General features: G+C 38.7%; 5 protein-coding genes and 1 long non-coding RNA gene across 11 annotated transcripts in view; 3 read left to right on the top strand and 3 right to left on the bottom strand.

The window, feature by feature from the left end:
• Positions 1 to 7,300: 7,300 nt before the first annotated feature.
• On the top strand, positions 7,301 to 8,894 carry LOC125012595. Its single transcript, XM_047592654.1, has 4 exons — positions 7,301 to 7,546; positions 8,129 to 8,401; positions 8,543 to 8,818; positions 8,860 to 8,894. The coding sequence occupies exons 1-4, from the start codon at positions 7,351 to 7,353 to the stop codon at positions 8,892 to 8,894; spliced, it is 780 nt and encodes a 259-aa protein (XP_047448610.1). The 5' UTR covers positions 7,301 to 7,350.
• Positions 8,895 to 9,179: 285 nt separating this feature from the next.
• LOC125012661 lies at positions 9,180 to 32,090 on the top strand. The gene is made up of 17 exons (XM_047592779.1): positions 9,180 to 9,444; positions 9,567 to 9,842; positions 10,040 to 10,353; positions 10,514 to 10,664; positions 12,604 to 12,666; positions 12,984 to 12,997; positions 20,437 to 20,569; positions 20,733 to 20,852; positions 20,949 to 20,964; positions 21,057 to 21,109; positions 21,299 to 21,343; positions 21,453 to 21,506; positions 21,614 to 21,673; positions 27,256 to 27,318; positions 27,405 to 27,467; positions 27,686 to 27,751; positions 30,950 to 32,090. Exons 1-17 carry the CDS (start codon positions 9,180 to 9,182, stop codon positions 31,075 to 31,077), a joined length of 1,884 nt encoding a protein of 627 aa, XP_047448735.1. The 3' UTR covers positions 31,078 to 32,090.
• Positions 32,091 to 32,229: 139 nt separating this feature from the next.
• On the bottom strand, positions 32,230 to 39,486 carry LOC124996329 (high affinity immunoglobulin gamma Fc receptor I-like). Of its 5 annotated transcripts, XR_007110833.1 has the most exons (8): positions 39,043 to 39,486; positions 35,415 to 37,753; positions 35,286 to 35,301; positions 35,164 to 35,210; positions 34,267 to 34,317; positions 34,105 to 34,179; positions 33,276 to 33,326; positions 32,230 to 33,194 (listed from the first exon to the last, which is right to left on the bottom strand). XR_007110833.1 is itself a non-coding variant. In XM_047569214.1 (2 exons), the coding sequence occupies exons 1-2, from the start codon at positions 39,395 to 39,397 to the stop codon at positions 37,488 to 37,490; spliced, it is 621 nt and encodes a 206-aa protein (XP_047425170.1). In that variant the 5' UTR covers positions 39,398 to 39,486; the 3' UTR covers positions 34,892 to 37,487. The 5 variants fall into 5 exon arrangements, 1 of the variants encoding a protein (XP_047425170.1); XR_007110838.1 differs by lacking the exon at positions 34,267 to 34,317; XR_007110832.1 differs by having other exon boundaries at positions 34,105 to 34,317.
• LOC125012739 (leukocyte immunoglobulin-like receptor subfamily A member 3) lies at positions 39,409 to 45,506 on the bottom strand. The gene is made up of 8 exons (XM_047592898.1): positions 45,372 to 45,506; positions 44,461 to 44,572; positions 44,167 to 44,202; positions 43,720 to 43,986; positions 42,125 to 42,394; positions 41,737 to 42,012; positions 39,722 to 39,764; positions 39,409 to 39,436 (listed from the first exon to the last, which is right to left on the bottom strand). Exons 2-8 carry the CDS (start codon positions 44,495 to 44,497, stop codon positions 39,409 to 39,411), a joined length of 957 nt encoding a protein of 318 aa, XP_047448854.1. The 5' UTR covers positions 44,498 to 44,572; positions 45,372 to 45,506.
• A 5,851-nt stretch (positions 45,507 to 51,357) lies between these two features.
• LOC124996381 lies at positions 51,358 to 52,376 on the bottom strand. Of its 2 annotated transcripts, XR_007110843.1 has the most exons (6): positions 52,137 to 52,376; positions 52,012 to 52,027; positions 51,840 to 51,931; positions 51,677 to 51,727; positions 51,536 to 51,586; positions 51,358 to 51,412 (listed from the first exon to the last, which is right to left on the bottom strand). It is a non-coding gene; the product is annotated as an uncharacterized LOC124996381 (long non-coding RNA). The 2 variants fall into 2 exon arrangements; XR_007110842.1 differs by having other exon boundaries at positions 51,840 to 52,376.
• A 9,011-nt stretch (positions 52,377 to 61,387) lies between these two features.
• Positions 61,388 to 71,718, top strand: part of LOC125012817 — a 16,604-nt gene continuing 6,273 nt past the window's right edge. Inside the window, exons 1-3 of the mRNA XM_047593016.1 lie at positions 61,388 to 61,424; positions 61,864 to 61,896; positions 65,102 to 65,374. Of these exons, the coding sequence (XP_047448972.1) occupies positions 61,388 to 61,424; positions 61,864 to 61,896; positions 65,102 to 65,374 (343 nt within the window). The remainder of the gene's footprint in view (positions 61,425 to 61,863; positions 61,897 to 65,101; positions 65,375 to 71,718) is intronic.

Consider the following 71,718-nt stretch of genomic DNA (forward strand, 5'->3'; position numbering starts at 1 on the left):
TCGCCGTTAAGGCAGTGTATTTAAACAACAGTGAACTGGGCTCATATTGGTATGGAAAGAATGAAGATTTTCGCGTTAGGTTATATCTAAATAAGCCTAAAACATATATTTATTTATTTTTTGTAAAATGAAGCTCGAGGATTTGTCAAATGAACCTGCAACAGGTCAGTTTATGGACACATGCGGTGCACACGTGGGTTACTTTGACTTTTAGCAGTGAAATACGCAGTTCCACATTTGACGAGAAGCCTGCAATTCAAATTGTAGCTCCGCTAGGGGCTGTCGCGAGTAAGTGCAAAAACAATGGGGGCTTTTGGATCTTCACGGCTAAATTTTCATAGTTTTCACACATTTATAGACAAAATGTTACAGATTGCACTTTAGTTTTAGCAACCTGGACATGGATTTTCAATCAAAAGTGAAATGTACGAATACCTACGTCTATTACGTTTCTTATTCTGTGAGCAGTTTTTAGCTCTGACCACAAATAAAGAACTTGTTATTGTTGTGTTATTCTATTGAGATCAGTGCCTCTGACTCACTAGCATTCAGCTTCTCTATTCTGGTGAATGTCTGTGTCATGTGACATAGACACTTTAGAAGGGATTTTACAAATAAAAAAATTATTTTTATTTGTGAAGTCAATTTAAGGTTAAGGTTAGTCCTCGGTTGTACAACACATACAGGGCCAAAATTTGGCTTTGGGAATTATTGTCTTGACTGTGACTAGTGATAATAACAGTGATCAACGAGACAAATATTCATTCAGTCATGAAGCTGTAATCAAAATATATACATTGAATAAACCCTCTCACTTGAATGAATGAGCATTCTGATAACTTTTTACACATGGGGAACCAGGTGATTCTGTGTTGACGACTTTTCTTGTTTGCTTTCTTCTATGATGCGGATCAAACTGCTCCAACAGCAGTCCATGAAATTGCGATGCTCAAAACTAAGCTGGAGGCTGAAAAGGAAAAGGGTAACCTCAGGGAAGAAACTATCAGTATCCTAAAAGCTGATAAGGCATACAGTACCTGCAAGATGAACTTGCTAAGAAGGATGCACTCATCCGCAGTGCCTTACCAACGATGAAACCAACTAAGAAACGAGGTATTTTTGGCCATGCAGAACTCTGACATATTGTAACTAACTCTGACTATTTACCATGGGACTCTTTCACAAGTGGCCATATTGTTGAGATACCGTAGCTGCTTGTTATTCCTGTGGGCTAATTTCAATAGAATGTTCTTTCAGTCTTCCCTCTTTGCCTAATTAAAGTATTTGAGGCAGCTCTATAAAGCAGTCACACTAGCAAGCTATTTGGTTATGAAAAGTGGTTATCAAAATCCTAGCGTAGGTCTGATAGACAGTTGCATTAACTGAGTGATTCTATGTCAGTAATATAGCTGCAAATACCTCTGTGACACTGATCAAAAGAGCCTTCTGCAGCAATAGTCACCTCATTACGTGTCAACCATTTTCTTCTTTGTGTGTTCTAAATAAATTCTCTGAAACCTAACACAGCCTTCCCGGTATCAACATCATCTGAAGACACTGCTCCGGAGGATCCAACATCTTCCAGCCTGTCTGACTCTTCAGCTGAAAACATCAAAGTCAAAGCGAAGCATAGGCCCAAGAAGAAATGCCAGAGGAAGTCCAGTGGAAGTTCAGAGCAGCCAAGTGGATCAGGTTTGGTGCACAGCCGTGTCCGCACTAAGTTTCTGTATCAGTCTTTCCCATACATATAGTGCCAGTCAGAAGTTTGGACACACCTTTTAATACAGTGGTTTTACATTTAAAATGTTCTGCTTTGTAGATTAATTCTACAGTAGTACAGTATCTCAAAGTGAGTAGATTTTTACAAATATTTTGTCATATCTTTCCACAGGACAACACTGTATAAATGAAACTTTGATACAGTTTAAAGTAGTTGTACAGCCTGAATCACAGTACGGATTTCTTGTCCTCTGAAAAGGACAAACTGTCATTATTTTGTCTGAGCAAACATTATTATGCAATGCCTTAAACCGTCTTAAGTGCTTATGTCTCTGTTTACAGTTGTTATTGCAGCCATGGTATTAACATCTACCTTTGTTGTAAACACCAAAGGAATCATTTTAAGATATGTGGCTGCTTTGGAGGCCTTTAAAAAGGGGCAGTCAATGAAAGCTGCTTTTTCAGCAATCGGAGTTGACCGAAATACAATTTCACGTACCGCCATCATTGCAGAAGTACACTTGGCAGCACCTGAAGTCTATCGAAACACTGAAATGGAATGAGAGAACGGAGAAAACTTTCTGCATTTATTGAAAGGTGTAGAGCAACCATAACTCCAGATATTTTAGAGAAAATTAATAAAATGAAAGTCGATGGGGAGTTGCTTCCTATGGCACAACATTAGGTCTTAGGGTTTAGGTGTAGGCTCTAAATTCTTCTTTGTTTTCTTTGTTGGCTGTTGGTTACCTATGATTTCACTGTAGTTTTTATGCCTGCACCACATGCGTTTGGTTCAAATAATAACCACCAACATTGTGTTTGTGTAATAAGCATTGACAATCATTTTGATTGTCTGTGTTGTTTAAATGAAAATAAAGTGATCTAAATGCATTCCTTTGTCTTTACTGTCCAGACTCCCATTTCATTTTGCCTCATATTTGTTTATAATAATCTTATATCTATAACAACACAGTAATTTATAATATTGTGTATATGGGGTAACGGTGTGTTCATTGCACCTAATAATTACTCATAGTAACTTATATCTGTTAATAATAGCGTCATATTCTTGTCACTTTACTTAGAGCTGACAAATAGCACTTATGATATTGCATAGCTGTTTATAAGTGTGTGCTGTAGAGAGATGTATACATTATTATAACTTTATTACATATACTACTATACAGATATAAAGCACTATAGTAGAAGTCAAAAGTCATTATGCATCACTATACACATTTAGCAAAGCAAAGTAGTTATGATGCATCATAAAACTAACAAGTGACTAGGCAGATATTGACATATTTATAATGCACTATTCAGATTAAAATTATAATCATTCATAACCAGTTGTCATAATGCATCATGAAGTTGGTTATGAGGACTTATGAATACGTATAGATGTTAATAATGACCTTTATAATGCTTTATAGACGCCTTATAAAACGTTATGAGTGCATTCATAGGGCATTATAAATACAACCATCATAGAAAGTGTTACCAGTGATTTTTTGAAGTGGATCATGGTCCAAAAGCACCTTCCACTGTAGAGTCAATGGTGAGAAGGGAAAATTTGGAAATAATGCTTTAGTGCAGTGTCTAATTTGAAACTATTGAAACAGATGAGAAGAAGGGAGATAGCATTCTCCTGAGAGGTCAGTAAAGCTTCGAACAAAAAACATCCTTATGAAGGTCTTTAAAACATTTCAGGCCTTTGTCCTGTCAAGAGAGAAAGGTTGAATCTGTCAAAGGAGGACGAAATAAATGATTCTTCAATAAAGGAGCTAAAGTAGATGCTGAGTTAAATTTCTAGTGCCACCTGAACTGATACCAAATTTGTAGAGTGAACCACTTGATTATCTGTTAAGCTAGAGAGGTTGGATGGAATAGAAGAGGTAAGTAAAGCAGTTAAGGAGGATGGCACACATGATTGTGCCTCCAAGTTGCACCATGTCAGGTTCATTGATTTGAACCAAAATGAAATTTTGTGGATATGTGCCGCCCACCATTACAGTCCACCATTGAATTTACATCTCTGAAGTGTGGATTTGCGGATCCTAGGAGCCTTTCCACACCATCAGTATTCAGACATAGTTTGATCAATTGTTTTAAAAGACTGTTTTGGCAAGAAAAGTTAGAGACAATGAAAAAAATAGAAATCTGGCAAAATATTCATTTTACCTGTATTAATTCTTCCAATTAGCGAGAGAGGTAAGCAACTCCATCTTTGGAGGTCAGATTTAATTTTACACATTAAAGATGAGAAATTAGCAGAAAAAGGAGAGTTTAATGTTCTAGTTACACTGGTCCCGAGATACCTAAAGGCACACAGGCTCATTTTAAAAGGGACATCTGACTGTGTGAGCTGTGATGCTGGAGCATTGATAGGGTAGCATTCACTTTTAGAGATATTCAAAATCTCTGGAAAGTAGACAAAATTGTAGGAATGGACAAGACAGGATCTGAAATATTCAACAGTAGATCATCAGCATAAAGTGACAACTTAAATTCTGTGCCCAATTGTGAAATCCCAGGAAAAGTAGAGGAGAACCTCAAAAAGATTGACAAGGTCTCTATAGCTAGTGCAAACAGTAGAGGGGATATGGGACATCCCTGTCTAGTGCCTCGGGTTAGAGTGAAAGAACTGGACTGGATGCCATTAGTGTAGATGCTTGCTTGTGGAGATGTGGATGTGGAGATGCATTTCCCAGTCCAAATTTCTTAAGTACAGTAAATAAATAGTCCCATTCAACCCTGTCAAAATGCTTCAGGTGTTGTTGTGGTAGTTTTAGAGTAAATAATATTTAGGTGAGTGCGGACATTAAAATATAACAACAAATCCCCTTAACAAATCCAGTTTACTCATGAGAGACAATAGTTGGTACAATGTTTTCTGGGCGATAGGCCAATGATTTAGCAAGGATCTTAGCATACACGTTTATTAATGAGAGAGGTCTGTATGAGCAGCAGTGATTTGAAGCCTTATCTTTTTTTAAGAGGAGACTTATGGAGGCTTGCCTTAAAGTGGGAGGAAGAGTGCCAAGCTCCAGAGATTCCTTATAAACAGCATGCAGTAAAGGGGACAGTTTATCCTGAAATCTCTTAAAAAAATTGAACTGGAAGTCCATCAGGATGAGTCAAGTTTTTCAGTAGCATCTGAGCTTATAACGGGAAAATTGAGACTATCCAAGAATTAATTCATTTCAGTGGTGTCAGGTGGAGATTCAGACTTATATAAAAAGGAATAGAATGAGTGAAAAACAGATTTCACAGTGGTGGGATCCTTAGGCAATGAGCCCGAGGAATTATCTGAGGGATCATACGTGAGGCTGCCTGGTGAGGCAGTTGATGAGCCAGGAGCCGGCTTGCTTTGTCCCCATGTTCATAGTATGTGAGCTCAAATTCAGTCTGTAAATCAACACGTTGTTTAAGTAAACTGGGAAAGGGACAACTAGCGAGCTGTCGGTCCAATTTGGTAATATTAATAGAGAGTTATTGTAATATTGGCTTTAAGGGACTTATTCAAATGGGCGGAGAAAGATATGATTTGTCCCGGCAAGTATGCTTTTAATGATTCCCTTAGTAGTGAACATGAAACTGGTTCCATATCATTTTGATTTATAGAGACATAGGGTGAATTCCAATTCATTAACCCTCAATCTTAACCCTCAATCTCAAAAATGTGTGTTCCCGCTAGCGCAAGTGCTGTCCAAATTCTCAGAAAAATTCAGTTGAGGGGCAAGTCTAAGGGCTGTATCGCCCTCAATATTGAGATTTTCCGAGACCACCCTTGGGAGTATGGTGTGCGGTACCTGTCAGCTGAATATGTCTTTATCTGTCTTATTCTTTTTTGGAGTTGACAGACTGGACGCAGCTTATTATTCTGCCCCCCCACAGTCTGAAGACTTATCTGCATTTAAGGGGTGTCCAATTTCTAAGTGACCAAATACCCCTCAACACTTGGTTTTGAGGGCCAGTTAAGATTAGGGTTGTGCTTAAGGGTTAAGATTAAGGGTTAAGATGAGAATTGGAATTGGGCCATAGTCATCATTTTAGTTGCAATAAATTCGGTGAACTTATCATCTGACAGTAATGTATTGAACCTCCAAGATGTTGAGTACCGGTTGTGAAGAGAACTGAATATCTAAAGAAAGAGGGGGGTGGTCAGAAATAACAATAGGGTGATAATTACCAGAGAGTACTTTGGAAATTAGTAAAAAAAAAAAAAAAAAAAAAAAAAGAAAAAGACTGATGCATCTGTGAAAAGAAGGAATATTTCTTGGTGCGAGGGTTATAAATTCTCAAAAGAATCAGCGCAACCGTTTTTGGACACAAAATCTCAAAGTGACCTCAACATTAAAGAGAGTTTGTTGGTTAGAGTGGTCTAGGTTGGAATCATCACTGAAATTGGGGGCATGTTAACTAATAAAATGGGAGTATGGAATAGCCGTGGTTGAGAGCGGTGGCAGTGCACCCGGTCAGAATCATCCCACCGCTTACACATCTAAAGCAGTGCTTCTATATCACGTACGCCTAGCATGTAGCTAGCAGTTAGCATAAATAAAATAAAAATTAACATGTAGGGCTAACATGGTAGCCACTACCTGTGTGACTTACCTGTCATATGACTGAGAGTGCAGACTCTCCCATTTCGCGGAGACATCGTTGAAGGCGGCTCGAGCACGAGCCATCCTCAGAGTGTAGTCAGGGAAGACAGAAACTCATGTCTCCAGTCTTGATCCGTTGCTGGGCCCTGGCTCTGGGCAATATGTCCACACAGTTTGTATAATAGCGTAGACTAGTGAATATGGGGCGAAGGCGCTCACCGGATCTCGGCTTCGGCTGGGGAGTACAATGAGCGTAGGCCACGAGAGGCTCAAAGTGGAGTGATGAGAGCAGCTCGGCCTTAAAGTCATGAGAGGGAGTTTCGACCGGCGGGGTGGGGGTCACTACAAGGTGGAGATGTGAGTGTGAAGCAGGCTGTGGTGGTTGAATAGATGGTTTAGGTTTTGGAGGCATATTGGTTGGGCGTTAAATTAAATTATGATGGTGGGGAAAACACACACCGAAAAAAGCTACAAAAGGTGTGCCTAAAATATATTTTTTAAGAGTTGTTGCAGGAGCTCAGAGAAACGCATCGTCCTCCATTAGTTGCTATACCGGAAGTCCAGATCTGATCTTTTTTAAATACTCCAGGCAAGATAGTGCTGGTATATTAGCTGCTGATTTCATAATTAATTCGATTTTATCATATTCAGCCATATTTGTAATTTATGGAATACCAGTCCTGTTTGATTGTTTCATTTTTAATAAAGTTTCAACCTTTATTCTAGGGTTAAATACGCTCCTCTACTGTGAACGTGCTCAAGGTAACAACATTGTTTTACATCCTTCATTCACTCATGAGTCTTCACCTCCTCACCTCTCATTCTCTCTCTCTGTGTCTTTAATCACATTGTTCATAATTTTAATCTATGTAGGCACACCGTTTGTAGAAAACAAACAATATGTATTTTATTTTGCTGTTTAGTATTGTATGGATGTTTGTGTTTGGCTGTAGATGCTGTGCTGACTACTGACCCCTACTGGTCACATTTGTTTGCTGGAGAGTCTGTTACCTTCATATGTGACATGAAGGAAGGAGGAGTCGCTGACTGGGATTATAAAATCTACAAGGATGGTCATGGATTTACTCCCTACAGCACAGATCAAAACTTCACATTAAAGCTTTTGTCAACAGGTGACAGGGGTGAATATGTGTGCTGTGGTCTCCACAAGAGATCAACTCTGACAAAGTGTAGTAATACTGTCACTTTAACTGTATCAGGTAAATGCTACAGCCAATCCATTATGTAATACATTATATGTTTTATAAAAGTTGCTGACATTGTCAGAATACTGTCTAAATGGAACTCTGTGTGTTTTCAACCCAATTCTTATTTTTTACACTGAATACCCAAATATCCAACATAGAAAAAGGAAAAGCAAAAGAAAATATAGATCTCACCACATCAAGGGTTGATACTGATGGCTTGTAGCTGCGGATGTTTCTTTTCTTTTTACCAGAAACAGGACAGACCAGTGTATCAGTTGACACAACAGTGTGTGTCTTTCATCAGTGTCTTTGTTAACAATAAGTGTGACTTCTTCAGGATGGATAATATATAATAGATAATGATCTTAAGACCAGAGTTAATATAGCTCTGACACCATGATGAAATGAACACAAATCACGGATGAAAAAAATAAAAATTACAAAGTAATCATTACTGAACAGTGGAGGTGGTAGGGTAAGATCGGTAGTTAAATCCTTTACTTCAGATTTGAACAAGTTTAGAAAGATTTTTTTTTTACTGCAGGTGGAATGCTGCTCTTGTTTTACACGATTTACCTTTTTGTATAACGTCAGATAGACCCAGGACCACACTGACAGCAGGACCAATAGGAGACATAGTGACACTGACCTGCTCTGTGGAGCCCTCTGCTGGATGGAAATATGAGTGGTTCAGACGTAGCACAGACACCTCTGAAGTTCAAGTCATAAATGATGGAGAAAACAGAGTTATCAGTGTATCACAAGGAGGAATCTACTGGTGCAGAGGAGGAAGAGGAGGAAGAGGAGGAAGAGGAGAACCAGTTTACTACACTGATCACAGTGATTCAGTCACCATTAAGATAACCTGTGAGTTCAGCTATTCAGTTTGAAATATTCATGATTTCATCATTATCATTAGATTTAATGATGAAACCTACAATGTTGAGTTTTCTCTGTTGATTTCATGTTTCTATTTGTGTCCCAACTGTTCATATCTGGTGGAAACAGTTCCCAACAAGGCTGTTGTAACACGACAACACAACTGGCCTCAGATATTCAGAGGTGAGAAGATCACTCTGACATGTGAGGTCCAGGGAGGTGAAGACACTGAGTGGATATATGGATGGAGTAAACCCAGGTCATCTATACACTGGACAAACAATAAATACTGGACTTTCACTGCTTCTGAGTCCAGCAGTGGAGACTACATGTGTAGGAGTAGACTCAGAGATGACTCATATTCTTCAACAGAGTGGAGTGAAGCCATCACATTGTCAGTATCTGGTAAGTCATGTTTGTTGGTGTGCATTCTGATTTTCTTGTAGAGGTGTGTGAGAAGTGTGTCGTGTCTTCAGCTTAACCATGAGTTTAACTTGATCGTCAGTAGCTGATAAATATTGGCCTGACGACAGCCAGTCTGTAGAATGAATGGTCAGTCAGTATAAGGATGACAACATCACTTCGGTTAAAATAAATGTCAAAATTATTACAATTACAATTTTATTGGTCAAAACACACATTTAACTGTCAAAAATTAACAAAAGAATTTGGAATTTACATACTTTTCTTTAATTAATTGTGATTTACACAAGTTAGAGGCAGTGACAATCAGTGCTTTTTTCTAAACTTAACAGCAACTAAACCAATGGCCAGACTCAGTGCTGACACCAGAGATATTCCAATAGGAGGCAGTGTGACTCTGACCTGCTCAGTGACGCCATCATCTGGATGGAAATACTACTGGTACAGAGATGAGAAGTCCTCTGAACCTCTGACCACACAACATGCTGGTTTCTATTCAAATGGACAAATGAGAGTCTCACAGGAAGGACTGTACTGGTGCAGAGGAGGAAGAGGAGACCCAGTTTACTACACAGAGTACAGTGATTCAGTCAGGATCAATGAAAACGGTGAGTTTGAAAAAAGGAGGAACCAAAAATGCAGACATCCAATGTTTATCTATGGATACATCAAGTCATTCTGTTTGATGTTGAAGTTTGTGTCTTTATTAATGAATCTTGAACATGAACAGTTCCAAACAAGGTGACTGTGACTCTCCAACCCAACTGGCCTCAGATCTACAGAGGAGAGGAGATTACTCTCAGATGTGAGATCCATGGAGGAGACAGTGAGTGGGAGTATGAATGGAGATCTACCAGTTCATACAAGCCTCCAAATCTAAATGAGTTCAGGATTAAATCTGATTCTTCACTCCACACTGGAGACTACAAGTGTAAAGGTAGAATGAAAAGTGAACAACAGTCTTCAACAGAGTGGAGTGATTCCTTCAGATTGACTGTATTCATCAGTAAGTCTCATCATAGTTCACCAGTCACCACGTATTTAACTGTAACTTCATATTTATATCATATATATTTTATTAAGAGATCGCAGACAATCATATTAAGATAAATAATACCAACTTCACCAGACACACATGTTGAATGTAATCTACCATCAGTACATAGTAACATGTTTTCATTCTGATAAAACCTCTTTCAACAGGTAAACAACCTGTCCTCTCTGTGTCTCCATCATGGCTGAGTCCTGGAGCCTCAGTAACTCTGAGCTGTGAGGTTGAACATCCATCTGCAGGATGGAGGTTTTACTGGTATAAAGCTGTTCCTGATCTATCATATCAGTATCTATACAAAAACGATGAGCTGCTTCCTGGTAGCATCAATGGAACTGAACAAGATTCCTACATCATTGATGGACAGACACACACAGCAGGATATGTGTGTAGAGCTGGAAGAGGAGAGCCAGTATTTTACACTGATTACAGTGATCTTCAGTTCGTCTGGTCTGGAGGTCAGTTTGTATGTTTTAGTTCTGGGACAAACTTGTCTAAAAACTGAGAAATAGATGGATAACTTCCTCTCACAAGCATCTGGACAAACTCTGTTGAGGGTGACTCAGTTTGAAATTTCTTTTGCAGATGTCCAGAATTTTCCAGATTTCCATTCATCAGCGTCTCTCACAGTGAATCCTGACAGAGTGCAGCACTTCACCTCTGACTCTGTCTCTCTGAGCTGTGAGGGAAACTCTACTGAGTGGAGAGTGAGGAGGTTTACTGATGATGGCGTCCTGTCACACTGTTCTACCTGGGGGACAATGACTGGATCAACATGTAATGTTAATAGGTTAAGGGACAGTAATGCAGTGTACTGGTGTGAGTCTGGATCAGCTTTCAGCAACGCAGTCAACATCACTGGACAGAGTGAGTATTAATCACATGTTACTGTCATCACCCTGAATCTGCTGATCTCTACATTAAATGTCATGTTGTTTGACTGTTTTCCAGCTGATGGTATCATCCTGGTGAACCCTGTCCATCCTGTCACTGAGGGAGATTCTGTTTATCTTGGCTGCAAGTTGAAGACACAAAATGTTCTTTCTAATGTGTTTTTCTATCACAATGACAAACTCATCCAACATGATACCAGAGAGGAGCTGATCATCTCTGCAGTGTCAAAGTCAGATGAAGGCTTCTACAAGTGTCAGTCCTCAGGAAAACAATCACCACAGAGTTGGATGGCTGTAACATGTGAGGAATCGTTACAGTTATTATTGATAGTACAAGGGATCTTTGTAAATTGTGCTGATGACATGTTTTACATGCTACATTTAACTGAAAGTCGTTATTATTTACAGCAGTGTCCAGGTCTGAGAGCTCTTCATTTCTTCTTCCATTGATCGTTGGACTGGTTTGTGGAATTTCACTGATTATTCTTCTGCTGCTGTTGTGTCTCTACAAACAGTCAAAGGGTGAGAACATTTCCTCCTGATATTAGATTGATTATAGTCTAATGATCAAAGTCACTGATGTATTCTGATTACTCTATGAGGACTGTGAAAGCAAGAGAACAATTAGTTTAAAACCATGTCTCTTTTCACAGATTCCTGCTTTGTCAGGTTGGTACAACTCTCCTCTGTCTCATCTTCAACGTACTAGAATTACTTTCAGAGATTCTGATTAAATCTACTGGATTCAAATGTTTTGGTTTCACCAGGTCACAGAGCACAAATCAGAGCTCTGCTACAGATCACATGATCAACCAGGATGAAGGTCAACAGAGTGAACATCCTTCTCCTCTCCACGGTCAGCCTTAACCCTGACTTTAGTTTCTGACTAATCTTTAATGACAGTTCACTTTTTCTTGTGATCTGATCTGAACCGTTATACAACTCACATAATGATATTAAATGCAACCTTGGCTTCATTTGACTCTGTAGGCGATGCTTGTGTCTATGAATCAATCAAAGGCCCTGAAGACATTGAAAATGTTACAGTATGTTCAGTAGTAAGGAAAGTAAAGAAGTAGAGCCTGTAAGATTATGTGCATTTATACATTAGTGTTTTTCAAGAGACAATCTGCGTTGTTCACCCGACATCCTAAGAATATGACCAAGATGAGGTCTTTCAGGAGCAATGCTCTTAGGTTCCTCCTGAATTTTGTGCAGTTCTGATCTACATCTGCTCTTGTTGTTGTTAGAGTTGTTGTTAGAGTTTAATGCTGCTGATGAGGTTTGATCACTTCAAAATCTAAGCTCGGATTAATTAGTTCAAGCTCGTTCTGTTTTTAAACTTAAAGATGAGACAACGTTTTACAACAAATATAATATTAAAAGTTGTACACACTTTTTCCAGTTAGTGATTCATATTTAACATGAATCTTTTTTAAACACTAGAATGAGACGATTTTCTGTAAATGAAGTTCAAACATGTCAGAAACTATATTTCAGATGAATCCAGGGATGTCACATATTCTTTGATTGAGCTTAAAAACATCACTAAGAAGGGTGAGTGTTTTATGTGGAAACAACCACATACAAGATGTAGAACAAAAAGCAGCTGAGACCCTTTTATAGACCAGTAGCATCTAAATAACAGATAATATCATCTGATCCTTTAACAGAGAAGAAGCAGAAACCAGAGGAGAGCTGTGTTTACTCTGCTGTGAAGACTGGATCATCTCCAGGTTTGATTCATTACAACAGTCCTGTCTAGACAAAGATCCTTCTTCTGTGTTGTACAGTTGAAACCTCAAGTGTGGCTTTGGTTTCAGATGAAGGTCTGATGTATGAACAGGTTCTCTTCCATAAGAAAGGTAAAGCCAAGAGAGACAAAGGTGAGTCAAGTCTACGTCCACCTGCAGCAGTGATTGTTGGAACAGGTTATCTTAATAAGTTAAGTTAATCTTTTTCATGATAGGAATACCTGCTCCTGCAACTACTGATGAAACAATTTATTCTGAAGTCAAACCAGCAAAAACTCTGGGTAACTGTACAGCTCTGAAATAGTATGCGCACTGAGATTTAATGCTATAACGGTTGATTTGTGTTGAGGAAAAGTAAACTATATCTATGTAATTAATAAACACTGAAAGTCTCCTCTTCACCACCATATATCATATTTGGTTTGAGTTTGATTGTTGTCTGATTTCAGGTCCATTAAGAGAGGTGCATCATCAATGAAACAAGACAAGTCTGGACAACAACATGGAAAATAATATTCATCTGTAAACATGTGTTTGATGACATTTATTCTATCTAATTATTCTGTTATTATATCTATTGTTGTTGCATTGATGTGGTCAATCTGCAGGTTAAATACACCATCTATCTATAGACTGTAACATGATGTATATTCTACTTTATTTCTGTTTAGTCTCATCAATAACTCAGTTCATTAAAGTCAATTCAATGTTTAAATGACTGAATCATTGTTGAGTTTCATGGAAGTGTTTTTGGTTTCCATCAGTCTGTGTCTCTTGTGCTGCTTTTGCTGCATTCTCACTGTCCTTTCTTCTTCTAGTGCTTTTGTTGTGTGCAGCACTGCCCCCATGTGTCACAATGAACAGTCTATGGCAAGGGTGTCGAAGTCAGTTTAGTTCAGGGGCCACATAGAGCACAATTTGATCTCTAAGGAGCCGGACCAATAATACAACAGCGTATTAATCTACAAATCATGACAACTCCAAATTGTTTCCTTTTGTTTTAGTGCATCGAAGCACATCATAGCTGCCACTACAGTATTTTGCAAAATAAAAGCGATATTTTTTGAATTTCTGGAACTTCATATGGTCACATGACCCCCTGCATCATCTCCGGTGACACCTGTGATGGGGGACAGCGACAAAAGTGTTTCCATTGCACTTTTGCAGAATTTTTTTTTTATATCGATACGTCTGGAAAAACCCCCTCATGAGAGCGTGAAAATGTTTTAGCTTTAGATATTCAAAAGGAATTTCGAAATGTAAGCGTTTCCATTACAGTTTATTTAGGATTTGAAAGTGTTTAAATTTAATGAACTTCACTGTTACATAACATGTAATGAACAACCGGACATCTCTTAATAAAAAGAAGTGCAATGTGTGCATAATTCTGGGTCTCAGTGTTGCGTTATGTTAAATCTGTGTGAACCCTAAGATTAGGGCCAGATTAGACCTTCTGGCGGGCCGCTTTTGGCCTGCGGGCCTTATGTTTGACACCTGTGGTCTATGGTCACAGTCAGCAGCAACAAGCTGAGCTGAAGAATAGAAGACTTTTGTTAGAGCACATTGTTTTCTGACCTGTAAGTGTCTCCATGAGTATAAAGGATGCAGTTACTAACTGTCCATTCTGCTACAGGCTTAATTCTATCTACTGACAATCAATGACCTCATCATTTCTATTTGCGACACCTTGACGCAGCACTTCCTAAGTGATGTGTGAAAGTGACGCATGCTCAGATCAACCACTTTGATAGAGTTCCGTTGAAACTATTTTCCTCAGAAGATAACACATGGCCAGGAAGGCCAACAATTTATCCAAGGCATTTTATAAAACTTAATTTTCTTCTGTTTGTGTTTGCATGCATACACATACTGTATCTGCACACACCTCCCTTTAGATAACCAGCAGTATGGGTGCAGATGCAGTGGGTTTAAAGACGTTTAACTCAAAGACACACACCAGGGAATAGGATTTGATGTAATGAGTGCAGATGCACTCAAATGCATTCAAGAGTTAACTTGACTTGTATCTACACAAAAGCTGTTAAACTGAGGGCAGTGGTGTGAATTCTGTGGAAGAGAGAAGAAAGCAGACATTCACAAGGCACAATAAAAAAGTAGACACGGTTCTTTCTTCCTCTCCGGATGCTGCAGTTGTTGCTTCCTGGTATGAAGTTGAAGTCTTTGTCTGAAGCAGAGTGACACGTTGTCAGTGCTGGATGTGAGGATGGGACACACTTTGCTCTGTGTGCTGGGGTTATTGTGTAAGTACATCACTTTCTCAGTTTGAATGGTTCAGATGAAGGGAAATGTTTCAGATGAGAAGAACAGAGTGTCAGAGGTTTGTCTCAGAAAGCTTGAACACAACAGACTTGTGGTTTTGATAAAAGCATTTCCTACACACATTGGGCAGGATCCTGGAATATGTCTCTGAAAAGGGTGCGAAAATCTCACTTTCAGACAGGATCAATAGGCAGAGCTGACTATTGGGAAGAGAGTGCTGGTGTTGTTAATATGTTGATGTATATAAATGGATTTCAAATGCACTGTGTCATTGAATTTAGATTCATAATAGTAGCGTGACGTCATCTTCCAAAGTGTAATTCTTGGTATTACCTTTACGGCTCACTAATTGTTAAATTGTACACATAACCAACTTGCTGTAAGTGCCTTATGCAGGTAGTAGTTGACAGGAAGCCTCAGGTTCAGTGTCCCTTGGCCTAGATTATACGGGTCTCTGAAACACACAGAAAATGCTTCCTGATTTTACAGTTTGATGACAGTGTGAGCACTGTGCAAAAAGTCACACCACAACATGCAGAACTCTGCTGGGGTCTGATGACAGCATCATTGCATATGTTTCTCAATATTTATTTGAAGTCGATGCAGACAAGGTGCACTATGCATATTCAGCACAGCATGCAAAAATAAACACACAATGCAAAATGTGGTGCAAACTGTCCAGATACGTACTTAATGTATTAACTCATGGTCAGTTTTTCTATTTTTAGATGTGAGTGTGAACTGTGTTTGTATTTGCAGTAGGTTGGCCGGAAGTGTTCGGCCAATGTGTTCTGTGGTCAAACAAACAAACAACAGTCAAGGGTGTCTGGTGAAGACAGTCGGAAGTGTTAGTTTCCTTTAGACAGGCCCTTTGGCAGGTGTCCTGTTTTAGTTTTGCAGCCAAGAACTGTGATACTGGCTAAGTGGCTAATAATGTGATAGATTGTTCATGTATTCACAGAGTGAATATGTGATATTCACATATCATGTAAATGACGTCTATGGAACACGAGAAGTTTCATATATTTCTTTTGAGTTTCATTTGAATAATCTCTGAAGTTTCAACTTTTGTTCTAGTGTTGAACACTCTTCTCTTCTTGGGGCATTCTCAAGGTAATTTCTCATGTTTACTTTTCATTTATTTATTCATTATTATACCTACATTATCCCTTCAGTGTGTTTTTCTGTGTCTGTCTACACAGACGGTAGATATCTCTGTGATACTGCTTTTTGTGTAGTGTTTTATAAATGTTTAACTTTGCGTCTAGATGCTGTGCTGACTACTCACCCACACCGGTCCACTTTTTTCTCTGGTGAGTCTGTTACATTCATATGTGACATGAAGGAAGGAAGGGGCGCTGACTGGGAATACACAATCTACAAGGATGGTCAAGAATTTGTTCTCTTCAACACACATCAACACCATGGCCTCAAATCTTTGGTGACAAATGACAGTGGTGAATATCAGTGCTGTGGCCGCCGGACGACATTGAATCATACAAAGCTTAGTAATACAGTCTCTTTAGCTGTATCAGGTAAGTCCACAACATTTTATTAACATGACCATGTTTACAACATTTAGTTGTGGTATCTTAAAAGGCAGCACGGACACTGTATTTCAATACTACTAAATTTGCTTTTGTGTTCTCTGGCGCAACCTGCCAAATTTCTTTTATTCTTTTTTTATTGAATATGGTGTGTCTTTTACATCTGCCTGTGTTTTCTTCTGTTCTACTGCTATTTTGAGTGTAATTCATCTCCCAAAAAAGAGAAATTGACATAAGTTAAAAATGCATTTCTTGGATTTTGCCATTACTACATTGTTGTGAATATAGTTCTGGGTGAGAGATATAATCTCTCCATCATGTCCTGGGTTAGCCCAGCGGCCTCCTTTTGGTGGGACATGCCCGGAACTCTATCATTTTGCTGCAAAAAATCTTCATTCAATCTTCAATCTTCAATTTCATCAAATCAATGTGGGGAATTATGGAAAAACTTGAGGGGAAGGCTTGGGAGGAAAAGCTTTCCCAATCAGTGGTGTTTTGTTGTTGGATATCTGCATTTAGATTGGTAATGGGTGCTAGAAGGACAGTAACAACTTTGACGATCACAGAAGATTGTAGGATGTTGGGGAGATTATGGAGAGTGGCAACTCAGGAATGGATTTGGCTTGGAATGTGCTCAGCCATGGAGGAGAACTGCTACAAGGATTCCTTCCTCGCAGAGTTGCTTAGAAGATCATGCAATGTAGACAATCCAGTCACTCTGTATTTTTTTGGACTCAAGGAAAGCTTATGAACATGGGTCCCAGAGAACTATTTGAAGTACCGAGGGAGTATGGGGCACTGGGCTGCTGCTAGAACCCATCTTGTCCTTATCATACTCTCCTCAGTCCTGTCTGCTCATGATATTCATGGACCGGATCTCAAGGTGCAGTTTGTATGAAGAATTGAATCTACTTTTTTCAGATTATGTGGTCTTGTTGGCTTTCCTGGAACGTGACCTTCTGCACATGTTGTGATGGTTTTCAGTTCAGTTTGATGCAGCTGCAATGAAAATCAGTTCTTCAACTGAAGGCTGTAGTCCACTGACAAAAATGCTGGATGGCTTTCCAAGTTACGGGTGAGTTGCTTCGCCAAGTGAAGGAGTTTGTGTATCTCTGGGTGTTGTTCAGAAGTAGTGGTAAAATGGAGCAGGTAGTTTGATGTGGCAGGAACATTAACCATGTATCAATTCCCATCTGTTGTTTGGGTTGTGACTGAAAGTACCGCATTATGGATGTGAGTGGGCAAAATTAATTTCCTCTGCAAAGTGGACTTGCTGCCAGCTGAGATGCATTTGTTGAAATTACCTACTAGCTGTGTTCTGTAAGAGGTATACCAGGCAGACTGGTAGAATCAGAATTTGCTGGAAGGACTATACAGTATATGTCATCTATATATATATCCCGTCATATAGAACTAGAGGGGTGTCTCTAATACCATACTAGCACATTGGATGGAGGGATGTCAGAAGAAAATAATTTCAGTCAGTCCTGCTTCACAGAACCAATACAAGTCTTCAACAACACATTCAGTTTATCTGTTGTAGGTCTTAAAATATTTTGTGACTCGGAAATATTAAAGTATTTTAAAGTCAAATTATATTTCAAAAGTAGTGAATGTTATTTAACTAAATAGCTTGTTAGTCATCCATTTAACTCTCTTTACCGCTGACTTCTTTCTGCTTCTCCCCCTCACTGTTTCCACACACTCAAGTGCAGGCAGGCTTCCTCCATTGATGGAATCATGTGTTGTAAAGACGCTTTACCATAGGTCGAGGGAGGAGTCAGTGGCAGTGCTGCCTTTCCTGATCTATCACACAAGTATCAATATTACAACTATGCGCTGCTTCCTGGTAGCATCAATGGAACTGAACACGATTCCTACATCATTGATGGACAGACACACACAGCAGGATATGTGTGTAGAGCTGGAAGAGGAGAGCCAGTGTTTTACACTGATTACAGTCCACCTCAGTTTGTCTGGTCTGGAGGTCAGTTTGTTTCCATGTGTTCCCTCAATAACTAGATGTTATGTCTTTACTTTTATTAATCACCTTTTATCTGTGACCTCCATGCAGTATCTAGAAAACTAAAACACATATTTACAATTCACTGACTGTGCATATTTATGTTCCTCTAATGTTAGTATGATATTTCCTTTTTTCTACCTCAAACTAATTCTCTTTAACCATCATGTTTTCCTCTCAACAAATCGGATAAAATGAGAAACACAAAAAAGAGTTTCAAGACTTTGAAGCTTTTTTCTGACAGAGGCAAAATAAACTGGTACAGATCGTCTGTACAACACAGGAGGTTATTTGTGTTGTGTTGTGTTGTGTTGTGTTGTGTTGTGTTTTGTTGTGGGTGTAAGTTGCATCTAGAAGAAAGTACATGTTTACACAGGAGGAAAAGAGAGAAGGAAAAAGTAAACAAATAAATGAAAGAGGAGAAAAGAAAGAACAATATGACTTTAATTCATTAAGGAACAACATGTGTTTGAGTCTTTACTCTTCATCTTTGCTCATGTTACTGCTCTCACTGATCAGATTGTCAGAGTACACATGTAGTTTCTCATTTTACACACTGCTGCTTGGTGCATATCAACTAAAATAAACTGAAATGGTAGAAAAAAATAGCTTGACCAAAACACTGCAGCTTGACATGTTTGCACTAATTTTCAGCAATTAAAAAAAAAAAGAAAGTTAATAAGTATTTACATTGGGGCCATTTTAATATTAATATCACTGTTGTTGCTTTGACTCTTTGTCAGTTTTCCACTCACCAGCGTCTCTCACAGTGAATCCTGACAGAGTGCAGCACTTCACCTCTGACTCTGTCTCTCTGAGCTGTGAGGGAAACTCTACTGAGTGGAGAGTGAGGAGGTTCCCTGGGGATCAGTCCTGGTCCTGTTCTGGTTGGAGGACAATGACTGGATCAACATGTAAATTATACAGATCCAAGTCTGATAATGCAGTGTACTGGTGTGAGTCTGGATCAGGAGAGTTCAGCAACGCAGTCAACATCACTGTCCATGGTATGGTATAATAGTTTGTTTATTTTTGCTTGTTTGTAAATTATTAAAACATCACATCTTATGTTACACAATTGTGACAAAACAGACAACAATTATTCATAGTTTGTTTTATGCAAAAAGATTATTATCTCTTGGAAATATCTGCTCTTCACTACAACTAAGCAGAATGATACTTGTAGTTGTAAGCTTTACTTAACTCCCATCAATTTCAAACCTTCTCACAGTGAACCTCTTTCTTTATTGTTAAGTCTGTATTAAATTACTATAAGCATAATATTTCTATCACCAAAGTCTTCCTTCAGCCTATTATTTAAAGAAGCTGTAGTCAAGTGGAAACCTGCACCATATATAGTTAGGTCATATGTGAAACATTACAGGACTTAAAAATAATAAAAAACAAAAGTCCTTGGGCAACGGGAGACTTCTTGGAATTGATTTAAGTTTTCCCTTTCAATTGCAACATAGAACCTCTTTCTGAAACTGGCACCAAAAACGCTTTGACTGTTTTACAAATGGAGTCATTGACTGAGTTTTTAAATAAGAACACTGTAGCGTATTAAATACCAAATGTCCATATTTGTTCTGTAGCTCATCGGCCTGTGTTTGACTTCTCATCTGTGACTGCAACAAAACATCCTCATCATCACATTCACACTTTCCAGACACATTATTGGTACTTAGGGTTTGTTTTAGTGTAGGCTTTGGGTGTTCTGACGTTTCTGTGTCACAACAGGTACGACATGACCTAAAGGACGCTGTAATACACTGTTGGTTATCTGGTGTGAAGGGATGAGTTTAAGATTTATACTGAAGTTTGTAATTATTCAAAAGCTCAAATGTCTGATATAGTATTTATGCATATATAAACCATTCTCCTCATTGCATGTCAGCTTTTTTTAAAAGTCTGACTCAACCACTGTTTGGTTGTTTTCCAGCTGATGGTATCATCCTGGTGAGCCCTGTCCATCCTGTCACTGAGGGAGATTCTGTTTCTCTGAGCTGCAGGTTCAGAGAACAACAAAAACTTTCTACTGTGTTTTTCTATCACAACAACACACTCATCCAAAATGATACCAGAGAGGAGCTGATCATCTCTGCAGTATCAAAGTCAGATGAAGGCTTCTACAAGTGTGAACATTCAGGAAAACAAGCACCACAGAGTTGGATGGCTGTTAAATGTGAGCAGGATGAAAACACTTAATGCATTTCATTTTTGGAACAATTTTTCAGTTTGAAAATAAACGCAGTACTGATGTCGATATTTTCTGTGCTGATGCCTCAACTCATTGTGAATGATACCATGATCAGCCCAGTATTAACATTTAATGTTTATGTTTCTAGTAGCTGCTCCAGGAGCTCAAAGTTCTTCTTTCCCTGTTCCTCTGATTGCTGGACTTCTTTGTGGGGTCATACTCATCGTCCTCCTGCTCTTGTTGTATCGATGCAGACCACGGCCCAAGGGTGAGACCTTTGTCTTCTGAGTCTATGCTCCAAAGTATATTTACTACATACTCCATTCTGATCTCATGATTTAAAAATGTCCCGTTTCTTTCACAGATTCATGCTTTCACAGGTCAGCAGAGCACCCTGGTTTTCTCCTCTTAAACATACTCCAGTGTTTTCCTAGTCTGTGAATTTACAGTATTAAATAATTCTATGTTTCAGGTCGACTCCAGTCAGACAGAATGAAACCCTGAACAACACATATCCCCCCCAGGGTTAGTAACTAATTATTATTATTTAGATTTTTCAGTAACTTTTTGTCACATATGTTTTGATGCTGGTATTTGTAGCTCACGTAACATTTGTCATAACGGCCAAACAACATTTAAGTCAACACCAAATCAAACCTTGAGCCAGTGGGACGAACACTACTCTGATGTTAACTTTCTTACTTGGTTTTATAGGTGATGCTGACATCTATGACATGATCAAACACAATACTGCAAATGGTAAAGTATATCAATCTTTACCAATATAAAAGAGTAAACTGTGTGGTTTAAGGAGACTAAATACAAATAATTGATACAAATTCTGTAAAGAAAAATATGTTTATTTCAGACGGAGAAGATGTTACCTACACTTTCATTAAACTCAAAAACATTGGAAAGAAGCGTGAGTACTCCAGATACATGGAAAATACAAGGAAATAGTTCAGAACAGTTTTTACCTGCAAATATGAATTCATTGTTTTTTGTGGTTTCTTCTGATTATCCTAACAGGGACGCATCGTAAACCAGAGGACAGGGTTGTTTATGCTGACGTGTATACAAAAGGAGCAGGTACAGTCAGCTCCAGCAAATTCACTCAATTGCCAGTTCATTAGGGACAGAAAGTTAAAACGAATGCTTTCTAATATAACAGTCCTTCATTCATTTCAGCTTCATAAATGTTATGGTTTCTCAGCATTTGTTTAAAATAAGTTAGCTGTGAAGGTCCTCAGTCAGTGATGGTACCAGATCCAGAAAAGCTGAGACAAGTGCAACTGAACTGTAGTAACTACAGGAAAATATCTGCTCATTAACAGACACTAGTCATATAAGTTCTAATGAGCAACACCCACAGATGTTCTTATCTAAACCACACCTTCCCACCAGTCTTAAGGCTGAAGAAGATGCTTGGATGAGTGTAGAAATGTCTTCAAAAAACTCTACAAGTCCAGATTCCCTTGTTTCATCCTTTTGGATAAATGAGAGTTGTTTGTTCAACTGTGTTTTCATCTTGGAGTTGTGTTACATTGTACCGACACGTTTCTATTATTTTGACCTATTGTAGTCAGTGGGCAAAATAACGGAAACACTGGAGGGAGTATTTACAGCAGGACTCTTAAGTTAGAGTGCACTCATGTTCTCTGGACTCTACAAGAGTCCTTAATGATTTGTGACAGTATGCACTCCGTTGAAATGTGTCGTCCTGTCACTGTAGGTAGTTTATCAGTTCCCTTGTTTAACTGCTACACTACCACTAGAGGTCACCAGAGTTGCAAATGGTCAAATCTTGCACACACCGAGGGCTTTTCAGTTTGTTCCTTGTATATTTCATATTTCTGTCTCAGAGATATTCCATAAAACTGAAGTCGTGCTATTGCAGATGATGAAAAAAAGTCGTTGAAATTCTTTCATCCACCCTCTCAATACTGTCTCACACAAACCAGGGGGTGGAGCATAAGTTGGAGGGTGAACGTAGTGACGACGACTAATTTCACCGACCAACTGCTATAATTAACACATCTGATGAACAAATCTCTCTTTAGATCCAGCTTCTGATATAAACCCCTATTTGGTTTATTTCTACATTGACCACCACAAAAAGATGAAGCACAGTTTTGAAAGGGTTTGGCCTGTCAACATTAATTCATTTTATTTCTTTGTGAATTATCGTAACAGGCTGGGGTCGTGAACCACAGGACACTGTTGTTTATGCTGATGTGATGAAAGGACGTCAAGGTACAGTCAGTTGCAACAATTATGCTCGGTAGATTGCAGGCAGCTACTGATCAATTTATAAGTGAGTCATTTCCACCAGTAGTCACCAGAGTTGGAAAAGGGTCAAATCCTACACACATGCAGGGCCTCATAAGCCCTATTTGCACGGTTCTACCTGGGGATCATGCAAGTCAAAAATTAGTAAAACACTGATTTATGTCTCTGCTACTTTCCACTTCACTCTGTCAAATGGGTAATAAAAAATATATTTTTAAAAATGAAACATGGTGTGATGACACCATTGATTCTGGGGGAAGAAATAAAGAACAACCTGCCAGTATTTAAATCAGCCCCACGTCTGTAGGTGAGTGGGTCAGTGACATTTTGACTTTGCACCCCAACATCTGTCCGAAAAAAGAGGGAAAAGAATCCAACAAATGTCTTAAAAGTAAAAAAACCCTCCACAATTCACAGAGGTGCTGATTCACACTGGTTTAGTATTATCACAGGACCTTTGTGTTATGAGAAGTAGGACAGGTCGTTTGTGGTGTAATTTTTACTTTACAGATTATTGACACGGCCAATTCACAAAGGATTATGTTCCCAGGTAAAACTATCCCCGTGTGACTAGGGCTTTAGAGTTTGTTTCATCTGCATCTTTGGCCCTGTGTCGAGACGGTGAAAAAGAAATAGTTTGATTCTGGATTTTTACTTTAATATTTGTCACTATAGTTGTGAAGAACCTGATTCCATGAGCCTCCCATCCACCCAGTTGCTCTTTATAACAAATCTGGTGAACAAATATATCTTGAGATATGGATGTTCATATATATCCATATCATATATATGATATATGCTCACCACTGCAGTAAAGGTCTGTAAACATGAATTGATTTGATTATTTCATGGATTATCTCAACAGGGCGGCGCCATAAATCAGAGAACGCTGTTGTTTATGCTGATGTGGAGAAAAAAGCTGGAGGTACAGTCAGTTCCAACAAATATGCTCGGTACTGAAATGTGCTGTCATATCACTACATAGTAATACTCACGTGTCAGTTTATCAGTTTCCTACTACTGCATTACCACCAGATAACACCAGGGTTGGTTTCTGTCTCAAAGATATCACATAACGCCAAACAAAATAGATTTTATGTAGAACGATTTCCTCCGCCTTCGAAATGTTACCGCACATAAACCAAGAGTCACAGTCAACGATGATGGTGCATTATTTAGGTCTTTGCTACCAATTTGTGGGTTGCGCACGCACTTTATTTATTTTTTTTTGCACAGTATAATACACAAATAGTCAGTGTAATCTGTGTGTGTTTTTATTTCAATGTCTGTCGCAGTAGTTGTGAGAATCACAGTTCTAGGAGTCCTCCCATTCATCCAGCTGCTGTATATTTTATGCTCGACAAATAGATATATCTCAAGGTCTGGAATCCGTTTCAGGTCTCAACATGGTTTACGCCCAGGTCAACCACCACAAAAAAGGGAGACCCAAGAAAACAAAAGGTACAAACTGGCAGTGCATACATACAGGATCACTCATCGTATTAGTGAAGACGTTTATACTGCCATTTAATCAGGATATTAGACAATCCTGCTAAATATTTCATCTCTCCATTCACAGGAAAATCAACTCCTGCAACAGCTGAAGCTGTTTATTCTGAAATCAAACTAGGATGAGCTCTGAGTGATGATGCTACCATGTAGGGAACGAGCTGTAAGTATTTATATTCTACAAATGATCTGCTGGTTTAAATATGTTACGTATAAGGATTCTTGTATCTTGGATAACCTTGGCTCTGTTTTTGTTGTTGCTTTTGTCCTCCAGGTCTCTGAAGAGAGTGTCATGAATGGAACCAAAGAGAAGCATTCATATAGACTCAGTATAGACTTTCATTTACATTTATTTCACAGTCTGTTTAATGTTTCCTGTAAGAGAATATTATACTATTATACTATATAGGCGGTCGTCATCAACATATTCTAGATTTTAAAAATGTATGATAGTTACTGTATTCTATGTACTTATGATTTCTTTTTTTAAATGTTCTTATTACATTGTCTTTTAGACCATTTTATGCATACAGTATATACTCACTTGATATTTAACCTTGATAAAGACCCAAGTATCACATGCAATTCTCCGATCGGTAAATCATGTGTCTGCAGTGCAGCCCAGAAAATCATGCTGATACAGTTAAAGAGCTTCAGTTACAAATGAGGGCCAGACATGTGCTCAGTGACTTTGATAGTGGCATGATTGTTGATGTCAGACAGACTTCACCTGGGCTTTTCACCACAACAAGCTCCAAATGTTGCTTAAAGTGGTGCAACAAACCTTTTACTGAGACAAAAGAGAGGTCCTACCTAGGCTTTGTATGGTGTTCCTAACTAAATGAGCATGTGTGTGGGTTTGGCTTTGACTTAGTCTGTTTCATAGCACGCATCTATTTTTTGATTGTTATTTTTGATTGTTCATGTTATAAAAAGCGACACAAGATGATGGAAGAATGGCAGCAAGTTAAACCACGTTAAGCTTTATTTAGCGTTAAGCTGCACTTATACACCTGATCAGTTCAGTTCTGCTATCCAAATATTACAGATGCACAATGTTTTTTTTAAACAAACTGTATTTAATCCTGTTGTTCTCAACAAAATGCTTCCATGAGTCATTTTCATTAAAATACTTCTGTTTTGCATTAAAAATAAATAAATCAATTTAAAACCACTTTAATCAGTTTCTGGTGTATTCAGCTTCCTTATAGAGGGGGCCTTTCATGAGTCTGACCTCTTCTTGTGGCTTTCTGTATAAATTCTGTATGGCTACAAACACTAATCACCCACAACATTATGACCACTGACAATAGAAGTGAATAACATCAACCATGTTGTGACATTACAATGTTCTGCTGGGAAACCTTTGGATGTTGTTTAGACATGTACCACCCATCTAGACTAGACCAGACCAGGCACCCCCACCCCATAGCACTGACAGTAGCCATCCCCAGCAGGATAGAGCCTGACATAGACAGGCACAAAAACACTTTAGGAACAACTTAAAAAAAAAACAAAAAAAAAACATGAAGAACAGCACAAGGTGTTGACCTGGCCTCCAAATTCACTAGATCCCAAACTGATCAAGTATCTGTGGGATAATCCACAGAGGCCCCTCCCCACAACCCATAGGGACCAAAGACCCCCACTAACGACGTTCTGTAAATTGGCAGACAAAATGTTTCTGTACACTTCGGAATTCATTCTGCTGTTACCATCATCAGTTGCATCATCAATAAATATTGATAAGCCTGTTCCAGAAGCGGCCATGCACGCCAAAGCCATGACATTACCTCCACCATGCTTCGCAGATGAGCTTGTATGCTTCGGATCATAAGCAGTTCCTTTCTTTTTCCACACTTTGGTAATGGTAAATGGTCTTGCTTTTATATACTCAAAAGGCACTCAAAGGGCTTTTACAGTCAGAGACACATCCACCCATTCACTCATACAAGCACACACGCATTCACACACCAGTGCCAGTTGCACTGGAAGCAACTGGGAGTTCAGTGCCTTGCTCAAGGACACTGGCATATGCCATATCGAGCCTCTAACCCTTTGGTTCGTGGACAACCCGCTTTGCCTACTGAGCCACAGCCTGAAATGACTGCAGACAGCCGGAACACCAAGACCACCTCCACTTCGGTGGAGATTAATCTTGGTCTCATCAGTCCATAAGATTGTGTTCCACAAATTTTGTGGCTAATCTCTATACTCAAATTTCAATCTGTGCTTTCGATTCTTACTACTGATGAGGGGTTTGTATCTTTTGATGTGGCCTCTACATTTCTGCTCTCAGAGTCTTCTTCTAACAGTGGATTGTGATACCTTCACCCCTGCACTATGGAGGTCCTTGGTGATGTCACTTACTGACTCACAGCTCAATATTTCTGTCATCAACTACTGTTGTTTTTTTTGGCTGACCTGTTCACGTTGACTCCTCCTATGCCCAATGTTTGTCCAATGGCTCTGATTGAGTTTCCTTCTTTTCTAATTACCATAATGGCTGGTACTCACCTGTCCTTGAATGGGGGGGAACTGTGTGCCTAGGCTAACTTCTCCTATGAATAGAGCTCTAACGAGGCTGTTTCCACTTTTTCCAGTTAGTGATTCATATTTCACATGAATCTTTTTTAAACACTAGAATGAGGAGATTTTCTGTAAATGACTGAAGTTCAAACATGTCACTATATTTCAGATGAATCCAGGGATGTCACATTGATTCCTTCATCCTTCATGATCACTTTGATTGAGCTTAAAAACATCACTAAGATATATACATACATATAAGATGTAGAACAAACAGCAGCTGAGACCCTTTTATAGACCAGTAGCATCTAAATAACAGATAATATCATCTGATCCTTTAACAGAGAAGAAGCAGAAACCAGAGGAGAGCTGTGTTTACTCTGCTGTGAAGACTGGATCATCTCCAGGTTTGATTCATTACAACAGTCCTGTCTAGAAAAGATCCTTCTTCTGTGTTGTACAGTTGAAACCTCAAGTGTGGCTTTGGTTTCAGATGACGGTCTGATGTATGAACAGGTTCTCTTCCATAAGAAAGGTAAAGCCAAGAGAGACAAAGGTGAGTCAAGTCTACGTCCACCTGCAGCAGTGATTGTTGGAACAGGATGATCTTTATGTGATGTGGCTCACTGGAGCCTAATGTAGATATTATTGTCGTTTGTTACACGTTGTCTTGTATTTCTTTTAGTACAGTAGGTTTCTTTTACATTTTAGTGAAGAAACTGGATGTATTTTTTAGCTTTAAGTGACTGAAACAATCTCTGTCTTTGTTCACAGGACAATCAGCTCCCGCAGCAGCTGATGAAACATTTTATTCTGAAATCAAACCAGGAACATCTCATGGTAAATATAACATTGATTTCGAAGAATAGATCTCTGTTGTGCTCAGACTACAGGAGTTTTGGTCTGATTTGTTCCTGGATTCCACCCTCCTGGTAAATAGAGGATAAATCATCAGATTATCTGGTAACGTGAAGGTTCACACATGTAATTTTAAGATTTCTGAACTGCTCACATTAAACCTGATATGACATCAAACATGTTTGACATCTAGGATTTAAGCAGAAGTTAGCAGTTGTGATTGGATATTTATTTTTGTCTATGTCCTTTCAGGTAATAGAGATCTGTATCAACAAAACCATCTGAATAGATCATAAAAGTGAAGCTACTCACATGAATAGCAGATATTTAAAGGCATAAACCAGCTGAATGTGTTGCTTTTAGTGCAGATGTATTTTATAAAAAGCTTCAGTTTGTATGAATGTAGTGATCGTGTGGCTTTAATATCAGCATCTTTTTCAGTTCTTCATGTTCTGTCATCATCAAACATCATTCTGTTACATGTCCACTTAAAGAAGCTAACTATGTTGAGAAGAACTGATAGTATAACAAGTATTTTATGTTTCCCTGAACTAATTAAGTATATTGTAAAAAGCTTGGCCTTTTCTAACAATGTCCAATGTGCATCAATAAACTTTTTAATTTTTAATTTTTTTGTCCGGTAGTAAAATGTCTGTAGTGTTTTCATTGTGTTTATGAGATTGTCTTCTTACAGTTTAATGTGGTTTTAATCAAAGACAAACTCTGAATCAAGGCATAGGGACGTATTGTGATCACAGATGCCAACACCTTGTTGAAAGTATGACACGAAGAATTAAGGCAGTCCTGAAGACAAAAATGGGTCCAGCCTTTTACTAGTGCAAGCATTGGGGGTGTAGAAGATGCAGACACTGGAGCTCTTTCTCATAATTTAAGTGAGGAGCCATACATAAAAACAGAGCACTTTCCGAACACTTGCCCCCCTTTAGACTTTTTCACAACATGCTTCATAAATGCCCCATTTCCTCATCCTGTACCAAACTGGCATCAGAGGCGGCGATCAAACCCAAAGTCTATTATTAATGACAGACATCCTGACAGCTCTGTGTGTGTGTGTGTGTGTGTGTGTGTGTGTGTGTGTCACTGAATGACGTCACCGTCTAAAATACACTGAACATGTAAAGAAGAGCTGGACTTCCATCACTCATGTTGACGAGTTGTGGAAGGATTTATTTTTATCACTAATAAAAGGTGTAAATATTTTTCTACACAGTTGACACAACCTTCTATTGAATCCTGACTTTATGGCCAAATTAAGTCATATAGAGGAGTTCAGCCCTAAATCCACTCCTCAAAATATGTGTCACTATGTTGTCATATGTGTGAAATGACTATCCAGCGTCACTATTTTTGCTGCCACGCTTTCCGTGACTCAAGTGTCGGTGGTTCTTGAGCAGGAAGTGAACACGTCAAGGCAAGGAAGAAAAGCGCTTATATTGAGCTCATGTAAAATGTAACTTACTTACTCACACAGCTCTCCCTGAGACGTGCTTGTATGTCTTTGAGTGCTGGAAAATTCTTCAGAGGCAGAGTGACACAGTTTCAGTGCTGGACGTCGAGATGGGACACGCTTTGCTGTGTGCGCTGCGGTTGATCTGTGAGTGCATCAAAAACTATTTTTATTTTAGATCAAGTGTCACTGGCATCTGTGGCCGTTTCGACTCGACAGTCTCTTGGTTCGATGATGTCTGATGAAGTGTTCCTCTTCATTTCAGTGCTGAACACTTTCCTCTACTGTGGAACCGTTCAAGGTGACTACAGTCTTTCTTGTTTGGGATTTACATCTATTTAAAGGGAGTCGGATCTTCTGGATCTGTTCCTTTCAAAGAGCCGTCCAAAAGTAGCGCGAACATTACGTACAAGATTAAAAAATGTCGTATTATCCGTCTGGTTGTTGTTTGAAATGCCTGTCTGCTGTATGAACGACTCTTGTTTATTATATAACGTAATAGGTCAACCAAAAATCGGGCCGTATTAACGTGGTTTACCCGCTGAAAAGATACGTATCACCACCTAGTGTGGAAGAGGAGAACAGTTATTTGATTTTCTTGCGCTGCATGTAAACTGGGACAAGGACTGTAGTGAGAAAGTCGAATTTTGAGCATAGCTCGATTAAGCTCTGCATGTAAACGCATGCTCTTAGTACAAGTCAGAGCCATATATTAGACAGGGTCTGGCCAACTCAAATCATGGGTTACATACATCAGAGTAGAAGATTCTACAGTGTTAACCCTACGGGGTGGATGTTCATCCATTGCCGTTAAAAGTAAATGAAAATTGAACTAGTCTTACTGTTATTTAGTATTATCATTATAACACTAGCCTGCTAGCCATGATAACTTAGTAATAACCGAAGCAATGTTACGTGTCAATTAAATCTGACTATGTACATGAACATAAATTACATGCACACATGGGTTTCATAGTATATATGATGGTAGCTGCTCTGCCTTTAGTCTAGGTAACTAGCTACCATAAGGCTAGGATTAACTTCAAACTTAACTTGTAAAGCGGTGTTGGGCGTTTATGACATCAAGAAAATCTTAACAAATGTCAAAGAGAGAAATTGACATTTACCTCACATAATAGAGAGAATTTAGTTGACATACAGTTCTTCCTTTTAATCATCTGCTCCGATAATTAAGTGAAAAGTTATTGTTCTTTATAGGTCATTATGCTGTCATGTTACTGGTTCGGCCCCCTAATTTGGCTGTATATGGCTTCTGAAAAGAAATGAGTTTGACACCCCTGCTCTAGCACATCTACACATCAAAAGTTTTGACATGAGACTTGCACATGTGTTGCACATGTTCAGGAATCAAGAGTCTTTATTGTCATTATGAGAACGTAACGAAATTTTGCAGAGACCCTCGGCTTATAGGCACACATAAATACACGGAAATTTAAATAACACTTAGGAATAGTCCTGCTTCAACATATTGACATGACAGCCAATGGATATGACATAGTCTGTCACCAACCCTTTTTTTCCCTTGATACTAACTCTGGCTAGTTCATAAGCACAGCGTAGTCAAAACCTAAAAGCCTGTAACAGTGGGATATTTGAATTTGGATTATTCAGAAATATTGATTCTGACAAATGTCTCACAACTGCGACTCGGTTCCCATCGTTATATTAATTATTAATAATAATAATTCCAGCAGCATCCAGGCCTGAGAGCCCTCATTTTCCTGTGCCACTGATTATTGGGTTGGTTTGTGGAGTAATACTTTTAATTCTCCCGCTGCTGTTGTGCTGCTACAGGAAGTCAAAAGGTAAGACTATTTAAAATGTAATTACTTAAATAAATTATTACTTAACTTTTCTCTTTGAGGAGCATACATCACAATCAACTGATTTGTTACTTCAAATGAGCCTCAATCTAACAGTTTATAGAGACTGGGTGGACAGCTGAAAAAAAGAAGTCAGTGATGAAACCTAGTGACTAGACTCCACTGGTTCCACAGTCAAGCCTGTGAGAAAACTATCCTCATTTGATGGTATGTGTTATTATGGTTGGAGGATTGCAACATAAAGTGGACACATTATTACAAAAATTAAAACTTTATTCTGTGAATTTCATTGACACACTACAGATGACAAAAAAAAAATACAAGAAAAATACACTTGCACTGCCTTGTCAAGGCCACTAGGGTGCAGTGAGGTAAAACTATCTGTACTTGAAGAGTTTCCATCATATTAAGGTGTACTGTGTCCTCTGGTTTTCTGTCAAACCTTCCAAAAATGCAAATATTTAAAGTGATTCTACACAAACTACGGGTAAAGTCACACAGTCTAGGACCCAAAAACACAGAAACCTGATCATTAAGCTGCCAAAGATGACTATGATTATGAGGAATTAGTGAGTCGCAGGATGTCGCAAACTCTTTGACTGACCTAAACATATTTCGTGTGTTCATTTCTGTTTATGAACCAGGGATGAGTCATGTTCACTCCGATGTGATCACTGAATCACCTGCAGGTATGAGGTTAAGCACAACTCTTGTTCCCACACAAATGCTTTAGTTTACATTTTAGTTTCTTAGATAAAATCTATACGTGAAGAATTTTAAATGAATCATCTCTCCATTCTCAGGAAACCCATCTGCCACTTTCATGGAGGAAACGGTTTATTCTGATGTCAAAGCATAGGAACAGCTCTTGGTAATAATTCTGGGAAAGCAATTATCTGTTAAATAATCCTTTATCTGAGTTGTCTTTTACTTTTCATTTTGTAATGAATGGTTTCTTTTGGATTTCTGAGACTTGGCTCCTAATGTAAATAAAACAGCTTTCGTGTCACTTTCAGTTGTACTTCAGTTGTACATGCACACTGGCCTGGCAGAGTCGCGGCTAACATCCATGGATTAATGTAATTTACCATTGTACAACATTCAGTTCATAAAAATGAGTAAAAAGAATCTAACAAAAAAGATTTCACATGTAAACTGACAATTAATTTAGTGTCTGAACACGTTACTCATTCATGCTGGTGACAGCAAACTCAAGATGTTTGACCTATGGGCTATTCTTCTGATGAATGCATGATTAATAGGGATAAAAATCATTGCCATCAGTCCACTACCGAGCCAAGACTGCATACTTAAAACCTAAAAATGGAAACAATGTGATACTGCAAAGGAGCTTGTGTCATTCACATAATTGTAATTGGTGGTGATAGGCTCAGCTATTTGATGTCCGCAAAGCTTTCACATACGGGCCACACAGGAACAATGAGACAGTGAATGGTATTTGCAGTGAGAAAGTGGACCAGGAAGACTGCTGCAAGTTCAGTGGAAGAAATCCTACACCATGGTGCTTTTTATCAGCTAACAACAGAGCTCTGCTACATACAGAGTGATAGGAAGTTGTTAGCTAAACGCAAAAACAACCCCTCACTAAACCAGCAGCATATGCAGAGCGTAAACTGAGCCAAACTGTGGCAGTAAGAATGAATAAATAGAGCGTTTTGGTGTCATGTTATTACGTACTAGAGTATATGATTACATTGAAGGTTTCAGCTATATCATTCTAACTCAGCAGTGGAGCCATTTCAAAGAGTTTTATCCCTATCATTCATTTACTCCCAAACACAGGTAAAATAAATAAAATAACGTAAGTGATAACTACAGATTCACTGCAGTAATAACTTACATACTCATACATTAGAAGGAGAAATGAACATAATTGTGGCAGCCTTCTACATGAACTATCATTATTATCAAGTTTGTGAAAGTTCAAGATTTAAAAGTAATTAAAAAGTTTATTTATTTATTTACAGTGTTAACAACAAATGCGACCGCATCTTTACATTTTACGTTTTATATTTTGCGTTCTCTCTCCTCTTATTAAGACCTTGAAGCTGGTGAAGAGATCCAACATTACTGTACACAGAGTCTGGTTCACCTGAAACGATAATAAATATGTTTAGATCAGTCACAGATCTAATGTCTGACAGCTCCACGTGAATCAAAGTTTCTACTGTACCACTTCCTGTGTTTCCAGATCCTCTGCCGTATTCATAGACAGAGAAAACACCTACAGGTCAGAGAAAATCAAGACGACATCCAATAAGTCACTTCAGATTTTTAAAAACTAAAACTCAAACTGAAAAATAGTTGTGAGGATAACAGAGACAATAACGGACAGAAGCTCTGATTTTGTGTTGATGAAGTTTATATTTCTTGTAATGACATCACTATTCCTGTCTCTTTATGCAGAATAGGTCAGGCCTGTCATTATTCAGCTTATTATATTCAGCTTGATTTAAATGGCTATTTGTGCTACAGCTGAATGACGACACCACTGTGAGAGGGCTGCACAGAAAGAGGGATATCTAGCTTCACTACATACAGTACGACTATATGACTGCAAAAAACAATCCCTCAGCAAACAAATATTATGTATACAAGTGTTTCAACTGAGCCAATCTGTGGCAACAAGAATGAATATTTAAAAAGACATTTTACTAGAACCTTACTGTGTTCATGCAGAAGTGCAGTTTTGATCTATACTACTTTTGCTCAGCAGTGGAACCATTTCCAACATTTTTATTCCTATATTTACTCCAAATCATTTATCATTTACCATCATGAACCGAGTCGCTGCATCTACTTACATTAACATTAGCAGAAGTATTAATGCAATTTCGTCAGTCTTCTACAAAATAATTCCGTTTGTAAAAAAACAGCAACTCTGAAACCAACAACTTCATTCAAGTATTGTTAAAGTATATAAGTAACTAAAAGGTTGAACATTTTCGACAACAACAAGCTAATGTGACTCCACTGTTACATTTTATATTTTGTGTACTCACTTCTCTTATTAATGGTTTGAAGCTGAAGTGGAGATGCAGACGATGCAACACTGCTGTACAACGTGGCTGGTTCATCTGAAATGAGAATAAATATGTTTAGATCAGTCACTGATAATAATCTAATGTCTGACAGCTCCACATGAATCAAAGTTTCTACTGTACCACTTCCTGTGTTTCCAGAGCCTCTGGTGTATTCGTAGACAGAGACAACACCTACAGGTCAGAGAAGATCAAGACAACATCCAAGAGTCACTTCAGCTTTTTAAAAACTAAAACTCAAACTGGGTTTGAGACATAGTTGTAAGAGAGAGAATGATGGAGAGAAGCTCTGCTTTTGTATTGATGACGTTTATATTCTTCGTCACTATTCCCGTCAGACTATGCAGAATAGTCAGCTCTGCCAATGTCATTAAGAATCATAATTGTGCATTCTGCTCATTCATGATATTTATATCTTCCACACAGTCTTTAAATCTTGAAGGTGACTTTATTTAAAGTGCTATTTGTGCTATAGCTTAATGACAACATCCCCGTCAGAACACTGTACCTTCCAGACCACTGTAGCTCCAGTGAACAATTGGACCAGAAATACTACGTCAAGTTTTAATGGTCATTTCAACCATATATAGCAGGCGCAGTACAGAGTGAGATGAGAGTACACGCCCCCAAGACCAAACCTGTGTAAACTTAGGCAGACATGAAACAACATATACAAGCAGTATGTGCAAACGGTGCAGACAACAGTGCCAACAGTGCAAAGACAATCGACAGTGCAAAGACAAACATTACAACACAGACGGTAAAAAAACACAATTCGAGTCGATGTCAACTAGACAATGACATCACACAGAAAAACACAGTAGAAAGTAATGCTTTGCAACAAAGAAATCTATATTTCTGACCTGAATACATATTGTAGCGACTAACACAAAGGTTGTTTTGCAAGGTAATTGAAGCTTGAGCACGGGCTACTGTTGGCCATAGACCACAGCATAATTCAGCTGTTTTTACCAAAGTCAAATCAATAGTTGTGAAATAATTTTAATTCAAAAGACTGACCATGGTGTGTAGCAGAGCCTTGATTGATGAACAGAGACCGAGTGAGACTGAAACGTAAATGCATTTAATGAGGAACATGCACATTTCTCTTTCCGTGATTAAAATCAAAGTGTTTTACCAACCTGATACTGCATGGACCTGTAGAAAAGAAAATATGACAGAGGTATTAGTGCATTGTTCCTCACTTCATGTATACAGCATCGGAATCTTTCAGTGATTTCAGGTGAATTATCAAGTGAAAGATGTCTCACCATTTCTTTTTCTGCAGCAACACAGCAGTAGCAGAAAAAGCAGGAGAATAATCAGGAGAATTCCACAAACCAGCCCAATAATAAATGGAAAGTTGCTTTCAGGCTCAGAGTCTGTAACTATTAATGAACAAACTTAATGTACATTACATATTGCATGCCAAAAAGTCTTTACAAAAACATGAACGAAACAAACTATGACTATGAAGACCCATATATATATAACTATGGTAAGTGGTAAGCAGCATGACGAATATCATTAACCTGACTCGCAGAGATGAAGAAGAGAAAGGAGATGAAGAGACCCACAACAGAAATGGAAACGTCATTTGAAAGATGGAAATTTTCCCATTACTTAAAAGTTTGTTGGAAGAAAAGAAAAGAATGTGATGGTGAGATGTAAGCTGTGCCCGGGGCAGAAACAGTTATCCACCACTGCATACACGACTTCTACTACCGCTGACATTTTGGCTTGCCACAGTAAAAGCTTTTTAGGTATGACATCTCGCTTGTTGCCTGTAAAAGAATAAAAGGACGACATACGTATGATGTCAGAGCCGGTGAAATTGAACAGGTTCACTCAGCGCATGATCTGTCACACAAGGTGACCGCTACTGTAACAGACAATGGGTCAAATTCTATCAAAGCGTTCAAAATGTATGAGCCTGGACCGTCAGATTCAGACAAGGAGGAAGGTGGAGATGAAGATGTGGTGTTCACAAAGTCCTCTCCAGCGGTACCCCAGAGGGACAGTATTCACTACCCCTTCATTTGAGATGTGCATCGCACACACTGAACTTGATTTCTACTAATGTTGTTGAAAACTGCTGTGGCCTCTGAGCTTGTTGAGGTTATATGTTTAAAAAAACTCAAGGTACCAACAACAACGAGATGGAACCCATTACAGGATGCCGCGTCCCATTAAGACGCGTTTTGCATCGGTGTTGGACAGCAAAGATCCCCTACTTGCTGCTGTGACATTGTCAAAGTTTAAAGTGAGGTGGCTGAAAGAAGAGGGGAGGAGATGCTTTAAGGACACCGCTGACCACAGAATGCCGTGGCTTCACCCCGCGAACAGCAGGACTTGCATACTCCACATATCAAAGCCTCCGGCGGAAGCGAGAATGACTTTTTTGATTTTGACGAGGAGGATCAAGGCCCTTACAAATCCGACACTGAAGTCATTGAATATTTGACGTCAGGGTCACAGACGGAGACCCTGGACGGTTTCCCGTTTGATGATGCATATGTGATGCTCATGAAATGTAAGGTCACATTTCATGTAATTTGGTTTGTTGTATTTTGAACGCATTGTTTTTGTGAAAGAAACGTGCTGATATGTGCCAAAATAGTCAATTATTACCTGTGGATAGAGCAAAAGCAAAGAGAGTTAATCAGTGTCACCAGTAGGGGGCAGTGTGGCCGGTTGGTTCTCCGCTTGGACTTTCTTTAGGAACGAACTCTTGTTGACTTCCTCATTCTAATGAGCGAAGTTACATCGAACAGAAGCAACCAGTCGTCTGTCTAATTCTTTCTCCTGTTTTACAGGAGTCTTATCTGTGTACAGGTACTCTGCCTGGGACCTGTTACACATATGTAATGGCATATCTGAGAAAGACTTAATGATTTAATGATGATACGCAATTCCAATGATAATTGAAATGATACATTTGAGTTTGAGACATTTTGCTTTGTGCTGACACATTTTTCCGTGAAATTCTTTCTTGAATTAAAGAGCATAAAAGAGATGGTGTGGGTGTCCTCTTTTTAGAATAAAGATTCTTGCTTAATTAGGCATATTGTTTATTTTTATAGTGTAGTATAAAAAAATATATAGTAAAAAAAAATAAAAATTCTAATCAACCAAATATTTTGCAGTACCTATGCGAACCCCGTCATGAAGACCAACGACATAAACCATTCATAGACATTCTGACATCACACAAAGTTTCACAGGAAGTTCTCGGCATTTCCCAAGCCAAATAATTTCCCCTCACCTTTGTTAAAACCTTTGTAGATATTATTTACACATTTCAGGTGCTGTGGCCTTTGCAAAAACATTCATCCCACACTGTATCACACTATAAAATCAAACTCACATGTTACAGCCACCCAACTCTGTGGTGATTGTTTTCCTGAGGACTGACACTTGTAGAAGCCTTCATCTGACTTTGACACTGCAGAGATATTCAGCTCCTCTCTGGTATCATTTTGGATGAGTTTGTCATTGTGATAGAAAAACACAGTAGAAAGAACATTTTGTGTCTTCAACTTGCAGCCAAGAGAAACAGAATCTCCCTCAGTAACAGGATGGACAGGGCTCACCAGGATGATGTCTTTATCTGGAAAACAGAAGATTGTGATACAGGGTTAAAATTACAGTGCTACAAACTAGTCGATTTTACAGCTGTGCCATGACACTTTAAGCAGGAAGTCGACTCATCACCAATCATATTGCAATAACAACACGAACACTTCTGAGAAGACATGTGAGGAACACAGTGGGTCATCAAGTAGGCTGAAATAATTCACTGAAGATGAAGCTCAGTCTGCTGTGACATGAAAAGGCATCGCTAACGTTAGTGTTGTATATTGATGTGCTGAAGAAAGAAGTGATCACCGCTGACAAGTCTTATCTTGCATTTAAAAGGTTTATTTACAAGAAAGAACAATGTCAAACTCTTGCCAAATCTGAGAGAGCTTCTGGCCAATCGTCGAATCCCCTCTCTCGTTCAGCTCCCACAGTCACCTTATATAGGATGGTCATCCCCGAGAACCCCCATACACAAACAAAGCTTTGGGTCGTATGTCCTGGTTCGTTTTACGAACTGGCATCTGGTAAATGACCCTTTGACCTTTGAACTTTATACACACTTCACAACCCCCAAATACAGGAAAGGGACAGAAGAGAAAAACAAGAAGATAATATACTACATTAGTAAAGGAATGGTCCAAATCCTCTCAATGACAGTCAATTTACATCTTCACCAAATACCATGTGGCAGCAGAGAGAAGGGGGTTGCACGTCAACTATTTAATGGTGAATTTCATCGCCTAAAGTTATGACACCTTTACACCTACAATATGTATTCAAGTCAAGATTCCATTGTTACAAAGCATAACTTTCTACTGGGTTTTTATGTGTGATGTCATCAACTAGTCAACGTAGACTAGACTTTCACCACATATTAGTTGACTTTAAAAAAGAAAGGTATTCAATTCCTCATACAAACAACAATATTTGTTTCAATTTTACAGTAGCTCATGCAAGGCAATACTAAATATCTCATCTTCTCATCTTCCGTACCGCTTAATCCTGCGCTAGGGTCGCAGGGGTTGCTGGAGCCTATCCCAGCTGGCATCGGGCGAGAGGTGGGGTACACCCTGGACAAGTCGCCAGCCTATTTCTAGGACTAACACTGAGACAAAGAACCATTCACACTCACACTCACACCTAGGGTCAATTTAGAGTCACCAATTAGCCTAACGAGCATGTCTTTGATTACATGGAGAGAACCTTCTTGCTGGGAGGCATCTGCGCTAACCACCGAGCCACTGCTAAAGATTATAACTTTAATTTTTAAACACCAGTTATTAATGAAGGATATTGGCTTTAGTGATTAATACTCACTCTGTCCAGTGATGTTGACTGCGTTGCTGAAAGCTGATTCAGACTCACACCAATACACTGCATTACTGTTCCTTAACCTATTAACATTGCATGTTGATCCAGTCATTGTCCCCCAGGTAGAACAGTGTGACAGGACGCCATCATCAGTAAACCTCCTCACTCTCCACTCAGTAGAGTTTCCCTCACAGCTCAGAGAGACAGAGTCAGAGGTGAAGTGCTGCACTCTGTCAGGATTCACCGTGAGAGACGCTGATGAATGGAAATCTGAAAAATTCTGGACATCTGTAAAAGAAATTTCAAATTGAGTCACCCTCATTAGAGTTTGTCCAGATGCTTGTGAGAGGAAGTTATCCATCTATTTCTCCCTCAGGTTTTAGACAAGTTTGTCCCAGAACTAGAACATACAAACTGACCTCCAGACCAGACGAACTGAAGATCACTGTAATCAGTGTAAAACACTGGCTCTCCTCTTCCAGCTCTACACACATATCCTGCTGTGTGTGTCTTTCCATCAATGATGTAGGAATCTTGTTCAGTTCCACTGATGCTACTAGGAAGCAGCTCATAGTTGTAATATTGATACTTGTGTGATAGATCAGGAACAGCTTTATACCAGTAAAACCTCAGTCCTGCAGATGGATGTCCAACCTCACAGCTCAGAGTTACTGAGGCTCCAGGACTCAGCCATGATGGAGACACAGAGAGGACAGGTTGGGGTTTACCTGTTAGAAAGAGATTATCTCAAAATGCAGCATTTGACTGTGCTGATGGTACATTATAGCTGGTACAAATTCTGTGTATTTCTGCTTTAAATATACAGTAGGGCTGCACGATAAATTGTTAAAAAATCGCAATCTCAATTCATACACGTGTCTTTGTTTCGAAACACAGCGATTGTTAACCATTTTATTTCACAAGACCACCACAAACAAATGCTCCCAATTCTTCCCAGATTTTTTCAAGCGCGCTTAAAGGCAGCACTGCCACTGACTCCTCCCTCGACCTATGGTAAAGCGTCTTTACAACACAGGATTCCATCAATGGAGGAAGCCCGCCTGCATTTGAATGTGTGGAAACAGTGAGGGGGAGAAGCAGAGAGAAGTCAGCAGTAAAGAGAGTTAAATGGATGACTAACAAGCTATTTAGTTCAATAACATTCACTACTTTTGAAATTTTATTAAACTTTACAATACTGTAATATTTCCGAGTCACAAAATATTTTAAGACCTACAACAGATAAACTGAATGTGTTGTTGAAGACTTGTATTGGTTCTGTGAAGCAGGACTGACTGAAATTATTTTCTTCTGACATCCCTCCATCCAATGTGCTAGTATGGTATTAGAGACACCCCTCTAGTTCTATATGACGGGATATATATATATATATATATACACTGACATATACTGTATAGTCCTTCCAGCAAATTCGGATTCTACCAGTCTGCCTCTCCTTCACTTGGCAAAGCAACTCGCCCGTAACTTGGAAAGAGCCATCTAGCATTTTTGTCAGTGGACTACAGCCTTCAGTTGAAGAACTGATTTTCATTGCAGCTGCATCAAACTGAACTGAAAACCATCACAACATGTGCAGAAGGTCACGTTCCAGGAAAGCCAACAAGACCACATAATCTGAAAAAAGTAGATTCAATTCTTCATACAAACTGCACCTTGAGATCCGGTCCATGAATATCATGAGCAGACAGGACTGAGGAGAGTATGATAAGGACAGGATGGGTTCTAGCAGCAGCCCAGTGCCCCATACTCCCTCGGTACTTCAAATAGTTCTCTGGGACCCATGTTCATAAGCTTTCCTTGAGTCCAAAAAAATACAGAGTGACTGGATTGTCTACATTGCATGATCTTCTAAGCAACTCTGCGAGGAAGGAATCCTTGTAGCAGTTCTCCTCCATGGCTGAGCACATTCCAAGCCAAATCCTACTTTCCATTCCTGAGTTGCCACTTTCCATAATCTCCCCAACATCCTACAATCTTCTGTGATCATCAAAGTTGTTACTGTCCTTCTAGCATCCAGTACCAATCTAAATGCAGATATCCAACAACAAAACGCCACTGATTGGGAAAGCTTTTCCTCCCAAGCCTTCCCCTCAAGTTTTTCCATAATTCCCCGCATTGATTTGATGAAATTGATTTTTTGCAGCAAAACTATAGAGTTCCGGGCATGTCCCAACGGAAGGAGGCCCCTGGGCTAACCCAGGACATGATGGAGAGATTATATCTCTCACCCAGAACTATAGATAGATACAATAGATACTATGGGTAGATACAGTGAATACAAGTAGGCCACATACTCCAAACTGTCATTTAGCAGTCAGAAATTCACATCCAAATGGATAGTTTCACAGAAACTCTCAATCAGGGACTGAAGTGTTCTATTTATTGAATTGGTTCTGTCTAGGTTATGCATATTAGCCTTCATGTTTCTAGCCATGGATATTCCCTTGAATATCTTTCAGCGGATCTCATCATACTGTAGGAGCCAATATGTTTTAACAGCTGTTGTCAACCGAGTTAGATTAGGATTTGCCTTTATGTATAAGAATGTATTCATATGGATTAAGTGAGGTAAAAGCTGAACAAAAGTTGACCTAGTTATAATAACCACAGAGTAGTTTGCAGGGAAATAATATTACAATTATAATTTGGAACCTTGCACAAACAACAAACAAGACTTACCAAACACTGACAATGTGATGGCTTTACTCCACTCTGTTGAAGAATATGAGTCATTTCTGAGTCTGGTCTTACACATGTAGTCTCCACTGCTGGAATCAGAAGCAGTGAAAGTCCAGTATTTATTGTATGTCCAGTGTGTAGATGACCTGGGTGTTCTCCATTCGTACTTCCACTCAGTGTCGTCACCTCCCTGGACCTCACATATCAGAGTGATCTTCTCACCTCTGAATATCTGAGGCCAGTTGGGGTGTTGTTTTGCAACAGCCTTGTTGGAAACTGTTTTCAGCAGATAGTTGGGACACAATTAGAAAAATGGCAGTGAGTTTAACACTTTTTCTAGTGATAATCATGAAATCATAAATATTTAAAACCAAGTCACTAAACTTACAGGTTATCTCAATGGTGACATCTTCGCTAGTATGACTGTAATAAACTGGTTCGCCTCTTCCTCCTCTGCACCAGTAGATTCCTCCTTTTGATACACTGACAACTCTGTTTTCTCCATCATTTGTCATGACTTGAACATCAGAGGTTCCTGGGGTACGTCTGAACCACTCATATTTCCATCCAGCAGAGGGCTCCACAGAGCAGGTCAGTGTCACTCTGCCTCCTACTGGTATGGTTGTTGCCCCTGGTATCAGTGTGACCTTGGGTTTGTCTGTTGTCATAGAAAAGATGAAGCTTACATTTAATCTTGATGGGAGATGAATTACACTCAAAATAGCAGTAGAACAGAAGAAAACACAAGCAGATGTAAAAGACACACCATATTCAAGTTGCACTGAATACCAGGGGTGCCCAAATTCTTCCCAGTGGGGAGCCAAAATTGAATCCGGGATGGAGAAATGTTGAATGAATGACACTGGTACATTTGCATCCTTCCAGCAACTCTCCGAGAAATTACATTTGCCTAAACATCATTTCTTTAGATATCTTCAAGTTCGTAGTTTCAGCCGCAATCTTTACCCCAACTTCCCAAGTCTCCCAGAAGCCTCTCTGACTCCTTTTTAATCCCATTTCCTACCACTAAGGGTGCTATTTCACATCTGTACAATCTTACTTATTCTTCGCAGCATAAAATTGAAACCCAATGGGAAGAGGATCTAAGGGAGGAGATCTTGGAGGAGCTGTGATGCCATTTTGCGTCATCTATTTGTGCTACGTATGGTCTGACCTAGTGCAAAATTCTACTGTGCCCATCTCACTCAGGTTTCCAAAATCTATAATGATGTCAATCCCAAATGCATAAGATGTCATCAGGCTTCAGCTACCCATGTCCATATGTTTTAGTCTTGCCCTTCACTACACAATTTCTGGACACTGATATTCAACTCTATTTCTGTTTGGACAATGGTTCAATTTGATCCAGCGGCATGTACAGCTTTGTTTGGGGTTTTACCTCCTACTTTGCAGCTTCCTAAATATAAAGCTGAGTTTATTATTTTCCTCTGTTTAAGTGAACACATTGGACTTTTATTTAGCAGTGGCTGACCAACTTGTGTTTTTGTCAGAGTATTTGTTGTTGGTTTGTTTTGTTTCTTGTACTTTTTTTTTGTTATTCCTTGTCTGATTTCATTTTATCTTAGTCTCTACTTGTTACACTTGACACTGTTTTGACTCTTGAAATGTCACCTCTTGACTTTGTCTTGTCACTGAAAAATTTAATAAAGAAATGTTTTTTTTAAAAAAGAAAAATAATTGAAACACTAAAATATTAGAAAACGCACGTGAAATATTACTAGGCCTTGGACCTCAAACACAAAGACATTTAGTGCAATAGGCAAATTAACATTGGGACAAAACATGCTCCAAATGAAATCAGTACTGTAACGTAGTCGGCAATGCGGGCCAAATGTGATTGGTCGTGAGGACCAAATTGGGCAGCCAATATTTACACGCTGTATGTGCGTATTTGCGGTCTTTTAAGATACCACAAGTAAATGTTGTAAACATGGTCATGTTAATAAAATGTTGAGGACTTACCTGATACAGCAAAAGAGACTGTATTACTAAGCTTTGTATCATTCGACCTCGTCCGGCGGCCACAGCACTGATATTCCCCACTGTCATTTGTCACCAAAGATTTGAGGCCATGGTGTTGATGTGTGTTGAAGAGAACAAATTCTTGACCATCCTTGTAGATTGTGTATTCCCAGTCAGCGCCCCTTCCTTCCTTCATGTCACATATGAATGTAACAGACTCGCCAGAGAAAAAAGTGGACCAGTGTGGGTCAGTAGTCAGCACAGCATCTAGATGCAAAGTTAAACATTTATAAAACACTACACAAAAAGCAATATCACAGAGATATATGGGCAAGTTATTCTTGTCTACCGTCTGTGTAGACAGACACAGAAAAACACACTGAAAGGGATAATGTAGGACCCTTGACAAAATGAATAAATAAATGAAAAGTAAACATGAAAAATTACCTTGAGAATGCCCCAAGAAGAGAAGAGTGTTCAACACTAGAATAAAAGTTGAAACTTCAGAGATTATTCAAATGAAACTCAAAACAAATATATTAAACTTCTCGTGTTCCATAGACGTCATTTACATGATATGTGAATGTCATATATTCACTCTGTGAATACATGAACAATCTATCACATTATTAGCCGCTGAGCCAGTATCACAGTTCATTGGCTGCAAAACTAAAACAGGAAACCTGCCAAAGGGCCTGCCTACAGGAAGTTAAAAAGTTCTCAAAAGTCGCTGGTACTCACGAGTTAACAAAAGCACAAACAGCAAAGTGTGGCCCATCCTCACATCCAGCGCTGACACTCTGTTGTTCTACCCACAGAAAAACTTCCACTCCGTATCAAAATAAAGTTGTAACTGTAAACAGAGAAACAGTGAAGCAGTTTTACACTAGTTTCTCACATCTGGTTGGTCCGTCCCACTTCCGACCGTCTTCACCAGACACTCTCGACTGTTGTTTGTTTGTTTGACCACAGAACACATTTGCCGAACACTTCCTGCCAACCTACTGCAAATACAAACACAGTTCACACTCGCATCTAAAAATAGAAAAACTGACCATGAGTTAATACATTAAGTACGTATCTGGACAGTTTGCACCACATTTTGCATTGTGTGTTTATTTTTGCATGCTGTGCTGAATATGCCCAGTGTACCTTGTCTGCATCGACTTCAAATAAATATTGAGAAACATATGCAATGATGCTGTCATCAGACCCCAGCAGAGTTCTGCATGTTGCGGTGTGACTTTTTGCACAGTGCTCACACTGTCATCAGACTGTAAAATCAGGAAGCATTTTCTGTGTGCGTTGGCTTCAAAGTTGCACTTCATGTTGCACTGGGTCATGATGACAGGCAGCATGTGACCCCACATATGAAATCCCGCATCAAATAGTACACTAAGATAAAAGATGTTTCCATTTCCTCTTTTGAAGCAAAGAAAAGTTTGAGTTGATCTATGAAGGGTGCGAAAACACAGTAACCCAGAGGACCACAGGTAACAAAAGGGCCTGTCTGCCTTTGTCCTTTGCTCTGAACTGTTTTGCTCCTATGTCATGTTCAAGCTTTCTGAGACAAACCTCTGACACTCTGTTCTTCTCATCTGAAACATTTTCCTTCATCTGAACCATTCAAACTGAGAAAGTGATGTACTTACACAATAACCCCAGCACACAGAGCAAAGTGTGTCCCATCCTCACATCCAGCACTGACAACGTGTCACTCTGCTTCAGACAAAGACTTCAACTTCATACCAGGAAGCAACAACTGCAGCATCCGAAGAGGAAGAAAGAACTGTGAGAAAGAAAGTAACACTTTGAGAGCTTGTGATTTCTATTTTTTTCCTGTGTCATGTGAATGTCTGCTTTCTTCTCTCTTTCACAGAATGCACACGACTGCCCTCAGTTTAACGCCTCTTGTGTAGATACAAGTCAAGTTAACTCTTGAGTGACAGAACTAAAACGTTGTGCATGTCACTTTATTAAGACCCATACGTTTCCACTGCAGATTTATGAAGGGGGGGAGGGGGGTTAGTTACATTATGTGTATATGTGTACATGTGACCGGCCACATGTTACCGGCCTGAGCATTCCCCTTTAAGGAGGTGGCCTTATGGGTAGTGTGTGACGTAGTCAGCACGTAGCCGTATTGTTTTTTTTTGTTTTTTTTGAATAACGTTACGCTGAAAAGAAGTGTGTGTGAAAACTAGACAGTCGGTGTGAATAAACTCCACTCTGCAGCCATAAAAAGTACTGTGTTGTACGGAAGGAAGAAAAGTGCCAAATAAAGCCCCGGTCCACGTGTTCAACTACTCCGCCTCTCCTCCTCTGTGTGTGTGCGCAATTAACCCGGACTGCTAGTTACCAGCATCAACGAGCCAAGCTAAGGTGAGACGAGACTTAGCTTTATAACCAGCAGTTCCATACTACGGTTAGGAACTATAAAGCTGTGGAGGTAACACAGAGTATCGGCAACCGGACACAAACTAGGGGACAGGTGTGTGTGATTTTTTGTGCATTTATTTCATAAAATAGAATTTCCAAACAGGTGTCGTTTACAGAAAAATAAAGAAAACATCCACCAAGAACAAAGGCAAACATCAATCACCCATTTACACATATCATTATGACGTCAATACAAAGACAAGAATGGCTCGATTTACGAACGCCACCTGGTGGCCACAGTGCAAAACTACACCACATATTGAAACTGCACAACATTATTTCTTTAAAGTTGAACTCTTCAACTATTTAATCTCTGAACTATTATACCACCTGGTTACATACATTCAAGTAGGTTATGAACTCAAAACCTATAGTTACAATGGATATGTACAGAACTGTATTGTTGACTTCAATATGAGCATTAATAAAAATGCTGATCGACATCAGAAGCAAAGAAAAAAAAATGACACAAAGAATAAATATACAAACCTAAACCTTTAGCCTCAGAAAACTAAAGGTAAGACATGTAGTTTGTAACGTACGGCTGAATTTCCTGTTTTCAAGGTTTCTTGTTGTGTCAAATTATATCAAATATTATATTTAACAAAAAATTGTCCCTGGCAGATGTTCAATTCAGCCTAGTAGTGTCTTCTCTTTGGAGTCTCCAAGAAATCATCAGGAGTCAGCGTCCAGAGCATCAGAGTGATCTTTATTGCCAGCAACAAAGGAGAGCAACATTCCAGTGCACAAAGGTCACCACAACCCTGCTCTGAAGTGTAAAGGCTACTGTTCTCGTCTTTTATACTTTTGGGATTTCACAGGTCACACCTTCTGACCATTTCCTACATTTGGGGCACTCCTTAGCAATGGGAAAGGTAGTTAACAAAAGCTGAGGAGGAGTGGGGCAGTGTGGAGGTAGGGTGTGTATGGAAATCCGTCTTTAACCGCGTAAACCGTTTAATCATATTTTTATACTCATTACATCAAATCCTATTCCCTGGTGTGTGTCTTTGAGTCTTTAAACCCACTGCATCTGCACCCATACTGCTGGTTATCTAAAGGGAGGTGTGTGCAGATACAGTATGTGTACGCATGCAAACACAAACAGAAGAAAATGAAGTTTTATAAAATGCCTTGGATGAATTGTTGGCCTTCCTGGCCATGTGTTGTCTTCTGAGAAAAATAGTTTCAATGGAACTCTATCAAAGTGGTTGATCTGAGCATGCGTCACTTTCACACATCACTTAGGAAGTGCTGCTTCAAGGTGTCTCAGATAGAAATGATGAGGTCATTGATTGTCAGTAGATAGAAATAAACCTGTAGCAGAATGGACAGTTAGTAACTACATTCTTTATCCTCATGGAGACACCTACAGGTCAGAAAACAATGTGCTCTAACAAAAGTCTTCCAGTCTTCAGCTGAGCTTGTTGCTGCTGACTGTGACCATAGACCAGGGGTGTCAAACTCTGGCCCGCGGGCCAAATTTGGCCCGTGTTGTATTTATATTTGGCCCGCGAGACAATACCAAATGACTACGAGAGCTGAGAAAAATAGTGCTGTTGTTTTGGTGCGTCAATCAGGACAGGACCCCTAAACTCCTCTGTGACTGTAGGTATACACTACAACTGTCACTGTGCTACTCCTTCCCAAAAATGACGAAAAGAAAGGCAGAAAAGCTTTCTGGACAAGTGGGAGGCAGAATATCTATTTACGTATGTGAAAGACAGGCCCGTTTGTCTTGTTTGTGGGGTCAACGTGGCCGTTACAAAGGAGTACAACATTAGACAACACTATGAAACGAAACACCATGACAAATACAAGGACCTGGACATGACTCAAAGGAGCCAGAAAGTAGAGGAGATGACACAATGCCTCAGCTCCGCACCCAAGCTGCTCAGATGCTCTCCATGTTCGGCAGCACTTATCTATGTGAGCACCTTTTCTCCTCGATGAAGATGACCAAAACATCTCTCAGGAGACGTCTGACTGATGAACACCTTTGCTCGATACTGAGGATTTCTTCAACTCAGAGCCTGAGCCCAGACATTGATGAACTAGCATCCAAAAAGAGATGCCAGGCATCTGGCTTGGGCACATCAGAGTAGATCAGTATGTAGCAAACTGAACAATAATTAACGTTTTCTTTATGCACTTTTTCTCGCAATTCAAAGGCATGGGCTTGAATGGTTGATTATTTTAAAAATGATCCAGTGGAAAAATTTTATTTTGATATTTAATTCAGAAGGCTGCGAATAGAAAAATGTTTTAAAAATTTATTTTATAAATGAATGCCATTGATGTGTTTTTTTATTTGAAATTTGATTTTGAATGTCTCCACTATTAAGTTATATATAATGTAATAAGTGTTGCTTGTTCCATATTCAATGTTAAAGCAAAATTTGTTTCGTTCCATATTAAAATGTTCATTTGTTCAATCTTGGCCCGCGGCTTTGTTCAGGTTTTAAATTTTGGCCCACTGTGTTTTTGAGTTCGACACCCCTGCCATAGACTGTTCATTGTGACACATGGGGGCAGTGCTGCCCACAACAAAAGCACTAGAAGAAGAAAGGACAGTAAGAATGCAGCAAAAGCAGCACAAGAGACACAGACTGATGGAAACCAAAAACACTTCCATGAAACTCAATAATGATTCAGTCATTTAAACATTGAATTGACTTTAATGAACTGAGTTATTGATGAGACTAAACAGAAATAAAGTAGAATATACATTATGTTACAGTCTATAGATAGATGGTGTATTTAACCTGCAGATTGACCACATCAATGCAACAACAATAGATATAATAATCAGACAGTATCATCAGTGTTGACATTGATACAGACATTAAATCCAGATGAGGTCATTCTTTCATCTGATCTTCATTAATGACTGTGTGTCTGATGTCTGGATGGCAGCAGTTGAATAAATGTCATCAAACACATGTTTACAGATGAATGTTGTTCTTTATGTTGTTGTCCAGACTTGTCTTGTTTCATTGATGATGCACCTCTCTTTATGGACCTGAAATCAGACAACAATCAACACTTGTGACACTAGAAACGTACAGCAGAACATCACAAGCAGACAAACACTTTTTGTTCCATGTTCCACCTGTTTATACCAGGTGTGGAAGGATTTGACATAAAATCTGTTGCCAAGGGCTCGATAGTCAATCCAAAGAAGAAGGGGCTGAAGGGACATCCCAGGCAACTATGATATAGCTCAAAGGACTCGAAGTTAGGGGGTTGTACCAACTAGTCAACTTTACTGCTGTGCCATGACACTTTAAGCAGGAAGTTGACTAGTCACTGATCAGGTGACATCAACAACAGGGATGCCTCCTAGAAGAGAGGCAAAGAGCGCAGTGGGTCTCTGTAGCAAACTGGCAGCAGTTCACCATGTGTGGAAATACTTCACTAAATATGCAGCCCATTTTATTGTGATAAGTCAGTCCTGAAATACAACAAAAGTACTACTGCATTACACACTCATCTGAAAAGACATCCAGTAACGCTAGCAGAGGAATGGTTCAAATCCACTCAACGATAGTTAATTATAAACAACTTCACCAAACACCCTGTTCTAACAGAGAGAAGGAGGCAACACATTTGCTGCAATACACAGAAAAGGATTCAGAGATATATGCAAATGGGAAGGTGTGTCCCAGTGTGTGTAAACTTTTGTCGGGTAGCGTATCTTGAATCACACTGTGAAGTACTATTAAAAGCTATTGATAGTGCACAGCAGCATCTTTGCATCTTTCTCGTACATTTCTTTTTTACAATATGTATTCAGATCAAGAATATAGATTTCATTGTTGCAAAGCATTACGTTCTATTATGTTTTTATGTGTGAGATCATTGACTACTTGATGTCGACTCAACTTTAATTACATGGTAGTCAACTTTAAAACATCCAAAGTCGTTTAAATCCTATCCAAAAGGCGTTTAGAGAAAGGCAACTGGACTTGTAGAATTCCGTGAAGACGTTTAGCCACTCATCCGAGAAGCTTCTTCAGTTCTGAGAAACAAGTGGGAAGTTGAGGTTTAAATAGGAAACTCAGTTCAAATTCTACTCAGAGTACTGAAAAAAAGAATGGAAAAACCATAGCTGAGGGCCTAGAATATAGCAGTTTGAATGTATTCTCTACTTCCATGAGACGAAAACAGCTTGGCAAGAGGAGTATAGTACCTTCGCTAATAATTTATAATCCGTATTTTACAACAACATTGGTCTGTTAGGTCCACAGTCCATAGAATCTTTGTTTTGTTTTACCAGTAAGTTTGTACAGGTCTGGTTGAGGGTAGAAAACTAACACTGACTTCATCTTTAACACCACCAATACCTCTTATTTCATGAACCTCATGTGCATTAAATGAGGATGTGATAGATCTTCATTTATTCATTTGAAAATGACTCAGTAACTAAACATTTTACCTGTAGATGAGTCTGGATTCACATTCTAGTAGTCGGAGCTCTTCCCTGGATCACCTCGTTTTCCTGTAAAGATTACACAGAAACAAAATGATCTTTAATGATAAAAACCAAGTATGTTTCTTTGTGTTAATACCACATGTTCTGGGCGCGACCTTGATTTAGAAACTGAAATTAAACAATCACAGTCTGCATGTACAGGTATGTTATTCAGGTGTCCACAAACTTTTGGTAAAGTGACATACAGTATGTGGTATTGTTTTTGATATTGTTTCAACTGAGAATTTGCAATAATTGACTTGTGTAATGTTTTGTGTACTCACTCCTCTGTCCAACATTTCTGAGCTCAGTCTGAGATTTGACATTTGTGGAGCCACCGGCCCGTCCAACTGAAATCAGAACATTTTAACTGGCTTGAATTTCAATCATATGATGTTGCAGAGCTGTGAATGGATCAAAGTTTATACTGTACAATCTCCAGTGTTTTCAGGACCTCTGAGTGACTCATAGACACAAGCATCACCTGTAGGTCAGTGAAAATCAGCACAAAGGAAAATCATTTTAAAGAAGCTGATTTAGTTGAGCAGTAACGGCTCATGAAGTTGAAGCACATTGCAGCTCTGGAAGCAAGTTTGTTTGAATGGAGAGCTGACCGTGGAGAAGAGAGGAGTATATGTGCTGGTGATTTTCATCCTGGCTGACAGTCTGGACTGTGGCAGGGATCTGACTGGTTCTCTGAGACTGACTCCATGTGACACATAAAAAAAGATTCAGGATTCACGTTATTGTAGTCAGAGCTCTTCTCAGTGTCATGTCTCCCTGTTAAGATAAATGCATCAGATTATTCAATTACTCTCACACTCTATGTACTATTAGAGGTTGGTAGTTGTGATAACAACTAATATATTATCATACTTGATAGTTTTAGTAGTGACTCCTCACCTTGAAGCTGAAGATGAGATGTAATATTTCTGGATTCATGGTCTGGTTCCCCTGAAATCAGAATGTTCCATGAGTTTAGATGAGTCACTGATCATAATCTAATGTCTGACAGCTCCACATGAATCAAAGTTTCTACTGTACCACTTCCTGTGTTTCCAGAGCCTCTGATTGATTCATAGACACAAACATCAGCTGCAGGTCAAAGAAAATCAAGACAAAATCCAATGAGTCACTTGAGCTTTTGATTGAAAAGTCAAAGTGGGTGTTAGAAATAGTTGTGAAAAGAATGATTGGAAAGGCTGACCATGGAGAAGAGAGGAGTAAACTTGAGTTTCATTCTGGTTCACTGTTTGCTGTGTAGCAGAGCCTTGGTTGATGTTCAGAGACTGAGAGAGACTAAAGCATGAAGGAGTTTAATAAGGAACATGGAAAGTATTGTTATGATGATCAAGATGAGACAAGAGTGTTGGACCAACCTGTTACTGCATGCATCTGGAAAAGAGACAAATACAAATATGTGTACAAGTGTTCTTCACTTCATGTCATAAGATCAGAATTTATCAGTGATTTTTAGTAAATGATCAACTGGAAAATGTCTCACCCTTTATTTTTCTGCAGCAACAAAGAAGCAGCAGCAGGAGAATAATCAGTGAAATTCCACAAACCAGTCCAACGATCAATGGAAGAAGAAATGAAGAGCTCTCAGACCTGGACACTGCTGTAATTAATAATGAGCTTCAATTAAATATGAGTATAAATCAACTTAACAAATGGTCTTTTCATATGACGACTGCTACTATTAAAAATAAACTGAAAACTAGGAACACAGTGACAGGATGGACAGGGCTCACCAGGATGATACCATCAGCTGGAAAACAGTCAAACAACATGACATTTATTGTAGAGATCTGCAGATTCAGGGTGATGACAGTAACATGTGATTAAGGGCGTATTCACACCAGGAAAGTCCGATAGTTCACTTGCTTTGGACTGGACCTTTTAAAAAAAATTGGTTTGGTTTGGTTTGTATTCACATTGCATTTTTCACAATTATGATGGAGACACAAAGAGGACAGGTTGTTTATCTGTTGATAGAGGTTTTATCAGAATGAAAACGTGTTACTATGTACTGATGGTAGATTACATTCAACGTTTGTGTATATTTGGAATTATTTCTCAATCTATGAATATCTGTTGTATCTACATATAAACTACATCCAGTGGATTATTGAACAGGATAAAATATTCATGACTGGTGGAAAATGATTTTCAATGAAGAGATTACTGTTGTTGTTGTGAATAATATTATCAGTTTGAAGTTTAGTCAGATTAAATATAAACAAACATGATTTACCAGATACTGACAGTGTGATGGCTTCACTCCACTCTGTTGAAGAATATGAGTCATCTCTGAGTCTACTCCTACACATGTAGTCTCCACTGCTGGACTCAGAAGCAGTGAAAGTATTTATTATTTATTGTTTGTCCAGTGTGTAGATGACCTGGGTTTACTCCATCCATATATCCACTGAGTGTCTTCTCCTCCCTGGACCTCACATGTCAGAGTGATCTTCTCACCTCTGAATATCTGAGGCCAGTTGTGTTGTCGTGTTACAACAGCCTTGTTGGAAACTGTTTCCACCAGATATGAACAGTTGGGACACAAATAGAAACATGAAATCAACGTTGTAGGTTCCATCATTAATTCTAATGATAATGATGAAATATGTACTGTATATATATACACACAATAGCCTACAGTGTTAAATAGTTATTTTACTATTAATTTCTCAGTAATTTTAAATGATTTTTTTAAGTTTTAAGTTTTGTTGAATTTTAGTTTATTCCATTAAATAACAGACAAATATTTGTAAAGTTACGATACATTTGTGAGCATATTTTAACAATAAATATCTGTATTTCTAGTGTTTCTTTGTAAAAGAACAGAAATATCATGTTTTCACACGTATTTTCACAGTTACAGTTACATTTTACATGTAAAATCGCAGTCTTTTTAATTTATTGTCCAGATTGTTTCTGTATTTTTAAAATACAGAAATAATCTGTAAAAAAATATCAGTAAAATTACGGTATATTACTTCTGATTAATTACAAGTAACTTGGTCTCATGTAACTGTGATATTTGCGCCTCTCCTCTTACCAACCATTATGTTATTATTCTCTTGAACCAGTGTCAGTTTCTCTCAACATAGAGTAAATCAGTGGAAATGTAACAGTGATTTATTAATCAGTGCTAAGCACCGAGTCGCTGTGCCGCCGAAACATGGTGAAAATATAACATAGCAACAGATAGATATTATAAATGAAGCTGCTGTGCAGTCAAACTGAATTAAATGAGGAGGAAAATGCTGAACTTCATAATTTGCAGTTGCAGTCAGATGACGTTTATAAGGGATCGGTATCGGCTGATATTCGCCTCATTAATTACCATTGGCCATTGGCCGAAAAAAGATGACGTGACCGATGGCAGTGGCCAATGTTTGTTTTTTGATTGGCATGTTGCATGAGCACTGTGATGAGATTCATGGCATGCAGTTTGCAATACATGTGCCATATGAGATATTTCTAGAGGCAGTGCTGTAAGAAAGGATTTTAACACATCCATTCTCATAAACGACCAAAAACACTACAAGTAAGACTCAAGGTGCTTGTTTAGTACTGTGGGACACTACATACCCAGCGACCCACTCACGTAGCCTCCTGCATAGTAGTGATGTGTCAGTCGCTATAAGAGTCGACTCTTTGAAGTGAACGACTGGAGTCTGTTCAAATAACAAAAAGAGTAAAAATCAAAATCACAAAGTGGGCAAAATCAGCATATTATGTACAATGGCAGACCTGCTGCCAGTAACAGAAGAGAGAGATGAATTGTGGAAAATAATATAAAGGTCAATATGTAAAAAGTGTAAAACAGCAGAAAGAGTATGACAAATAAATAAAGTGAGGCGTGGATAAATTAAAGTCAGATTGTAATATTGATCATGAGGACATGTGATATTGCACTTGAGTGTAGCACAAAGTGAAAGAGTGGAAGAACAGTCCAGCCCTTATTAGACGGGAATGTAGCAACTCATGATGTAATAACGGCTCATAATGTAATAACTAACCCATGCTATGCAAAGGAGTGGTACCACAGGTCCTTCCTGCCCTCTGCTGTCACTCTACAACCAGGTCTGCTCTGGTCTAAGTCCAGTCAGGCCTGAGGATTTTGTTCATTGGTCAAAAGTGCTGCTGGTATCAGAGGGAGAGATTTATAATCTATTTATAATCTGTGTATAACATTCAATCACTGAAAATCAACGCACTTAATCAAAATCATTCTTCAATCATAGTATCATACTCTTATATTCTGCTAATTCAAGTTCCGATCATACACTTTGTACCGGGCTTTTCAGGCTGTTGGTCAGCTGGTCAACTCACTTGACAAGAGTAACAGCAGTAAGCTGTACGTTTGGCTTGGCAGTTTGTCTACCTGAGTGAGACGAGTCATGCACTTTGTAACCATAGATATAAAACGTGATAATATGATGCTAATGGTTCGGAGTTGCTAGCTAGCATGCTAAAGTGGTGCTAACGCTACATTGTGCCTTACTGTTGCATATTCTAATATTTGTGGTGCAAGTTTGAAAATAAATGTTTTTGAACTGCCAAACCTTTTTATTTTAGTAAAGTTTATTTTCCAACTATTTTTGTAGCATTATATAAGAATTATATTGACACCCTTTAAGTGTTATGGGGGTAACACTTGTGTAGTTAAGAAATAGTCCTCTGAGAGAGTTAATCGCTAACACTACATAAAAGTGTTAAAAAAAACTAACACTGGTTGGTGTTAGACAGTGTGTTAAATTTAACTACAAGAAGAGTCAAATTTACACTAACTTAGTGTAAAGGTACTGTCAAGTGAGTTGAGATCTCAGCTGACCAACAGCCAGGAAAGCATCTCTACTGACAACTCCACCGTTGTCTGCAGCGGCGAGAACCACGTCAGCAAAAATAATGCGTCTAAAAGCATACAGATCTGTAAGTACTGTGTTTTTCTTGATCAGCTGTTAAGTGTCCTTATACACACACTATATATGTTACTGTTCTTAATAATCCACTGTTACAGCTGAAAAGAAGAAAACCAAATACCTGTTTTCAATGTGTTTCAGGTTTCTATCAGTCTATCGTTGAGCACAAAGCTCAGACACATGTGTTACCAGTGGTAATAAGACTTGTTGCAGTGTGTGTATGTCTATGTTTATGTACTGCCTGTGTGGTTAAGAAGCTCCATTTACCAGCATGCAACCGCCAACAAGTAAGCGAGTTAAAACTGCTCTTTATGACAACAATATGTGATGCAATATTTATGGCGCACTCCATGTTCTAGTGGTAGGGGGTCATGTTGTTTATAAGGCAACTAAAAATGTATGTATTATTTTACTGCCACAGCCGCAACCTGAGCGTGGACATCCCGCAAGGTTTTCAAGCCAGTCTGAACCCTCCTATGAGAACGTAGCAGAGTCGTCATAGAGCTCCACGAAATAAGCAGCCCAAGACAACAGAGGCTGGATCCAAGGTGCTGAATGTGAAGAGGTTGGTGAGAGCGACAGCAGTAAAGACGCAGGCACAACAGCTTATGATGGTTGACAGAGTCTAGACTGAAACATGTACAGGAACAGATACATGGATGGATGGATCATAGATCGAAGTATAGATGAATGGATGAAAGAATGAAAGACTTTGGATGATGATTATGATGATAATGGATGGATGTATAATTGCATATATTTCCCCATCTATGCTATTTCCCTCTCTTCTCAATACAATGTATTTCAATGTTAAAACTGTAACATGATCTCAGCTTCACCATTATGTAGTTACCACCACTGTAAAATATCATGTATGTGAACAGTATATTTATAACAACAGTATTGATTAAAGGAGGAAACTTGGAGATGTTATATTGTAACTGAACCTCTCACTAAAGCATATTGTGAGAAAGTGAATGTTCATAACATAATGTAAAAGTTGTGTGTAATGAGGATTTTTTTTTTTTTTAACTTATTATAAACTGCATATCTTAGGATTTGTGGGAACAAACCGGAGTAACCTAAACCCATCGATGGAGACATTTAAGTCAACAAACTTTTTTCAGAGCAGACATTTTCTTTGTCACAGCAGCAAACACACTGTGGTGCACCTGTGCTTCACCTGCCATGCCAAATGATCTTAACTACTTATCTTGGCTAATGTTTGCTGTGAAAAGAGTTTATTGACGGCCAGCAGGTGGAAGTCAGCTCAGGTATCACTGTTGGATGTGGAGTTCTTCTTCCACCTAGCAGGTTTCCTCAGACCCAGGATGTCTCTGTCTCTGGTTTCCCATGACCTCATTCATCTTCTTTGGTGTCTCTGGGTGGGTTTCCTCAGAAACTTGTTCCACCTCCATTAGTGTGGGATCAGGGAAGGCATTAGGCATGGATGCCTCCTGCTCGCAGGCTATTTGTGGACTTGAGTAGCCATTTTTGAATTGCTGAGGATCTATGCATCTATGCAGATTCAAAACAAGTTCACTTGTGTCTGTCTCAGACACACAGCCCTGTAAATAAAATAAATAATAATAAATTAATAAATACATAAAAATAGAATGTTGTCTTCTAAATGTTTTCTCTGTTTTTTTTTTTTTGTTTTTTTTTTCATTTTCTATTTGGCTGTTGACTAATTGCCTTTATAATCTGATTGACTGATCGCTATGACTGGCTCATGGCATCTTTCACTGCTTAAGGGGTGCATTTTATTCTGATGTAATACCCAGAGTGGCCAGTAGGTCATGTCTAAGCAGCTGATGGGACACACTTTGGATTCCTCCCATCATCATTCTGCAGTGCAATGAGACCAGACACCAGTACCTCTCTCACACGTGAGTGCAAAAATACACATACTACCTACAACTAGAGATGGGGCGTTTGAAATCACAAAACCTTTTAAGCTATTGCCTATTTTCATTTCATTTAAAAAATAAATATATTTATGTTTTTGTTTCTTAAATATTTTATTGTGTCAGCTTGAAACCATACCAACATAAAGTTTAGCCGAACGGGATTGTGCCTGGCAAATGAAATCTCATACAACCATGAGCCAATAAATGACACGTCTCGATTGCATTACAGTTTATCGTCCACTAGATGTCCTACTTTCACACTGTGTCACTGAAGCCCGATGGTAAGAGTCATGACCTACTCAGTTCTCTCGAACAAGCTCCTCTATATCCAGGTTCACCGTGACTGAGGCATTTTTAACTATGCAAGCCCCTCCCACCAGGCTTAATAATTACATCATATTCGTAACACATTTTTACTTTCATCTGTAGAGTCACTAATAATTTCATAACATTTGTAAATGCAAGTATTTGAACAAGCCACACCCTTAATGAATGAACTGTTGCTGGTCACGTGACCAAGATGACTTCCTGGTGGTTCCGATTAAGCAGCTGATTGGACAGAAATAATGATGGGAACTGAAGTTCTTTAGACTGCACTGAAGCACTAGAATCAGTTCATTCACGCACCGTGAGTCTCACTCGCTCTATTTCCTCCTCCACTCTTCACTTTAAGTGTTCCTTAGTGTGTTAAAATAAAGGGGTTTTTGTTTTCATGTGGATTGACTTGACATTAGCCGTTAACAACAATAATTGTTTAAGAGGGTAGGGGGAATTGCACAGAACGCCCTAGGTTTTCAGTCTGGTACGGGGAATGGAAAGTAGGTCCTTGTCTGTGGAGTGCAGGGACCGTGACTGGGAGTAGGGTTGGAGGAGATCAGTGATGTACTTGGGTGCCAGTGAGTGGAGAGATTTGTCAGGTCAGGAGGAGGATTCAGTAAGTGATGCGTGCTTTGACAGGGAAGCCAGTGAAGTTGCTGGATGTGCTGCCAGGGCTTGTTGTGTCTTAGCACCTCTGCAGCAGAGGTCTGGACATACACCTTTGCAGTAGTCCAGGTGTGAGGAGATGAATGAGTGGATGAGGGGTCTCAGTTACTGAGTTGGACAGTGCGGGCCGGAGTCTTGAAATGTTTCTAAGGTGAAAGAAAGCAGATTTGGTGATGCTCTTGACGTGGGACTGGAACGTGAGGGGCGAGTCCAGGATGGAATCTGTCTAGAACCAGGGGAAGATCACCAATCTTCTTGAGCAGAGGCACCGGGGGCCACCACCATGAGCTCTGTTTCACCTCTGCATCGCCCTGTTATAAAGTACAGTTTTAGCTGCAGGTACTGATTTGAACAGTGAAGATAATCAGAAAACGGCTAATATAACATAAATATATTTACACATGTTGACTGATCTTCTACTTAATGTATTACAGTTTGACACTTGATCAGCTTCTCCCTCTCACTTCAGTCCTCAGTGGTGACATTGGTTCAAGTAAATAGTTGTCTAACCCAAGTCAAGTGAGAGACACAATGACACTTACAAAGTTGTTCCTGTATATCTTTCATTAGTAATATACAGAGGCCGTAGGAACCAGTGCAGAAACCAAAGCGCAAGATCTGTTAAGACCAGCCCTCTAGACAGGCAGCGAGAACACGTGGTGCAGATTTGCTAATGTGAGTTTTCAACATTTCTTCCCACCTCCAAAGACATGCTTGTAAGGCTAATTGGTGACCCTAAACTGATTCTAGGTGTGAATGTGATTGTGAGTGTGAATGGCTGTTTGTCTCTGTATTAGCCTTGCGATAAGCTGAAGACAGCTGGGATAGGCTCCAGCAACCCCCACGACCCTAGTGAGGATAAGCTGTAGCAGAAGATGAGATGAGTTTTCAACATGCAGCTACGTAGCTTGACTGCAGACAACATAGCTTACAGGTTAAGGACCTAAACATTTCTGAGGTTACTGGGGGTAGGAGAAGGAATGAGCCATTTCAAGCGACTCAACCAGTTCTCGGAAGTGGGAACTGTTTCTGAAAAATAGGCTGTACCACTCGAATGGTACACCACCAGTGTCCTGTGGTTCTGTGGTTAGCTTTAACGTGCAGAAAGTCACAGAACTTTGACCAACAATTTAGCTGCACTCTTATTGGTTCTATCTCTTCACCATCAACGGCCTGCTGTACTGAAATGAGGAAGTACAATACTGCAGGCCAAATGTGGTTGCCTACCGATCTACTTGTCTTACCCATGACTGGATGCAGAGATGAAGCGTTCAAGATGGTGCAAAGCAAGTGGAAAATGTATGTCAAATGTGAACTGTGGCTTGGCTCGTTGCCTTTGTCATTAAGTTTCACACAGAGAAATTGATACTGACCGCTCACTTCCTCATTCGCCACCTGTCACCACTCTGCTAATGGCAACAAACCATGTTTTAATTTCTACATTAACTGTTTAAAGCAAGCTGAGAATAAAACTCTGTTTTACGCAGTGCTACAAACGCCTCTTGTTGTTTTGGAAACACCACTGAATGCCATGATGTCTGATTCTTGCTGTGGCACCTCTCTGTGTGAAGAGGAAATAGCGCCTTAGTTAATCTGCATCTTTTCAAGCCCTCCCTACTAAATATAAACAAAGTAAAGAGTGACTAAATAGCCTGCAATAAGATTTATAAGATAGATTTATAACAAATCCTAATATTTGGCCTCTGACTTAGTGCTACAAAGAATATTCTAAGTTAATACAGCTTAGTTGAGGTTTTACAGTTATATAGCTACCTACAAACTGAGGAGTTTCATTTTAGAATTAATTTGGCCATATTGTATTCATTGATGATGGCCAACGGCTGAAACTCGTTATTCCATATACTACAAATGCTGCTGGAGTCTCGACCTTTCCATGTATTTCTTTTCCTCCATGCACATTGGTAACATGTGAAGTCAAACTGAACTTATTACAATACTTCAAATTCTGCATGCAGCTAAAAGACTTCAACTTTAGCTCCGTAGAATTATTCAGTTTACACTGAATGCAAAGTTGACGCTTTGCATTCAATTGTGCTGGCGAAACAAACAGCAGTATCGCTGCAGTCATTCAGCCATTTCCTGTGTTTTGGGTCACAGCCCAACCAAACATGAAACCAGCAACCCACCGATAATGCGATGCTATGGCGTCTGTGTTGAGGTTGAAGAATGCGTTTCACTTTAGTACTGCAAAGCCATATAGTAATTTAAAATGCAGGCGTGCATGTATTTTCAGATAAAAATACATTTCTTTATTTCAATCTCTGTCTAGTTACAGTTCTGTTAGGAGGCACAGCCTGGAGGAACTAAAAGCAGACACACAGGCAGTGTGTAGATGATGATGATAAAGGCTTGTAGGGTAACAGGCCTAGATGCAGATTCTCATGCGTAACAGAAACGGCATAGGAAGGTGGCTGCATGGCGTTCATGATAATCATGATGAGAAAATGCTCGAATAAAACTTTCTGGAACTGTTGAGGAAGGAGTTCCTGGTCATTTCAGTAACTGTCTGTTGCAAGACATTCATACGACTGGAGCAGTGGGTGTATAACATGCAAATTACCACTCATCACTAAATCACTAAAATATTGTCTTAGTCTTGGGCTTCATGCATGTGCAATGATTTTTTGAAATACGTTTTTATTTCACTGGACCAAGCATAAACGTCTGCTAAAGAAAAATATCTAATAATATCAACTCTGGACAGGAAACGTGAGGGTGTCAAACAAATGCTGCGGTCGAGTTCACGGTAGTCGTCTTAGCTTAGCTGTGTAAAAGGGAAGGAAGCAGAGAGCGCCTATACTCCAAAGAAGAAGTTGAAAAAAATTATTTTTTTCTCTCGCTCGTCGCTGTTATTAGCAGGCAGAACAGTTTCACGTTGCTGGAGTGCAGCAGGGCTTGATGTCAGCATGAGGCACACTGTGCTCTTGGCGCTGGGCTTATTCTGTAAGTAAAGTCATTAATTCTTTTCAAATGGTGCAGGTCAAATTCTATGTTTCTCAGCGTGTTGTAAGTTCACTCTTTCTTTTCAAAAAAAAAAAGAATGGAGCAGACTTGTGTGTTTAAAAAATATATATTATTAATGTGATTACTGAGCGCAACATGCTGATTGGAGTATCTTTTGTGTGTGTATTTCAGTGTGTATATGGTTAAAGGTGGTATGTATTTGGCTTTTGAACGGTGTTATTCTTACAAGTCTTGTTTTATTTTATTTCTTATTTGATTAAGTAGTGTTTTATTGCTTTGCGTTTATCAAACTTACAGTTTCTAGTATCGTCTCAAAAGCCTGCTGATTATCAGCCGCTGTCTCCACCTTTTTATTAACTGGCTTAAAGTGCATTGTGGTTTTAACTCTGAGCTTGATCGTATCATATCTCCATTCTAGTGCTCAGTACACTCTTCCGCGGAAACGCTCAAGGTAATTGATGTTTTTTCTTAGTTTTTTCTCATTTTATATAATGAATAGAATAAATTATCTGGTATTCATCAGCGCCTTTATCACTCTTCTCTGTACTCGCATGTTTTGTGTTTTTTTTGTGATGTAGTATTTCATATTATAACATGAGCAGCTAATTAGGGTCTGAGTGTTAACAGAACAGGTGCTATACCCACCCTAGGGCCAAATGTTATATTCATTTAAGAGGTTGATGGGTTTTCTGTTGACGCATGTGATCATTTTAACAGCAGATGGCGCTGATGAGGGAACCAGACAAACCACCACACAGCCAGACACAGGTACTGTCAGTTACAACAGTCTGACATGATGTAAATGATCTCCTGGCTACTACCATAGTGTCTTTTTTATATGTTACCTCTTTGAGATGTTACAGTCATCATTAAATCACCCAAGTCACTGGTAATAAAATAAATTAAATGCTTTCAGATGTGAAGTGACTTAACATGTCGACACCATGACAATCAGACTCATCTAGAAAATAAGGAAATGACAAGATTATTGTGTAACCATGGCTAGGCCGTATGACAGAAAATGTATATCACAGTATTTTTCAGTTCTGACGGTAACATGGTAATTTTTTCATGCATAATTACATGTTCACAACGCAGTCTGAAATGAAATCCAGGGACATTGACAGCTTGGAGATAAAAAAAAAAAAAAGGAAAAATTAAATGTTATCAAGATGAAATGAAGATTTATGCTTCAATTATTTTAGTATAAGTATTTATTCATATTTATATCAGAAGTTTTGAATTTAGCTTGGAGTAGGTTGGGGAGGCTTACCATAGTTCCTAGACTTTAATAAGCAGCTTTTGAAATAATAATAATGATAACAAATGAAGTGATGAAGTGATTACGAAATCAGCGTGGTTAGGGCACTCCCATTTCACCTGGCAATGAAAATACCTTTTGCTGATTGGTGACTGGTATTTTCTGATTGGTTGATGATTAACCAGAACGGCCTGCCTTCACCTCATTTCTTCATAGATTACTAATCTCTCTTGAAGTCTGTGTGCGGCGAAATGCTGTGAGACTTGAGAGCCCTGCTTAAACATATTCAAACCACTATGTCTGTAATGTGCATACGTACGTAGTCTACGCGCAGCATTTTTTGTCTTCAGACAGGGGACAGGTCCAAAACGAGGACTGTCTCTGGAAGTAAGGGACGTGTGGTCACCCTAAAAACCTCACAGAGCTGACGTTTAGAACAAGTTCTTCCGTGTTTTCATGGTGTTCTCATTCTGCCACACACTTTCCATCTTCACCACACCTCACAAATCGTGGACGTCTGGTCACCTTAAAAAAAAGAAAGAACAGCATCACAGTTGCACCATGCGTGCTTAGAAGCACTACATTGAAAAAAGAAAAGTCCAGTCTGCAACAGTGTCTCAGGGTGCAGCATCTGAACGCAAATACACCAGTATACTGTCCAATCCTGTGTATAAGAGAGTGAATTGAGCTTTATTAGGCTCGAGGGCCACAACATGAAGTGGAGACAGCCGACAGGGTTACAAGGGTTACAAGTTCAGTTTTTTTCTGCTAGGGCTGATTAAGGTGATTGAGTGCAAGCCAGGGACTTGAGCTCATTTCACTTTCTTACACAACAATGTTGTTGTCTTTGTACAATGGTGTTCGCATAAGTTATATAAGGAAATAAAACAATAATAAGGGCATATAAATATAATAAGGAAATAAAACAATGTACAGTACCTTAGATGTACACTCACTTACCACTTTATTAGTTACACCTGTTCAGTTGCTTGTTAACTAATCAGCCAATCACATGGCTGCAATTCAATGCATTTAGTCATGAAGAGGTGATCAAGACAACTTGCTGAAGTTCAAACCGAGCATCAGAATGAGGAAGAAAGAGGATTTAAGTAACTTTGAATGTGGTATGGTTGTTGGTGCCAGACAAACTTTACTTCCCTCCTTTTAAAGTATTTATTTTTTTCTTGGAATTGAGTTGTGCAGGTTACATGTCACAAAAACATAGCATTAAGCAGGGTTGTGTAGACGTCTTACATCAACAGCCCTGCCTGGCAACTTGAAATCTATGGAGCGGTTTGGAAGCAGGTTAAGCAGGTTAAATGCTTGATGATAGAAGGAGAATCATTTTTGAATAAATACTTCAAAAAATAGAACAGTATTGAATGAATGTATAATGTATGAGCTCACTTTTATATTTGAAACAAAGGGTGTTTTGGAGCGTCATCATCTAAAACATCAGTTCATGACAAGAACACAACTGTTAAATCTGCTGAATTAACACAGGCACAGTAGAGTCAGTAAAGGTTGAAATGTTTGAGCCTCATCATTGAGTCTAAAGCCACTGAGGTGACTGAGAACCCACATAACCAGAGGAAGAATGAATGAAACTTGGAGAGATTTATGGAGCTACTGATGACATATTCACTCCAGTTGATGAACTAATTGTCCTGACTCTGGTTAATGTATCTTTCATAGAAACAACTGAGGTTCAACAGTTCAACACTAGATGGAGTCTGATGATATTTGTTGCCACTGCAGCCAGTGAGGCCACAGTGATCCTTCAACACAACTGGACTCAGATATTCAGAGGAGAGACAATCACCCTCAGATGTGAGATCCAGGGAGGTGGAGGAACTCAGTGGACGTATGAATGGAAACAAGACGAGTTAAACAAACCTCCAACATCCAGAGAATACAGGATCAATGGAGCTAATGAGTCTGACAGTGGAGGATACAGATGTAGAGGTAGAAGTTACTACTATTTAACAGAGTGGAGTGATACCATCAGACTGAATGTATCAGGTAAGATGAACATCTATCATCCATGTCAGTGTTATGTAGGTTTTTGTGTTTTAATAATGTGTATAAACATAAAAAAACACATGACAAATACACAACACTAGAACAAACATTATCTACCTTTCTATCAATGAAGTCACTTCCTCCTTTTATTCAGAATTTGTTTATTGTTTATTTCTAAATACATTCATGAATATTTTAGAGATGATGTGGACCAAGATGTGAGTTTCACAGGACACATGTGTAGTAACTGTTAATGTTGCAAGTCTGGTCACAGATTTAAATCTTTTATCTCTCAGTGTAGTGAAACCATATTTTTTCTGTATCTAATCTGTCCTGATCCTACACTTGTTCTGTTTCACTTCAAACTGAACAGCAAATCAACCTCAGGCCTCACTGACAGTTGATGGCAGAGTCATACCAGCAGGAGGCAGAGTGACTCTGACCTGCTCTGTGGAGCCCTCTGCTGGTTGGAGGTTCTACTGGTTCAGAGGTGGATCAGAGTTTTCTACAGTTCAGACAGTAACATCTGGAACATCATCCACCTCTGTGAGTGTTTCAGAAGGAGGCATCTATCACTGCAGAGGAGGAAGAGGAGACCAAGTGTTCTTCACAGCAGAGAGTAATGCTGTCACAATAGAGGAAACAGGTGAGTGTTGTGTTTTTGTTCTGAAATAAAGCCTCTTGGATCCATGTTTAACAGTAACATTTGATGTTGCTTTTAATCTTCTAACTGGATATTTTTATGTGAACATTAATTTAAATTTACAGTTTATTCCAACATAAAAGTTCATATTTTTCTGTTTTAGTGGACTACACTTAAATTATCTTGTTTTCCTGTAGTTGCACTGAGCTGAGTTTTTATGAATATGATTCAGGTTACTCTAAAGAACAAAACACAACTTCAGATGTGACTTTTATTTGATTTGATTGATTGTGAGTGTGATGTTGTGTGAATGTGTTGATTGCTACGTGTCAAACACAGAAACAACAGTTCTAGGAGCTAAAGATCTTAAACATCTTAAAGTGCCTAATGCAAAAACCGTATGACGTGACTGCTCAAAAATATCTAAAACTTATGACAATGAAAATAAAAAGATAAAATACACAAAAAAAATAAAAAGAAAATTAACTTATTGAAACAAGAAATGAATAAAAACATACAGACATTAAGACCTACAAACACAAAATTTATATTATAAAATAAATAATAAAAAATACCTGAGTAATAAAATGAGTAAATACTTTGTATCCTTTCAGGATAAGTGCAAACATTGTGATTTGTAACTGGGCCTACTCTTGGGCCCATGTGGAAGTGCAAAAATATGCAGTTCATCTAGTGGCAGCTTGAGGCTGGTTCAAGCAAATCCCATAGACCCCCATGATAAAAATCCCAGCTTTACAGCATTGTTAAACATGTTTACTCTGAAATGAAACACAGACCAAATAAATGACTGAACAGGGCGTCGCTAGGTTTTAAGGACAGTGGAGGCTTAGCCCCCAGGAGATGCACAGGATGTAAGCGAACGTAGCATAAACAAAGACTGAGATCGCTTCACGTTTCAACAAAATACACATGTTCCAAAGAAACAATAACCGATGAACATAGAGGCTAATGCCATGACTTTTGTTCACAACACAGTAATTGGAATTGCTCTCAAATATTTTGAAATTGCATCAATTATATGTGATTAAAATGGTGGCAATTTCAAGCCTTTCAATGTTATTTAATTAATTGAATTACATTAATATTCATGGTGTGTGTGTGTGTATGAATATATGAATTCCTGCTCGACCCAAATATTTTTAAGCTTCCTCTACTTTCCATTTATCCCTCTCCTACTCTCCTAAATACAAGCTCAAGTTAAATCTCATCATCATCATATTTCAGATTAAAATTGAGTTCCATAAAATTCCAAGGCTGTCTGCATCACAAATGACTTCATCCTGTGAAATCCTTTCTAGTAGACGTCTCTCCCCTCTCCACTTTTGTCAGGTGTTAGAATCTGTGTTCATTCTTCAAAAAGGATGACTGAGACTGCTTCTTGATATCTATAAAACATTTATTGAGATACAGAAAATAATTTGTGAACCACACAGCCCCCCCTAGGTCATCGGTAGCATTAATGTTAGAGAGGTAAGTGTAGTTGTGTGTGAGTGTGGGTGTGTGTGTGTGTGTGTGTAAAGGGAAGTTTACAGAGAACGAGCTTAAGAGAACAATGGTGACATTGAAATGACCCGTCAAGATGGCAACCAGATATGCAACGAAAAATGGCGTCGTAGTCATAGGCTGTGTCTGAAATCACCCCTAACATCTATATAGGCCTTATACAGGGGTGACCCCATTTTGTAGTGGTGTCTGAAACCTATGCCCTATATAGGGGACTCGAAATTGAAATAATTTGGCTGACGAGTTGTTTTTCTTCATTGTAGCTGCTCACCCTCTCGCTTAAATGTATGGCTAACTCCTATTCCATATTTCATTAATTCCCAGTATAGTCCAGAGTTCTTTAGTATGTTCACCTGTCTCCAACATTTGTTGATGATGTTTTGGCTTTCCTTTACAAATTCTTTATTTTGCAACAGTGTGGGGGAAATAAATAATAAGAACTGTCTTGTGCTCAAGAGATACATATCTTTTTGTGCGAGGTGCCTCTAAGGGGCGCACAAGATGAAAAATGGATTTGCACAAGACGGTTTTTCCTGTGGGTATCTTTGTACTTTGTCTCCCTATATCAATCAGGTTCATTCTGTGGCAAATATTCAACAATTCAGTTATGTGTTTGGTTTTGGGAGGCCATCTGTCCATACTATCAACAAACACTGTGTTGTGTGTCCTACATTATTTTCTATATCTATGTATCTATATAACTACATTCTGGTGAATAATATAATTTTATAATTAAGGTACCATGATCGATAATTGAAAAAATTTAAGTTCAGCACATAAAGTCATTGTTGCAGATGATTTTAATGTGTTTTAATAAACCCTTTGGTTCATGGACAACCCACTCTACCTACTGAGCCATAGCTACCTCCATTTAATGGAATAAACAAGCTCTAAAAAAACTCTAAAACTCTAAAAAAAGATCATTTAAAATTACTGAGAAATTAATAGTAAAATAACTATTTAACACTATAGGCTATTGTGCATGTATACACACACACACACACAGACACACACACACACACACACACACACACACACAATCCAATGTAAATCACAACGTCTTGAATTATTTCACAGCATGTCTGAACAAAACACGTGTAATCAGGAGACATGTTACAACTGCAACGTCTCCCTGCACAAACACAAAAGACAAAAACGTGAACGCGTCATGTCATTGGAGTGCGTGCTTCGAAAAGCGCGGGTCCCGTTTGGATTGGTCGACAGAAACGGTTGGAGAAGAAGAAGAAGAAGAAGAAGAAGACATGCCATTGGCTGTTGGGACACTGAACATCCGTCTTTGACGTTACGCTTAACAAGGTCAACAACCACCATGTTCGGTCACATAACTTGGAGCAAACAGCAGCTAATGTCGATGCTGGAGGAAGGACGAAGGCAGAAGGCAAGTATCAAACTGAAGCTTAGTAGTATTACCTTTATTTACCACCATGCCTCTGACTTCATTCGACCAAACCAATCCGCTAGCATGTCATCAATTGAAATGTTAACTAACTATGATGGCAAAAGTATGGCCGGTGGCGACGCCTTCAGGTGGCGTCTGCCAGTGTTAGATTTTCTTCCAAAGAAGAGAGAACAAATGTTTTATAAATGATACTGACATTTGGTAATGGTTTATTTCAACCAGTTACTCTTTCTTAAAACTAATATTTTCATCTTCCTCTTGCCTCTCAAAAATTTAGGAGGAGCGACCTACTTTGCCTTTTTCAAGGTTTTTCAAATTTTAATTTTGGTGCAACACTAGTCAGTGGTCAACATGAAACTCAAAACAACACTGAAAAATATGTAAAGGATAAGCTAACAATCATGTTCTGGTTTATTGGGGGGAGATCTGCTAACACAGTTTAGGTCGGCTATTTCACAACCAATAACATTTATTTAGATTTTGGCAAATTTCATGATTCATAATTTTTTGTTCTTTCTCTCTGCAGATAAGTGGTGAGAGTTGATTTCATGGCATAAACTGGTGGTTAAGAACTCCACTCCTTTCCATGCTGAACTGTTCAGTGAAGCAGTGCGCTCCGCAGTAGGAGAAACCTTAGTCAAAGAACCCAATGTTTAGCAGCTACCGAGATGCAGTGGAAAGGCATTCAGTACAAAAAGGGTCTTTCTGTGTTTAAACCAAGGTGAGGTACTTGAATTCAGACATATTGAGCTCATGCTTGTGATGCAGGACTAGCATGTATACTTTATTGTTACACCTCATGATGTGTCCTATGTGCCAGCATTTGCATTGTATGAAGTGAAACAAGCATGAAATGTTGGAAGCCTGAGCAGAAACTAGATTATTACCATTTGCATGTGTACAAGCTTTGTGGGACAAGAGTAATTTCACTTAAGCTTAGCATTGTTGACTCAGAGTCATCTGGAGTTTGAGAGATTAAAATCTGACAGTAACAGTATTTTTCATCCCTTCTAGTCCTCCTAGTCATGGATGCAGAGAGTCCGCTTCTGTCTTTCATCAAATCAGTGCCTAAACTGAGAGACCCTGAGCCTTTGCTGGAGCATCTGCAATGTTAAGGAGTTGAGGATCTGGAGGACCTGAGCTACCTGCAGGAGAGTGACCTCCTTTGTGTCCTGAGACCAGTTGAAGCCAGGAAATGTCTGTCACTGCTCAAAAAGACAAGTATGTGTTTCAATTTGTACAGAATAAACTTTCACATTAGAAAAATGTGCATAGTCAAAATGTACTTCTTAGGTCCACCTGTTCTACTCAGTGCAGTCCAATAAGGCAATTCTACCTTGAATTATACTTCAAAGAATCTTCTCTACATTTTTGCTGATGTTTTGAAAAAGGTGATGACTATACACCACACCTTGTTCTTCATTGAGTTCATAGGGGGTCTTAGTGGTGGTGTACTGCCTTATATTGAGAAAAAAACAGTTTAAAATATATCAATGGCTACTGAGGATATAATTAATATTAGGTAATAATATACCCAGATTGAGCTGTGTGATGTCTGTGTTTTAATTATTACTACTATCTGTCCTTTAATAAGGCCAACAACATGTCTTGGACAGTCCTCCAAGCAGCCAGAGCAACCAACAGTTGAGCAGAGCCAGTACCAGTACAAGTCCAGTAACACAGTCTGACCAGATGCCCCTCTCTGGTGAGTACATGCATCTGTTGCACACAGTTACTCTTTTGGGTTAGATGGGCTGAAAAATAATATAATCTATCTGTAACTTAGTGTAATATAGTACAGTCAGCAGCAGTGAATTGACAGTATGCTTAAAAATTAGTATCATCAGTTGGGTCTATCTTCTCTAGATTCTGATTTAGTAGCAAATGACACACAACTAATGATGGGATGGGATGGCATAATGGGATGAACACAGGATATTTTATCACAATGTAAGGAAAAAATGACTATTGTATCCAGCAGTAGCAATAGTTCCCCCAACAACAATATGTTGTTCATTTAGTTACCATCTATAGTCAGTCTGGTGTGTATTTTCTTTGTAGTGTGTTATGTTGAGATCTTGCACGCTTGTCTGTCCCAACGCAACGGTGTCGTCTATAGTGGGACTCGTGTGACTGCTGTGGTGTTGGAAAAGGCTGTATCTTCTTGCACCTTTATCCTGGTCCTGCCTCTTAAACTGTTATTAGCTGTTATCATTTAATAACAGTTAATGTTTTCTGTCTTCTCTTCAGGTGGTTACAGCTCAGAAACTGCAACTTCACTACGATCAACAAGTAGTTCAAGTATGGACACCACACCTCGTCAACTCTCTGGATAGAGTATGGATTCATTTCCAGTGAGGTTTGACAAAGTTTATAATCAGTGTGGTGGATGCATGGTGAGTTGACCAGGTTATGGATGCCTTGTATGTAAATTGGTAGCTCAACTATTTTTTTTTTCTTTTCTTTTTTTTTTGTTTTTACTTTTTTCTTCCATAACCAGTTCAGTTGAATTTTTCTGTTTTTTTTGTTTTTTGTTTTTTTTTTGTTTCAGAACCAGTCATTTTAATTGAATTGATTTTTGAATATTACTGTAATAATGGTTACCTGCTACGGTTGAATAAAAATACGGAGAACGGGAAATTGTAGCTGTTCTTGTTCAGCTTGGTCTAATTTTTTTTGGACATGTTTTGAAAAGATCAAATTATTGTTGTATACTGTTATATTACATCTAATATAAAGTCATATACAGCCTTTTTAAATAATAAAAAAATGCCATTAAAACTAACTAATAAGAGCACATTTCTGTAACATTAAGCATTATTATTTATATTACAATGTTAATTTGTCATCTTCATGGGTAATTTCATTATTTCAAAATGTAAAATTTTTGTAATTAAACGTTAAAAACATCGTAAAACATTTAATATCCATTTGATGTTTTCTAAAATTAACAGTAAATTCTTGCAATCTAACCAAATATCTGGTTTTGCAACAGTTTTTTGACGTGTTTTGAAAGATGAATCACATTATTTTGTGTCATATACTGTTAAATATAAAGTAATATACAATCTCTTCCCATAAAATAATGTCATTAAAACCAACTAATACCAGCACATTTCTGTACATTTAAGCATTATTATTCGTAATACAATATTTATTTACCATATTTCTAGGTGATTTAATTTTTTTTTAATGTGAAAATGTTTCTAATTAAATGTTAAAACAACCTGAAAATAAGGCAAAATGGTGTTATAATTACAAGTACAAACTGTATTGTAATTATGGAAAATAACTGTATTTTTACAAGAGGATTATTATTATTATTATTTTTTTTTTTACAGTGTGGTCCAAATCTCACCTAACTGTGATATTTGCGCCTCTCCTTTTAGCAACCATTATGTTA

This window comes from Mugil cephalus, chromosome 1 (genome assembly GCF_022458985.1).
Source record: "Mugil cephalus isolate CIBA_MC_2020 chromosome 1, CIBA_Mcephalus_1.1, whole genome shotgun sequence".
NCBI classification, from domain to species: Eukaryota; Metazoa; Chordata; class Actinopteri; order Mugiliformes; family Mugilidae; genus Mugil; species Mugil cephalus.

Excerpts from the sequence above, each read along its gene's own strand:
- LOC125012595 (XM_047592654.1), top strand. The coding sequence starts at position 7,351 with ATGAAGGAAGGAGGAGTCGCTGACTGGGATTATAAAATCTACAAGGAT. Across the intron at positions 7,547-8,128 it reads TGTCACTTTAACTGTATCAG|ATAGACCCAGGACCACACTG; the intron begins GTAAATGCTACA and ends GTATAACGTCAG. Across the intron at positions 8,819-8,859 it reads CATCACATTGTCAGTATCTG|AGGTGTGTGAGAAGTGTGTC; the intron begins GTAAGTCATGTT and ends ATTTTCTTGTAG.
- LOC125012661 (XM_047592779.1), top strand. The coding sequence starts at position 9,180 with ATGGCCAGACTCAGTGCTGACACCAGAGATATTCCAATAGGAGGCAGT. Across the intron at positions 21,507-21,613 it reads CAAAAACATTGGAAAGAAGC|GGACGCATCGTAAACCAGAG; the intron begins GTGAGTACTCCA and ends TTATCCTAACAG. Across the intron at positions 21,674-27,255 it reads CGTGTATACAAAAGGAGCAG|AGAAGAAGCAGAAACCAGAG; the intron begins GTACAGTCAGCT and ends ATCCTTTAACAG.
- LOC124996329 (XM_047569214.1), bottom strand. The coding sequence starts at position 39,397 with ATGGATAACTTCCTCTCACAAGCATCTGGACAAACTCTAATGAGGGTG. Across the intron at positions 37,754-39,042 it reads AGTCAACATCACTGGACAGA|ATAAAGACATCATCCTGGTG; the intron begins GTGAGTATTAAT and ends TCTGTTTTCCAG.
- LOC125012739 (XM_047592898.1), bottom strand. The coding sequence starts at position 44,497 with ATGGGCCACACTTTGCTGTTTGTGCTTTTGTTAACTC. Across the intron at positions 43,987-44,166 it reads CTTCTTGGGGCATTCTCAAG|ATGCTGTGCTGACTACTGAC; the intron begins GTAATTTTTCAT and ends CTTTGCATCTAG. Across the intron at positions 39,437-39,721 it reads GTGTCTCCATCATGGCTGAG|TTCTGGGACAAACTTGTCTA; the intron begins TCCTGGAGCCTC and ends TGTATGTTCTAG.